This window comes from Otolemur garnettii, unplaced genomic scaffold (genome assembly GCF_000181295.1).
Source record: "Otolemur garnettii isolate 467f Iridium unplaced genomic scaffold, OtoGar3 scaffold00004, whole genome shotgun sequence".
Lineage (NCBI taxonomy): Eukaryota > Metazoa > Chordata > Mammalia > Primates > Galagidae > Otolemur > Otolemur garnettii.
The window spans coordinates 6,825,956-6,898,044 of NW_003852399.1; the positions used below are offsets into that span (position 1 = coordinate 6,825,956).

At 44.3% G+C, this 72,089-nt stretch overlaps 2 protein-coding genes across 2 annotated transcripts; one reads left to right on the top strand and one right to left on the bottom strand.

Moving 5' to 3' along the window:
• Positions 1-8,910: 8,910 nt before the first annotated feature.
• LOC100960730 (geminin-like) lies at positions 8,911-9,537 on the bottom strand. Its single transcript, XM_012810126.1, is given in 1 exon segment — positions 8,911-9,537. A coding segment is annotated over 1 exon segment (627 nt).
• A 13,099-nt stretch (positions 9,538-22,636) lies between these two features.
• On the top strand, positions 22,637-54,701 carry FBXO32 (F-box protein 32). Its single transcript, XM_003782362.3, has 9 exons — positions 22,637-22,987; positions 29,710-29,822; positions 30,656-30,705; positions 31,890-31,982; positions 45,676-45,769; positions 46,627-46,811; positions 52,341-52,523; positions 53,804-53,947; positions 54,346-54,701. Exons 1-9 carry the CDS (start codon positions 22,872-22,874, stop codon positions 54,433-54,435), a joined length of 1,068 nt encoding a protein of 355 aa, XP_003782410.1. The 5' UTR covers positions 22,637-22,871; the 3' UTR covers positions 54,436-54,701.
• The last annotated feature ends 17,388 nt before the right edge of the window (positions 54,702-72,089 follow it).

Consider the following 72,089-nt stretch of genomic DNA (forward strand, 5'->3'; position numbering starts at 1 on the left):
CCCATCTCAGAATTCCCAGCCTGCAGCGTGGCTGGCTCAGGAGAACAGGTGTGCACGTCTCTCCACACCCTTCCCTCTCTCCCCGGTGGGTGGGCCTTCTCTCCCATGCAGGGCTGGAGAGCCTCAGAGCCTCATCTGGATTCTGATGTCTTTAAAGAAAGCAACGCCCTCTTGAGCCATTTTTTTAAATGAGAAATTAATCCTCAGTATCATAGTATTTTAGCTAAGATCAAGTGAGATTTTAGTAGTGACCACCAGTCACTTGGTGCCTCCTGTGTGCCAGGCATTTGCCACCACTTCCTCCTCTAAACCCAACTTCAACCTCCCAGGGAGGCTTAGTTATCCCCATTTTGCAGACCCAGAAAGGGTTACCCAGGGTCTTGCTTGCAACAAGAGTATACGTGGACAAACTCAACCCCACTGAATTAATTAATAAATACAATTTACCTAACAAGTAATTCAAAATGCATGACTCACTGGGAACGTATTATAAGGTAGAACGACTCCCTTGTTTTTTATCTTCTACCTGATTTTGCTCTGAGAAAAGTTCCTTGGGAACACAGAGTTTGAAGACCACTGGGATTATATTGAGAAAGAGCCCAGATTGGGGATTAAATTCCAGCTCCACTGCTAACTAGCTATGCAACTTTGAATAAATCAAGTGCTATGGTTTGAAAGTTTGTGTCTCTAAAAGGTGAGGCCTTGAGGACGTGGTTAGGCCGTGGGATTCGTGCCTGTGTAAAAGGGCTTGAGGGACTGAGCTGTTCCTTCTGTTCCTTCTGTCATGTCAGAACACAGCAACATGGCATCATCTCAGAAGCAAAGACCAAGCCCTAACCAAACACCACATCTGCCGGAACCTTGGTCTTGGACTACCCAGACTCCAGAACTGCGAGAAATAAATTTCTGTTCTTTATAAATTACCCAGTCTATTTTGTTATAGCAGCATAAAGTGTTTAAGACATCAAACAAGCAAGCTGAACATTAATCCCCTCATATAAAAAATGGATCTATTGGCTCAGCGCCTATAGCACACTGGTTACGGTGCCAGCCGCATACACGGAGGGTGGCAGGTTTGAAACGAGCCTGGCCAGCTAAACAACAGGGAAAACTGCAACAAAAAATAGTCCAGCGTTTTGGCAGGCACCTGTAGTCCCAGCTACTTGGGAGGCTGAGGCAAGAGAATCACTTGAGCCCTAGAGTTTGAAGTTGCTGTGAGCTGTGATGCCACAGCACTCTACTGAGGGCAACATAGTGAGACTCTGTCTCAAAAAACAAAACAAAAAAAAATGGATCTATGAATACCCATCTCTCTGGGTTTTTGTAAAGATTTTAGATGATATTTTTAAAGAACTTAGCAACAAGCACAGAGTAAGGGCTCAGTGCATGGTATTGTGAGTACTGAGATAACTAAAACTGGTTAACGTTGAGCAGAGTAGTGGGTGCAATGAACAGGTGGGTGGTGAGGGGAGAGAACCCACTAAAAGAAGGCCTGAGAGGGGGTACATTCAGGGGATAGGGTGACCAGCAAAGACAGAGGTCACCAGTCAGTAAGCTTTTAGGAGAGGAAGGTGCAGAAAGGTGCAGAGGCTGTGGAAGGAGAACAGAGGACCATGGAAGAGAAATGGTTCCATTACCAATGCACCCAGGACTCCATGGCCTAGCTGGAGGTAGAACCTCCTCGAAGACCTCTCTTCCAGAAGGACTACTTGCCCAGCTGTGGACTTAACACCAAGACCCCTGAGTTAGCTTCCTATATAAAGGGGCTGAGAGTCTCAAGCAAGTTCACATGCTCACATGCGCTTCCATCCCTACATAAACAGCCCCTCGGCCTCCTCCCACCCCCTTCCCCATCACTCTCCAGGGGGCCAAGTTGAAACATTCTCTAGAGCTGCCTTTCCTTGGCAAAGCCATGGGAAGAAGGCTCTTAAAAAGCAAATATTCAGCCTCATAAAGATGTCATAAGTCCATAACCAGGTTCTCCACGTTCTTTGTGTTTTTATGTGATGCATCTAAATATCATTCTATCCATGACTTTGAACCCACGTCTTCTGGGTTCAGGTTACTAAGAAGTGACTGTTCACAGAAGATTTTATTACCACTTATTACTTTTGTGTGGACGGGGAGGTTGCTTCTTTTTAATTTATCTCCAAGAAAAATACATCCCCTGATGATCTCAGATAAAACATGATATTAAATATATTTTCCTTTTTCTGAAGAAGTTGCTTCTACTTCTGGTAGGATATTATCTAGATCTCCCGGAGGCTGGTTGGCCTAAAAGTTTTGAGAGTAGTGACCACAGTGTGGCAAACTGCACCCAATCCCTTCCCTTGGAGTGAATGTGCTTGAGACGAGGGCCATCTGATGCCCACCAGGCCCCTGAAAAATTCTGTCCATAAACACACATGAATGACAAATGGGAGGGAAGCCAACTCTTGACTAACCAGCACTCAGCCCACCAGAGTTATCCAAAATTGTGTACTTAATTTCAGAGGAAAAGAATAAGAATATGGGAGAAAAAAAACTAATATGGGGGTAGGGTGCTTTAGAAACAAAAACCTTCCAATGCTGTTTTTATGACAGCCAGAATGACAGCTTATGGGGTGCCAGACCCAGTGTTAAGTAGCTTACCAACATTATCTAGTTAAAGCCTCACTAGTACCCTTGGAGGAAGTATTGCCATTATCCCGATTTTGCAGATAAGACTACTGAGGCCTAGACTGGTTATATACCTTGCCCAGCATCACACAAGCCTGCCCTCAAACCCAGAGCTCTGACCTCGGAGTCCACAGGCTTCACATACACTCTCCTATTCTAGGAAATCAGTAATTCAGGTCCAATGCCTTTGACTCCTACCAGGACACCTAGAAGTTACTGAAAGATGCCTATTCATCTACTGTTTGTATAGACAAGGAAATGGATGCTCAAAGAGATAAAGGGGTCAGCCTGTGAGCATTAAGCCAGCACCCACCGGGACCAGAATTTGAAACAAGTTCACACTGGCAGAGCACTACCTAGAGGCTTCATAACACAGTCCCTAATTCTCCCACAACAGGCTTCACTACCGTTCGCTGGGCTTATTAAAAATATGACAGTTTTAATATTAAAAATCTGCCCAAAATCTGTCATATTTTGGACAGATTTCCAATAAGAAATCTCTTTTGGGCTCAGTGCCTATAGCTCAGTGGTTAGGGCACTGGCTACATGCACTGGGGCTGGTGGGTTCGAACCCATCCTGGGCCTGCTAAACAACGTCAACAACAACAACAATAACAAAAAATAGCTGGGCATTGTGGTGGATGCCTGTAGTCCCAGCTACTTAGGAGGCTGAAGCAAGAGAATTGCTTAAACCCAAGAGTTGTAGGTTGCCGTGAGCTGTGACGTCACAGCACACTACCAAGGATGATATAGTAACACTCTGTCTCAAGAAAAAAGAAATGTCTTTTGGACAGGTTTCCAATGAGAAAATTTAGAAGAGAGTAAATTAATCACCGAATTAAACTTTTTAATTTATCATTTAAGTAGAAGGGCCTAAATGAAGGGTCCTTTGAGCGTTAGACTCTATAACCAACATAATAGCTAACAGTCATGAAGTGCACATAACATACCATGCTCTGTCCCAAGAAATTTATACATTTTAACTTAGTTAATCCTCACATAACCTGATTGGGGGGACTAATATTATTACCCTCACTTCACAGGTGATGAAATTGAGGCCCAGAAATATTAAGCCCTTGCTCAAGTTCTGCTAAATTCACCACATGTGTATGTAGAGTGCTTTCCCACACATCTTCTTAGTAGAGGTCATAAGTTTGAGATTCACTGGGGAATTTTTTTTTTGGAGATGGAGTCTCACTATGTTACCCTCAGTAGAGTGCCACGGCGTCACAGCTCTCAGCAACCTCAAACTCTTGGGCTTAAGTGATTCTCTTGCCTCAGCCTCCCAAGTAGCTGGGACTACAGGTACCCACCACAATGCCTGGCTATTTTTATTTTTATTTATTTTTCTTTTTTTTGGAGACAGTCTCCCTGTGTCACCCTAGGTAGAGTACTGTGGTGTCACAGCCCACAGGAACCTCAAATTCTTGGGCTTAAGCAATTCTTTTGCCTCAGCCTCCCAAGTAGCTGGGACTATGGGCACCCACCACAATATCTGGCTACTTTGTTGTTGTTGTTGTTGTCATGGTTGTTTAGCAGGCCCGGGCCGGGTTTGAAGCCACCAACTCCAGTGCATGTGGCCAGCACCCTAACCATTGAGGAGCCAAGCCAGTGGGAATATTTCATTATTGTTGTCTCCTCCATTCTAGAGTTGGGAAGCCAAAGTTTTGCCTTGGCCCTGTACTCACTGCTGAAATATGGAACCCTAGGCAAATGCTCCACCTCCCCAGGGCCCCAACCGGAGTTGGGGGCAGGGACTGAAACTGGATTCCCTCCTCAGCTCTCTTCAGCATGAACACCCAAGATAATGAAGAGAGATGGCCTTGTTCTCTGGAATGTCCTTCCCTCATGGCCTGGCAAACCTGAGGTCTTTTGGCTTAAATACAATGAGGTTGGCATCTCCTTAGGGGGTTGAGAATAATTTTGTGGCTTAATTATCCATGCACCCAAGGGCAGAGGAGAGTGGCTGCATTTTTATACTGGCAAAGACTGCTTAATTCAGGATGGGGTCTCGCACCTGGTGCAACATCTCTGTTTCCATGAGCACCGGATGGATGGTCTGCGTTAGGCTTCCCTGAGGCCATGATAAAGAAATGATGCAGGGAGTCGGCTCATGAAATGTCGTGGGGGCACCAGCCAAGGAAAAAGCCACATGTTTCTTAATCTACAAGGGCTGTCCGGAAAGTATCCAGCCATTGTTAGCTTATTTTTCATAGAGCGTGGCTGGATACTTTCCAGTTGGCTCTCATATTCCCTTTCAGGACAGAGGGTGGGTGGGAGATGGCCACAGCCAGCAGGGCACAACTCTCAAGATTTAAGGCAGGAGAGAAAACTCCCCAATCCCACATGCATGGCAAGTTCAGAAGTCCTAGCGGTTTTTTCCTGGGTATTTTTGTTCTTGTTTTGTGCTTGTTTTCTAAAACAATCAATTCTGATTACATTTAAAAGGGCACTGTGTTCTGGCAGGATTTTCTTTTAAAACAAAAGGTGAGGAATAGATAAGAGAATACTAGTCCCCTTGAGTACATGATGACCTGTCATAGCTTTGACACCTGACATTTGGAGAGTGGGGAGTGGTAAGGTTTTCACTTAATTGCAAGGTTTAGAGAACTGGGCATTTTGTCAGGAACTATCAAACAACTAAAATGTATGGAGTTTGGAAAGGCCTAGCTTTCCACCTATTACTACAGTGAAACTTATTTTTTTCTTCTGCACACTTAGTTTCTACTTAGTTTTCTACTGCACACTAAACCTTCTAGAGAACTCCCCACGATAAGTCCGTGGGTAAGGCAAACCCACCTCTATAGAGAAGCCAAAAAGGCCAGATCCTTACTTTCTCAGCTTCCCTACAGCTAAGTCACAGCCAATCAGATGGACCCACAGACTTTCAATCAGGAGCTTAAGATTTAAAGTAGAACTAATGGACAAGGCGTTCTGGTGAGGCCAGAAGCAGTAGCACTGATGCCTGATACCAGGGGGCTGCGACGGCAGTGGTGGTACATTCTGTAAAGTCTCCTGTTTGGTGAGGAGGCCAGCAGTGTCCTCACCAGGCTCTTCTCAGAGATGATTTTGGCCTTGGTCTGGGCTGCCGTCTTGCTTTCCTTGTTCCAGCCCATGGTCTAAGCCTGGATCTTCCTGGTGATTCTGTGAGATTCCCAATAGTTTTTCAATAAATTCTTGTTGCTGACAATTAGTTACTCTGGGGGATTTACTACTTATAATACTTGGACAAAGTTACTTCATCTCTGACTCTCAGCTTCCTGTCTGTAATCAGTATGGGAATCATACTCCTCTCTTCATTTATTCAATCAGCAAATATATAATCATCAAACATCCCCTGTCTAGGCTCCTCTGCACTCTATCGATGTATAGTCTGGTGGGACAGACAAACTGTCAAATCACCTCCAAAATAATTAATTATATGTATATAAAGTTCTGTGAAAAATTCATAGCAGCATTATTCATAACACCCCCAATCAAGCCAAATATGCACCAACTGATGAATGGTAAAACAAAATGTGGTATAGCCTTACAATGGAATATTATTGAGCCATAAAAAGGAAAGAAATATCGACACATGATAAAATGTGGATGAATCTTGGAGACATCCTGCGAAGTAAAAGAAGGCAGGCACAAAACACCAGATTGTATGATTCTCTTTCTATGAAACGCCCAGAATGGGCAAATCCATAAAGATAAAAAAAGAGATTAGTGGCTTCTGGTAGACAGGGACTAGAGGGAACAGGGACTACTAAAGGTTAGAGGTTTCCTTTGGAGTGATAAAAATGCTCTGAAATTAGTCTTTATGGTGGCACAAAATCCACTTTAAAAGGGTGAATTTTATGGAATGTGAATTATATTTCAAAAGAGGCTCTTACTCTTAATTCTTCATCACTTCTCTTGATGGCCCACCTTCTTTCCCTCCTGATGCTGATAGGTCTCTCCTAATGCTGCAAAGAAAGACAGCCTCTGGTAACCCTAGATGTACGCCCTCTGCCTTAGCAGCCTCTTCAGAAGGAGACCATCCCTCTCTCAGTGCCTCCCTAGATTGATTCCAGAGAAGAGGTTGATTGGCCTTTCTTAAGTCACATGCCCCTCTGTGGACCAACCACTGTGCCGGGGGTAGGAACTATGATTGGTTGGGCCTGGCAACACCTATGGAGTTGGTACTGTGCGAGGAAGGCACTGTGACGTATTGCCCCACCAGAACCACCTGAAAAGGGAGAAAGTTTTTCCTAATGAAAGCAGGGACTGTTACCAAAAAAGGGCAGGTGAGATGCCAGCCAACATCTATCTTGATTCACCATGATCACTATAGAAACCAACCCTGTTCTAGGGGTGCTAGAAAGACACACAATCCCCCCACATTGAAATGAGACCTAGAGAATAAGCAGAAATAGTGAATTACCCGAGGGAGATTGCTACAGGTAGAGGGAATACCTTCTAAGACATAATACATGCTAAAATGTATCCTCAACGTAAACCACCAAGTACACTATCATTGTTCCAGGATCCAGGAATCCTGATGCCCAGACTAGGTGCCTTCCTACTCTGCAGAGCTGTCACTCAGACCACACCCTGCTCCAGGCTGCCCTGCAGTGGCTCCAGCCTGAGAGCTGTCACTGTCAGTTGAACCAACTGCCTAATTCTGGTGGACTCTCCAGCTGTTTAGTATCACAAACACAATAAATACTATTTCGTGCCAAGTGTTCCAGCCCTCTTCTCACATAAAAGTTACAAGCAGATATTAAGAGTCTTCACTTTCATCTGGTAAAACTGTGCTGGGGGGTGATAACATCAGCTCAAGCACATTGCTTGCATCTTGGAACACTGCACAGTGGGCGTCTTTTTTTTTTTTTTTTTTTTTTTTTTGCAAAAACGAAGAGGAAGCAGTCGAGAGACTGGGCTAATAAAGGTGCATAGACAACATGAAAATCACCTTCCAGATCAGAAAATCAAGAAGAACTAGCTGGCGACTTGGCCAAATCTGCACAGATACACCTGTCCTCTGAACTGCCCATTACTGAGTTAGTTGGGACTGACTTGGTTACAGACAGAAACCAGTGAAAAGTCCACGTGCAGGGCTGAATGTGGGGCCTCAAAGGATGTCCTTGGGACACACTCTTACTCTCTAGTTGAGATTACCCCTGCCTGGACTAAGGAGATTCCTAAAATGTGGGACTTTGGGGGGGGGGGGGAGACAGAGTCTTGTTTTGTCATCCACATAGAGTGCTGTGGCATCATAGCTCACAGCAACCTCAAACTCTTGGGTTCATGTGATTCTCTTGCCTCAGCCTCCTGAGTAGCTGGGACTACAGGCACGCGTCACTAACTATCCCAGCTAGTTTTCCAATTTTAGTGGAGACAGGGTCTTGCTCTTGCTTAGGCTGATCTCGAACTCCTGAGCTCAAGGGATGGATTTTCTTTACCATAAGATCAAATGCTTCTTGGGTGACTCACCCAATATTTTGGGACTACAGGCACGCATCACTAACTATCCCAGCTAGTTTTTCCAATTTTAGTGGAGACAGGGTCTTGCTCTTGCTTAGGCTGATCTCGAACTCCTGAGCTCAAGGATGGATTTTCTTTAACCATAATATCAAATGCTTCTTGGGTGACTCACCCAATATTTTGGCCTTCCAGAGAGCTAAGATTACAGGCATGAGCCACTGCACTCAACCCAATGGGACTTTTTAAAATCAGGACAGTTCCAGATGATATTGGGTGACAAAAGCACAATAGAAAAAATAGTGTAATAGTTAGATTCTATCACATGTCTGTAGAAATCAATGTTCTCATTTATGACAGGCATTTTTTCAATAAGTATGGTAGGAGGAAAGTTCTTGCATATTTGCCTAAGTTTCTTAGGTAAAACAGATTTTTTACATGCCCCTCCCTTTACTTTACACTACACCTGGCACAGCTTTCTCCTGGAAATAATCAGATGTTGGTAGAGCCAAATGACTTAAGCATAGTGACCCTTGCTTTTTTTTCTTTCCCAATGGAAGATTGGAGTTTATTAAGTCATATACACAAGTCATGTCTGACAACTGAGAAAATGCTATTTGCATAAGACATCCGATTAAAAATACATAGTATTTGTATTTTAACACAAGGTCCCAGGATTTCAAACAAGGAAGTCTGATTCCAGCGTATGCGTCATGTAATCATGTACTCTGCTACAAAGAACTGTAGGGGACATAAACTTTGGCAGTATATTTCTCAAAAATCAAGTATTAATGAATTTCATACTCATGGTTTTGCATCCGTAGAGGAAGCTATAGTTCTTTCGGCACATGTGCCAATTTCTGAGTCGTCCACTTCAGAATCCTCACCGGCTTCCTCTTCAGAATCAAATTCCTGACTATCCGGGGATTCGAGGTTTTTCAGAGGTTCACCACTCAGTCTCTCTACTACCTGGGCCATACACTGTACGTGTTGTGCTACTTCTGCCAAGTCTTTGTTCTCCTTTGTCAGGCGGGCAATTTCATTGTCCTTCCCTTCAACTTCTTCATCAAGTTTCTCATTCTCCGTAAGTGCTTCACAGAGAGCCTTCCTCCGCCTTTCTGCCACTTCTTTCCAATATTGAGATGATGGATTTTCTTTAACCATAAGATCAAATGCTTCTTGGGTGACTCACCCAATATTTTTATTTTCACTATATTCCGGGTCAATAGCAACTCCAGAGCTGGAAGTCTTAGACGTTATCTGGCCATTCCAATGTTTCTTTTTTGATAAACCCTAGGCCAGCTCATTTTCTCTTCCAACAAGAGATCCAGCTGCAGAAGGCTGAATCATCTTCAGAGTTCTTCTTGGGACAGGACTATTCTTTACATTTTCTTTAATTTCTTCTTGTTTCTGCTTCATACTGGGATTCATTACACAGCTCATGAAAGGCAAAAGATGGGTGGATATGCTCAATCTTTGTAGTGAAGGCAGGGAGCTGTGGCAGCGGGGCCTCACACAACACCCACAGGCAACCTATGTTAGTCCCCGCAGTGGACCCTTGCTTTAAAAAAAAAAAAAAAACACTACTACATATCTTTCAGAGAAATAAAGACTGCTTCAATAAAATGAAATCACCTCCCCTATTTGTATCACACAGGAGCCCAGCGGGTTATAAAACTCTGCTCAAATGTTTTAACTTAAGAGGTTTTAATAAAGTGTCCAGAGGTGTGGCCAGGGCTAATGGAAACTACCAGAGACTAACAGCTGCAGGAAGCCGCTGCTACCTCTGGGTCCTAAGGGGTAAGAAGAGGAGTATGATTCACAGAGTCCAGCCACAGATGAAGTCAGGGCCAGCCTGACAGGAAGTGAGGTCATGGGACAGATGCCGAAGCAAGGAGGGAGGAGGAAGCAACCCTCTGACATCTGCCTTCTGCCAGTAACCTTCACTGACCAAATGCTACCGGAAACCAGATGGCGAGAAAGCCCAGGTGAGGTGGCTTGCAGAATTCAGCCTCCTCAGGCCCCGAGAAGAACGGAGACTGGATAGGATGGCAGGGAAGGAGGGATGCAGAGAATATCCTGTGTGGTCCCCCTTTGCATCCACTCCGCATCTGTCCTGCCCCTCACTCAGGTGAAGAAACTCTTATCTCCAACATTGTTGGGATGTAGAGTCATAAACCGTCATATCGTGATATCAATACTGTCACACTCTCATCCAAAAGTGCCACATGCCCTTCCCATGAGGTAGCAGAAAAGTGAGAGGAAAGATAAATTGCTGTATAATCAATTAGGTAACACAAGCATAGGCTGGGCGTAGTGGCTCATGCCTGCAATCCTAACACTTTGGGAGCCTGAGACGGGAGTTCAAGCCCAGTGAGTTCAAGGCCACACTGAGCTATGATCACACCAGTGAACTCCAGCCTGGGTGACAGAGTGAGACCCTGTCTCTAAAACATGCAAGCCTTTTTTCATATGTCTGTAGGCCATGCGTCTGTCTTCTTTAGAGAAGTTTCTCTTTAAGTCTCTTGCCCACCCTGAGATGGGATCACTTGTTTTCTTCTTGCTACTACGCTTGAGTTCTCTGTGGATTCTGGTTATAAGACCTTTGTCGGAAGCATCACCAGCAAATATCTTTTCCCATTCTGAGAAATGCAAATCAAAACCACTGTGAGATATCATCTAACGCTAGTTAGATTAGCCCATATCACAAAATCCCAAAATCACAGATGCTGGTGGGGTTGTGGAGAAAAGGGAACACTACTACACTGCTGGTGGGAATGCAAACTAATACGTCCCTTTTGGAAAATCATATGGAGAACACTCAGAGATCTAAATATAGATCTACCATTTGATCCTATAATTCCTCTGTTAGGTATATATTGAGAAGACCAAAAATCACGCTACAATACAGATATCTGTACCAGCATGTTCATTGCAGCCCAGTTCACAATCGCTAAGTCATGGAAGAAGCCCAAATGCCCATCCATCCATGAATGGATCAATAAATTGTGGTATATGTACACAATGGAATACTATACAGCCACAAAGAAAGATGGAGACTTTGCCTCCTTCATGTTTACATGGATAGAGCTGGAAAATGTCCTCCTTAGCAAAGTATCTCAAGAATGGAAGAAAAAGTATCCAATGTACTCAACACTATTATGAAACTAATAGTTAGCTATCTTAGGAGAGCTATGATCCAAATGGAGCCCTAGACTACGGGGAAAGAGGAGAGGGAGGGGAGGGGAGGGGGAAGGATGGGTGAAGAGAATGATTTTGTGGGGATCACGCCTATGATTTATCCTATTAGGGTACAGGTGAATTTGTCTAAAGGTCGAATATAAATGTCTTAACATAACAATTATGAGAAAGGCACGATGGCTATGTTAGCCAGTTGGATGAGAGTTTTTCAAACTGTATATGGATGCAACACATTGTATCCTATGATAGAATTAATGTATACAATTATGATCTAATAAAAAAATTAAAAAAAAATAAAACATGCAAGCCTAACAGCCACAGTCCGCACTGCAGTAGCTGCTCATGGAACGGAAATCACGATGACAGCTTGCTCATTCTGCCTTCTCCTCGTCCTCAGATGATGAAAGAATGAGTGAAACCTTCCTTTCCACAGGATCTGAGCCCCAGTGATCTTATACCATATTTACTGGGCTTCCCGTTTCCTATTAACCGTTCCGACTGTGTGTGGGAGCACTAAGAAGAGGCCACTGGGTCCTCTAGGCTCTAGATACGGTTTTTGTTGCCATCGGTCAATGACACTAACCTGATGTCCCTGGATAATTAAGATCAATCACTCCAATCAATACAGTTACCAGCTGTCTGTTCAGTGACCAGGAGGAGCTTTACATGACCGCAGGACAGTTTTAGCTTCAAATTTAACAGAATACATCTGTGTTCCCAGGTGGAAACCAACACCTCCAAATGCACCAAACCAAGGTTTCAGGGATGGGACCCTGGAGTGGTCTAACTGGGTTAAGAGGTGTAATAGTCTGCAAGTAAGATGGGGTCATGCCCGCCCCTCCACCTCGCCTGCTCCCAAGACCGTGTTTCTGCATGGAGGGAAAGCAACACTAGACTGGGCAAGACAGGGCTCCTACAGTATTAGGATGTTATTTCCTAGCTGTGCTTTAGAAAGTCATTCTACAGTTCTATAAAGCTTCTGAGTGATGGGTTACACAACAAAACCAGTGATTTTGTTAGCAAGAGCCCAGCTCTGTCCTTCTTTTGCCACAGAGTGAGTTTCTTGGCAATTTGGAGGCGGTAGTATATGGGCTACCAAGACAACCAAGGCGCCTGCAGAGTCCACAGCGGCAGCTATGTCTCAAACCAGTCAGCTATGTCTCGAGTCCCGGTTCTCATTCTTAGGGAAGAAGAATGTTCTTCTAAAATTCTAAAGTCTCCCTTTTTTTCATCCTCCCCTGTGGCCCTCATGCAGCCTTCAGGAGACAGAATGGTATTTCAGGAAGAGCATGAGCTTTGGAGTCAAAAGGCCTGGATTCAAATCCCAGCTCTGCCACTTTTGAACTGCGTGACTCTGAGCAAGTCACCTTACATGTACTTTCCTTATAAATAAAGCAGGAATATTACCTACTTTGTAGGGTTTTAAAGTAAATAAACCAATGTAGAAGAGATGGGTGTGGTTGAGCCACCCCCGTCTTTTACGTCTTCCTCCTACCTTCAAACTAAACTCATGCCTGTAATCCTAGCACTCTGGGAGGCCAAGGAAGGTGGATTACCTGAACTCAGGACCTCAAGATCAGCCTGAGCATAGAGCGAGAGCCCACTGGGCATTGTGGGGGGTGCCTGTAGTGCCAGCCCATCTCTAAAAATAGCTGGGAGTTGTGGCGGGCACCTGTACTCCCAGCTACTAGGGAGGCTGAGGCAAGAGAATCACTTGAGCCCAAGAGTTTGAGGTTGCTGTGAGCTATGATGCCACAGCACTCTACTGAGGACTACAAGTGAGATTCTATCTCAAAAAAAAATAGTAGATATTATAGAAGTCAACCACATAACAGACAATAATGTTACTGCCTTCCTCCTGCCTTTAAGCTCAACTCCACATCTGAAGTATCAATTTTAGAAATGGCTTATAACAAAACACATGCCTTGGGCAATTTATAAAATCTCACCAAATGGATTTTCTCTGGGCTCAGCCTTGCTGGTTTTATAAGCAAAATCTATAGCGCTAAGCTTGTCAATTCTTCCATCTTTGTCACACAGGGATAATTCAACATTTTTCTCTGTCTCAATATTTCTAAATCTGCAAGTTTTGTACAAGGCAAAATCCCTTCTCTGGGCTTGAGTCCAGTTTTCTCAGCAGATATATATATATATGTTTGGTAAATCCTAAAACTTACAAATCATCCCTTTGGTTTCACTCAGCTCTTGGCTCCAGTACACACACAAGCACGTAAGATTGGAGAGGCATAAGGGAATGATGGGTGAAGGAAAGGGTGAGGGTTTGTGTGTGACCTAGTCTCTGGATACTTCTCCTGCATGGAAGGTCTACACTGTCAGGATTATTGTTTGCAAGCAACAGAAATTGGCCCTGGCTTATGCAAACATTTTTTGGAAGACATAGTATCAGCAGGAGGCTGAAGAAACAGATTTAGAAAAAAGGCAGGTATGGAAAAAGCCCCCAGAGGATCAGGCAGCAAGGACCACAGCAGAGCTCTCACCACGGACCCATCCGTGGTCGGTTCCTCTCCCTCTCACGGATGCTGGCAGGAATGCCCTGCAACAACACAGAACCAGCAACCTCCTTCTGTCGCTTCCCCAGAAGCCTGCGTGATCACTCAAACCTAAGTCACATGCCTGCTCTGGCAGGCAGTGAGAAAATCTGGTCCCTCTAGGTCCTATATTTGGAAGTTAGCACAACTCCCACCAAGATAACACACTGTAAGGCACCCCTTAAATCAGAGGGTTAGCAGAAAAGGGATCCTAGCTGGATGGTGCACAAGTTAATATAAATTGTCACTGTGCGTTCATTTATTTGCGGATTTTAGTAATTTCATTCTTTGCTTATTTACAAGAAAATTTGTTATAACTTGCTTGTGGTGAGAAATAGCACAGCATATATATTTATAACATTTTTAAGGCATTTGGAAATGGAACACGTACAGGAGTGGTTTCTGTAACCACTGACAGAATAAAACCATCTTACTCAAGATGGATCTGACAGGTGAGAGCAAAAGAAAAGATCCGGATGTTGAACCGGAAACAGAGTTCCTGTGTCTTCCCCCGGGCAGGCCTCAGCAATTAGGAAGTTCTTCTAGCAATGCAGGGAATCTTCCCAGCAGCAGAGGAGCACAGGATTTGTTTTCTATTCTTGACCTAAAATCAGCGAAAGTGAGGTCTACTCAGAATAAGATTCCTTGGCGTTTCTCTCCCATTCGAGGAGTTGCTGAGTCCTGTGGGGTTTGCCTCCTAAATATGTCTCAAGTCTATTATCCAGCTGTCCATCTCTCTCCTGCTGCTTATCAGCGGAGCCTGGGAACAGCGATATCCTTCGGACTGGTTTCTTGCCTCCTGTCACGTACTTCCACCCATCTCTCTATCCCTCTAGAGACATCTACCTACAGCACTATCTACCTGCTGGTAGTTCCCTCGCTTACAACTCTTCCATGGTTCCCACCCATTCAGATGAAACCAAAGCCTCTGCCAGGTACATGGAGGCCCTGTGATCTCAATCTCACCTTTGGCCAGCTGTCCTCATGCCCTGCCTCTCATCCTACCCTTCACCACTCCCCACCCCCGCTGCTCCCGTCCTCTCTGCTTTGTTCCTGCTGTCTCCTCCCCCCCAGAAAGCCTCCCCCTTTCATCCTTACCTGATGATGTAAGGTAAGGCATTTGTTTGGTCAGTTCCTACCATCCTAAGAGCAGGCTCACAGTCAACTCCACAGAGCCTCCTCTGACTCTGGCAGGCTTGTAGGGGCTTTGTGATCATGGATGTCCTAACGATACCCTGTACCCCTCTCACTCACTTCACGTGTCACGTGGTTTCAGGTATCCATACTTATATGCTTCCCTCTCCTTATGGCCTATATACTCACTGAGGATGTTTATTTCTGTGTTCCAAAAGCCACCTTAAAACAGTGCCAGGAACACAGCACGGGTGAGATGCACCCTGCTCAGACACTGAATGAGTGATGGTCTATAATAGATTTTACCACCTGTAAAATGATCAGAAAAAGAACTAAAGATAAGTGCTCTTTTTGCTTAGTTGACAAAGGAGGGGGTGAAATCTAAGCTATGGTTCCTCTCTCCAATAAATACATAGTTTAAAGACATTTAGCAAAGGTTTGTGACATACAATTTTAATTATTTCTTAAATCATTGTCAACAGTAAACCCTGGTTGAAAATATTATGTCCTGGAGCAGCGCCTGTGGCTCAAAGGAGTAGGGCACTGACCCCATATGCTGGAGGTAGTGGGTTCAAGCCCAGCCCTGGCCAAAAAACTGAAAAAAAAAAAGAAAATATTATGTCCCTTAGGGGACTGAATTTCTTAGGCTACAATTGGAACGAAAGAAAAGATGAACATTCTGTACTGCTTTTTAAGTGACTTTCTTCTTCTTGAAATGAATGTACTATTTAAAAGAAATCATGGGTTTGTTTTATTTTTATTAAATCATCTGAGTAAAGCAGTAAAATGGTTTACAGTTCATGTAGCCACAATTGTTAGCAATAAAATGGTTTCGAGTTCATGTAGAAATTCAATTCCACACATACTGAGATCTCCTGCATGCCAGGCATCAGGTACACCACAGTGAAGAGAGTACATGTCCAGATTTTTGCTTTCTGTGGAAAAATGACAGGTATGACGCAGAGAAACAGACAACCCCCCCCCCAAGAAAAAGGACAGGAAAGAATGACGTTTTTCTATTGCCCAATGACAAAGTGTAAATGTTAATGATCAGTCTGTGTGATGTTAAAGAATCAGACAGCCATGTCTACAACATATGTGTTTACAAACGTGAAAACAGAATGCCAAACAGGTTAAATGATTTCTCCAGGATTGGACAAATTGTGAGGTGACTCATACAAGGAAACAGGCTTAACATGACTCACTGAACACTTCCCCAGTCGCTCGAGTAGACCAGTTAAAACATGTAGTGATGACAAAAATTCATCAAAAAATATCAGGCAGCAGATCTGCATGTAATCTGATGGTCAGGTAAGGACTTACAGGGCACCTGACGTTTCAACTTTGTTGCTTCTCAGGATCCTGGTTCATTTTGAAGAATAACCTCTTTGGTTAGAGAGACATGTACTCTCTTCACTGTGGCATACCTGATGCCTGGCACGCAGGAGATCTCAGTATATATGGAATTGAATTTCTACATGAACTCCAAAGAGGTTATTGTTTTCTTATATTCTTAGGACCAAACACATTTGATGAGACATCCTGATAAAATTCAGTCACTGGAATGTGTAAATCAGAAGACTTGAATTTTACTTAAAAATTTACATTTCTCAGGGACATTAGTCAGTATAGTAAAATTAATGGAATATTCTAGCCCTGTTGGTTTAGTCTCTCAGCACCCCAGGACTGCTGCTAACTAGCTCCCTGTTCCTCCATGTCTCTCTTCTTTGGACTTTAACCCTCTTATGGGTAAATGAAGGATTGAACTAGGTCACCAAGTTCTGTTCTGATTTTTAAGCAGAACTTTCACTAAGTTATTAACACATCTGAGGCTCAGTCTCTTCATCTGTAAAATGGGTATAAAAATACCTCCCAAGAAAATTTATGAGAACACTTTTTTTTTTGGAGACAGAGTCTCACTTTGTCACCTTTGGAGGAGTGCCATGGCATTATAGCTCACAGCAACCTCAAACTCTTGGGTTCAAGTAATTCTCTTGCCTCAGTCTCCTGAGTAGCTGGGACTACAAGTACCCACCACAACATCCAGCTATTTTTACAGATGTGGGTCTCAATCTTGCTCAAGCTGGTCTCGAACCTGTGAGCTCAGGCAATCCACTCGCCTTGGCCTCCCAGAGTGCTAGGATTATAGTCATGAGCTACTGAACCCAGCCCAAGTGAACATTATTGACAATAAGTAAACCACTAGAAACAATGAATGTCTAGATGAATTTCTGCCCAAGGCATTTTTGCATATGAGAATCTCAGAGTTAAAATTTGCTACTCTAGAAACTAGTTGAATAAGCTATGCTCTCTGTATTCATGATACTATTGGAAGGCTTATACATAGGCTGGTTTTAACCAATTTCAGGCACTAATATTGTAATGAAAGTTTTGCATCCATAACAAATTCAACAGACAAATTGACTACAATAAATTTAACATCCTTATTTTAAAATCTGGTTTTTAGAGAGACACTAGAAGTTTGGCCCATTAGTGTGAATGTTACAGTTTCATTCGTTTCCTTAAATTATACAAAAGTTAGCAGACTTGTCTTGAAATGCTTTTTTGCTACTTACTAAAAGGAAAAAAAAAGAATTTTCACTAAAACTGAGCAATTGGGCTATGAAAAGAGGAGGATTATAGCAAAATGCCTTCAACTCTCTCAGAAAGAGAGCCAGGTCCACAGTTGAGGAACGCCAAATGATTCTCATTAAAGTAATGAGCATATTTTCGGTGACATGTGTCCAACCAACTTTAATTTAGTTGGCAGGACTTGTAGCAGCCAGAGAGCCAAAAATAACACACAGCTGGTGCTTCCTGCTCACACACCTCACAGACGTATTTCACACTGTTTCAGAGATGCCCCACCCTAGACAGACATGGGGTGGAAGGTTATATGCAAATTGTTGTGACATTCAACACACATTCCTCATGACACCACTAGCAGGATGAATTTAATACACTAAGTTCCTCTAGCTCCTTCTTTATAAAATTCACTCTAACATGAACACATTTGGTTGATTCCTGCCTCTACCTCATCGGACAAGCTAAAGTTATTAACTTACAAGTACTGCTGCTAAGTATTTAATAATAATGCCCTTTCAGAAAGAGAAACTAAATGTGTGCTGTGTGTACCTATGAAAATATTGTCCTCTACCTTTTGTACAGAATAGGGTCCATTTCCACAGTTCAAGGGCAATAAGTACATGTAGTAACTAAAATGCAAGCTACTGTTGCTCCAATAGACATATTTTCCCATATCTAGAAACTAGTTGAATAAGCTATGCTCTATGCCTTCAAAACATACAGTTCCATTGGAAAGATGGACATGGACTTAAATAAATAAAAGATGGAGGTGAAAATTTTGTGTAAAGATATTAAACCACCATTGGCTTTGGCACTGTTTTAAGTACTTTATACATATCATCTGAATAAACCCTCAAAAACACCCTTTTTATGAATGAAGAAAGTGAGGCACAGAGAAGTTAAGTGACTTGCCCAAGATCACACAGCTTTTTAAGTGGGGAACTGTGATTTGAACCCAGAAAGTTTGCTTTCACTCAGGGTTACAGCTTGACCTGGATACTAGTTGAGTTCCACCAATACTTGCTGCTGGGTGATCTTTGGCAGACTAACTTTTCTGAGTCTAAGTTTCCTCATCTATAAAATAGGAATAACAATTCCTAGCTCACAGATTCATGAGGAGCATTAAACAAGATAATTGCAAAATGCCTGGTACCATGTCTTCAGCATGGCTAGTGTCTACCACCAGTAGAATAGTATGTTAAAACCCTTTTTTCTAAAATGCCACCTTTTGATAACCATCTTTATTTGCCTCACTGACTGGTAAGGCACCATTATCACAGAATACAGCTATAGGGGCTAGGACTGGAGGCTCCAAACCCTCTTTCCTCCACACCCTGCTATGTTAATGAAGTAATAAGATGTCAGTTGGTAAAGATGTGGGAATAACCGCCTTCTGGGTCAGTTCAACATGTGTTGATTTATTGATTGCCTGCCAAGCACTGTACCAGACACTGTGGTACTAAACTACTGAGACACAGCCCTACATCCCATCAAGGAGCTCACATCCCTGTAGGGGAGAAATATACATGAAAAATCAAGTACCCAGCATGCAATCTGGGTACTTGATTTTGTTATACAAAGCTGTGCAGAAGCAGCAGCAGCTAAGTGCCCACACAATGGAACACGAAGCCTATGGTATTCATATTGCGTGCACTGCCCAAGCCATTAGACCACCGGTTCTCAACCTGTGGGTCGCAACCCCTTTGTAACAATGAAAATACATCCTGCATATCAGATATTTATTTACATTACAATTCATAACAGTAGCAAAATTATAGTTATAAGTAGCAACAAAAATAATTTTATGGTCGGGGGTCACCACAACATGAGGAACTGTATTAAAGGGTCACGGCATTAAAAGGCATTGGGAAGGTGGAGTGGAGAACCACTCCATTCAGCCATACTAGGTCCTCCCCAGTCTGTTCCCTGTGAAATTCTCTGATCATCCATCTGCCTCTATATCTTCAGCCTGCAGTTATAACACTGATCCTTTGCCTTTGGTGATTCTCAAATGCTCCGCTTTGATAAGGCTCCCAAGCACAGAGTCTCTGCAAAGTCAAGCCAACCAGCATCTGCAGTGAAGGTAACTGTTCTGGGCACAGCCGACCTAGCACGTTCTCTATCTTGAGCATTACAAGGCTTCCTAGTAGAAACCATGTGCTTAAAGAATTGTCAAGGTAGGCTGGCACCTGTGGCTCAAGAAGTAGGGCACCAGCTTCATATACCAGAGGTGGTGGGTTCAAACCCAGCCCTGGCCAAAAAAAAAAAAAAAAAAAGAAAAAGAAAAGAATTGTCAAGGCGGATTCTTTTTATGGAGGGGGAAACCTAAAGCAGTAGTCAGTCATGCTTCTGAGAAAGACTGAACTAAGATACAACAGCCATACATATATATATATATATATATATTTCTGTTTAGAATGAAAAAGCTGAAGGACCACAGACAAATACTGAGACTCCCTGAGATTACTTCTTAGCCAAAAAGAAAAGGACCCCCCCCAAAAAAAATGTGATTTTCTATTTGTCCTTGAATTTTAGAAGTTAAAAAACTTTCAACAACTTTCAACTGCTCAACCTTCGGTAGTAGTCAACTATCAACACAGTAATGCTGTATAACAAAAAGACCACAAACATCTCAGTGGCATTCAGCAAGAAACACGTGTTTCCCACGGATACGTCTATGGGACAAGCAGAGTGCCTGCTCCATGTGTCACATCCTGGACTCATGATGTCACTGAAGCCACTCTAGGAGTAGTGACTACCCAGGGTTTGCTCTTTTCATGGCACTGGTAGATACACAGGATATCAAGACCAACCAACCAAGTACACAGTTCACATATTCTCCTCACATCCCATCAGCCAAAGCAAGCCAAATGTCAAAACTCAGAAAAGTACCTAGAGACCACTGCAAAGACACGGGTGCATAACATTACTAACCAGGAAGCAGGAATTGTTACTAATAATCTAATCTATCACAGCTTCTACATAATCCTGAACAGTAGGCAATATTGGCCCCATTTTTTGTTGTTGTTGATAATTGAGTAAATGTAGCCCCATGAGTGTAAGTCATTCACCCAAAGTAGGTCCGGTAATATGCTGTTCTAGCAGAACTGGAATTCAAATCTTTCTCCTTCTGGGCCCCTGTGGTTTCTACAGGGATGTAGCTTATAGATACATAACTAGCGTACATCTTTAATATCACATCCCTCGATTATGCTTCCTGGCAGATATCAGTTCTCCCCAACAAAGACCAGACCCAACATTTTCTCATTTGTTAGCATGATGACAGCCTTTAACCTTTGTGGGGGGCCTTCTGCAGTGTTTTTACAAGCTATTTTTTAGCACTACCACACTAATAAATTATTTATGATGGGAAACCTACATCAGAAAACCCTGGCTACTTGAAAATAAACTATTAAAAACACCTCCTTCCCTGCCTGACATGCAGCCTCAGAGGGCACACAAAATCTCTTTGCCTACTGTGAGCATTAAAGATGACAGAGTCAAGGAGAGAGAGGCAGTTGGTAGCTGCAGAGGAAGGTAGGGAAGAATCAGGTTTGGAGCTAATTCTTGAGCATGAGAATTTTACTCTGCTGCTGCTGCCGCCCTGTGCAAACTAATTCCCGGACAGATCAGGCCATAAAGCATCAACACTAAAGGTGTTGAAGGTCCAGAAGGCACCTGATGCCCGCAGCCTCCCATACCCATTCACTTTTATTCACACAACAGTTAGTTGTGCAAGGCCTAGTCTAGGCTGGGCAGGGTACTAGTGTTGGCACCCTGCTGGAACAAGATGGACCAGCTCTCCTAGAGTTTACATTCTGCAGAGACAGGCAGATTGTTACAACAACAGCATAAAGTCAAAGAGAACAGGGTATTTTCAGATTGTACTAGGGCTGTACTGAGAAACTGGACACATGGTCCTGTATGGTACTGGCTTTGCCCGTCTCTGGGGACCTCGTCCCCTCCGCTAGAAACAGGGTAACTCCCACACGATTGGGTTGATAAACGACGTAAGTGAGGACACCACCTGCGGCTGTACGTGTTCATCCTAGTTTTTTCAGGGCCCCTCTCTCTTCACTCTCACCGAAATGAAAACAAAACTCCTGGCCTGACATTCCCAGGGACTACTCCATAGACTAGGGGATGCCCAACTGCGGGAAGGGGAAGGGGGTACAGAGTTGTCTTGAAATAAAAGCCCAGCCACATGTCCTAGAGGGAGGCTTAGACAGCGAGCGGGCCTGAGAGACCCTTACCCCACTAGCGGCTGACGCTGTGCCGGGCCAGGCGACGCGCAAGCCGGTGCTACTCGCTTAGGGGCCTCTGGGTGGGTTGGGAAGCTGTCCCCACTCTCCAATCCCACTCCGCGGGGACCAGATGACGCCCAGGCCTCCCTCCCCTCCTTTGCCACCCCGAAAGGCAGGCCAATGGCGGACACTTAATGACAGCTCCAAGGCGGGCAGGGTGGGAGGCTGTCCCTCCTTCCCGCCCTGGAACCCGGTTTTGGCAGAGAGGGAAGCCCAGAGTCTGAGCCCCCTTCCCTGACCCTGGCCGCACTAAGCCCCGCGCCCCCGGAGTTTGCGCTGGATGCGGAGGTGGATCCCTGACAGCTCGGGGACAGGAGATGGCCCGGTCCTCCCCCCTACGCCCGCCCCGCAATGACCCAGACGCCGCTTGGGCCTCCTCTCTGCTCCTCGCCCGCCCGGGAGCCTCAGGAGAACCCCGAGCCCTCGCCCTCCGGCCGCGGCAGCTGCGCCCTGGGGGCGGGGAGGGCGCGCGGAGGTGCCAGGGGCGGACGGGCGCTGGGGGACCCGGCCTGGCAGCGCCGCTTCAAGTTTCCACCGCCGCGCGGTTGTGCAACCGGGACGCGAGCAAGAGCCGGGGGCGCCTCGGAAAACAAGCCGAGCCCATAAACAAAGCCACGTGGCCTCGGGGCCGGGTTGGGGGGCGGGCTAAGAGCAGGCGGCTCTTCCGGCAACAAAGAGCCGCGGCCAGCGGCGGCGGATAAATACTGCAGCCGGGACAGTCGCGCGGCACTCCAGGGAGCCCGCCGCGCCGCACTCCAGGGAGCCCGCCGCGCCGTGCGACCCTCCCCAGCGCTAGCGACCCTGCCAGCGCCCAGTGCCCTGCTCCGTGCCCCCAGACCCGCAGCCCTCAGGCGCCAGTCCCTGCACCCGCCCCTGTCGCGGGCTCCAGCTCCTCGAGCATCCACTCCGGCTGGTGGGTCCCCCGAGGCCTCCAGGCCGGTCCCAGTCCTTCAGTCCGTCTGGTCGGTGGGTTGCGTCCGCTCGCAGTGCCATGCCATTCCTCGGGCAGGACTGGAGGTCCCCCGGGCAGAGCTGGGTGAAGACGGCCGACGGCTGGAAGCGCTTCCTGGATGAGAGGAGCGGCAGCTTCGTGAGCGACCTCAGCAGGTAGGGGGCCCGCCACCAACTTCCAGGCTCTCAAAACGACCTGGACTGCTCTAGGGGGGACGCCGGGCAGGTGAATGAAGGGCAAGCAGAACAGGAACCGGGTAAAGAGGGGGCCACACTGGAGGATGGGAGGGAGTTGCTTGGATTTCTGCAGAGGTCGCTAGAGCGCGGAGACGGGGGTTTGGTTTCTGTTATTGTTCAAGGTCAGCGTCTCCAGGTGGGCATGACTCCTTACAGAACACCCAGACCCTCTGAGAATCTCATGACAATCGCAGACCTTGTCCCCAGACGCTCAAACTTAGGCACAGAACTTCAGGGGTCCCCACCTTAGGGACACCGGAATGGCGCAGTTTGCGCCTGTGGCGGCGCGTGGGAGTGAGCTGAGCGCCCTTAGCCGCAGGGGTGGCGGACTCCCGGCGCCCAAGCGTGGTGGGTGCAAGGTGGTGACGGAGTTGGAGGCTGGTCCTGCTCAGAGGGCCCCCAGCCCCTTCCCACGCCAGGAAGGATGAGTAACCGGGAAGGGACAGCAGCGCTCGCGGAGCTGACTTGCCAGCGGCGGAGGGTGGGGGTGGCAGCGACGCGTTGGAGGGAAGGGAGGCGGGAGATGAAACCACGGGCTCTCTACTTCTGGGGAGACCCAGCCCTTGCACCTGTCTCCTCCGTGGCCCTTTCCGCCAGTCTTCTCTGTACAGTGAACGTGCTCCCGTTTCAAGGGGTGCCTGACTCTGTGGGAAGCCTGCCTGGCTTGGGGGAGCCTCTGGATTGGAGGTCTCACCTGTGCTCTGTCTGTCGGGTGTAAAATCCAAAGTCGGCCGAGCTCTGTGCTCGACTTGGCTCATCAGTTGGGTGATCTGGAATCTGTCATTCCCTGCCCAAGCAGTTGACGGCCAGAGGCTTGATGAGGCTGTGAAAGTGATCCTGAGGGTATTGGTGCAGCTGGGGACACCTGGGGTGCCTTTTCCTGCCGCCCTTGGTTAAAACCATTGGCCCCTGCACCCTTAAATTGACTTCAGTGGAGTGTTCTGTAACTGGGCCAGGTTCCCACTCACTGAGACTTACCAGTGGTTGTTTGGATAAAGCCTTGGCAATAAATTGCAAGAAAACTATCAAGAAAATGTGGTTATTTTGGCAGCTTTACCCCCAGAGCCGCCCATTTGTTTCTCATTTGTGATGCATCAAATTCCCTTTGTCTCCCAATGAAGAGAAAGAGATTATTTAATCCTGGGGTCTGCTAGAAGAGACGCAGCAGATTAACCTTTATGTTAGAGATGCTTGGAGGCAGTCCCAAGGGAGTTTTGGGAGCACTATAAAGAATTCTTATTTACAGAAAATCAGATAATTTATTCACAAAGAGATAAAAAGACCAACTGCTCTTGACAGACTGTATCTCTTAATGACTCAAGTTACCAATTATGCCTAAATTTTTCTCCCTCGACAAAATGGGAAGCTTCCATCCTTCCTCTGTGTTCCTAAGGAATGATGGCCTAATATTTTGAAACTTTATTTCTGTATAAAAGTTCAGAGTCTTTATTGGTAAGTACAGCAATGGTATAGCGGTGTCACAGTGGCTGACCCAAATATAATTGTAGGGTACACCTCAGTGGGGAGCAGACGACTAGGTTGAACATGAAAGGACTTGAAATGTAGAGTTATATTAATACTGGTGTCACTCTCCTTTAGAAATAAATAGGAGGCCAGGCATGTTCACTCATGCCTGTAATCCTAGCACTCTGGGAAGCCAAGGCCCATGGATCCCTTGAGCCCAGGAGTTCAAGAGCAACCTGAGCAACGTTTAGTAGAGACCCCATCTCTACTAAAAATAGAAAAACTAGCTGGGAGTAGTGGTGCACATGTAGTAGAGACCCCATCTCTATTAAAAATAGAAAAACTAGTTGGGAGTAGTGGTGCACATGTAGTAGAGACCCCATCTCTATTAAAAATAGAAAAACTAGCTGGGAGTAGTGGTGCACACCTGTAGTCCCAGCTACTCAGGAGTCTGAGGCAAGAAGATTGCTCAAGCCCAAGAGTTAGAGGTTGCTATGATGCCAGAGCACGCTACCCAGGGCAACAGAGTGAGATGCGGTCTCAAAAAAAAGGAAGGAAGGTAGGTCTCTCTCACCACAGTATGGAACACCTGAAAGTGGTTTTAACTTACCCCAGAGGTTTAGACTAGGCTGGGATCAAGTAGCTTCCTGCCCCTTTGTCCCCCTCATGAGCCTCTTTTCTTTCCTTTCATTTCACACCTGAGCTGACACTGTCACACTGATCATCACTACCACAAAGAGTACTTAATATAGTGACCACCTGTGGTCCTTTGAGCCAGAGTTTAGACATCCTTCAGTAGCCACCTAGCAGACCAGCTGGCTGTTTGCAGGATGTTCTCCCACCCCCAGTAATTGTAAACAATCCCTTCTCTACTTAGCATAAGAAGTCTGCCAACTTCTTAAAAGCAGTTGGCCCTCTGAGGTCTGGGTTGGTGATCTCAAATATCCCCACTGTTTTCAGTCTTTGTGACATTTTGCTGTGATGTCAGGTTTGGGCTGAGAGCCTGCCTACACAGGTGAAGCTGAATGCCTCACCTGTTATGAGAAAACAAAAGGCAGGCCCTTAAAGAGGGCAGGGAGGGATGGTAAGTTAAACAGAGGACTGCAGAGGCCTGATAGACTTACTTCTCTCATGCCACGTACCATTCTGTGAGCTGCCCAAACAGGAGAGAAGAATGAAAGGTACATCTGGAGGTTTTCAGTGAGGGGTTATTGTTTAATGTGGACCACGGCTTGTCTGTACACACACCTGTTCTAGACTCTGCTGCCCATTCCCTCTGTCCTTCACCAGCAGCATGTTACAAATCTCATCACAGCCACGTGCACAGGATTGAGATCATAGGAAGATTTAAGACAAACTTGACTCAGGGCCCCCTCTCAAAATGTAATTGCATAAAATAGAAGGGAAATGGCAAGTGTTAAATATGGTGGGGTAGATCAGAAATTCAAGGAAAGAGCTCAGCATGAATTGGGATGATTCACAATTACTTCAAGGAAATAGTAGTTGAGGCACCGGGCATAACAACCCCCTCCCCGTCCCACCCTCAGAATGAGTTACCTAAACTGTCTGAAACTTGGCCAGTCCCCCCCCTTAAGCCTACACTTCTATAGTCAAAAACTCCCTTGAATGTTGCTTTACTATATAGCTAAGGTTGGACCAGGAAGCAGGAAGTTTACCTTGGTGCCCTAGATAAAAATAATAGTTAAGATTTTATGAGTGCTTACTGCGTGCGAGGTACTATTCTCTGAGTTTTATACACTAGGTTGTTTGTTTCACCAGAGCATTCTGGGTACTAGACTTGGGAGTTTGGTGAGCTGGATATAAGAGGAAATTAACATAGAAATCTCATTGGCTGTAATCAAATCTCTATAAATACAATTAAGCCTCTTGGCAGGTCACTGCTTTCTTACATGGTTTTTATCCCAAATGAAATGAGAAATAAGACTCTTTTTTTTTTTCCTCATTCCCTCCTTTATTTGCTGCCAAAAATAGTCTTACTTATGATCTTATTTTGAAATCTTTCCACCTTTTCTAAAGCTGTCTTAAAGTATCGTGGTATGTGGTAGTGTGAGGCTAAGGGGGAGGAGGGGTCTCTTCTTATTCTAGGCCTGTTCTTATAAAAATCACAATTAGTAAGAAGTGACTGTAAAATAGGAACTTTATGACCATTATTGAATTTAGTGAAGAAAGCAGCTTCGGTAAGATGATTTTGCTTATTTAAAAAAATTAAAATGCTGCAATTCCTAAATGGTGGTGGTTTTTCTTATTAAAAATTTCAGTTGTAATTTTCCACTGGCTTTGTATTTCCTTGAAATGGATACAATTGAACTCTCAAAATAGCTTCTAACTGAATATATTATTGCTTAAAAGAACACATATAAATAGGCAACACAAATAAACCCCACAGACCTTTCCAGGCCCTACCTCCAATCTAAAACATAATACCAACTAAAAAGTTTAGGGTTTCTCTTTGGTTAAAACTTTTCTGCATTCTACAGTGAGAAAGCATCTTCAATTATGTAAAATTCTCCTTACACTAGCTTTTGAAATGAGTCACTTGGGCTTAAAGCAGGTTATTGTAGCTTCTGTGAGGGAAGAAAGTGCTCAGATTCCTTTGAAGAATGTTTCCAATTAGGAAAAAAAAAGATGAAATACAAATATTTAAAATTTCTAAGTGATGATCATCGCCTATGACCTAGGCTCTGAAATTTTTCTGCTGAACTTTAAATGTGCAATTGAGACTAAGACAGCTTCATGTTATGGTTCTGTATATGTGGAATTTATACTGTTGTTTGGGTGGGGTGGGGGGTGTTTAAAAATAAGCCTTCATATGGTTTTTGCACACAAAATGTTCCAGCTTTGCTTTCTGAAGCTGTTTTTAGCTTTGGTACATCATGGACCACTCAAGTGACCTCCCATTGCTTTTTCTTTTTCTCAACTTTGATTGAGATTCCTTAAGTTAGCCTTGGGGACTCAGAGTTCTGTCCTGCCTTTGTCCACCCCCCTCTTCCCACTGACTTTGGAGCAGATAATCAACTGATCGGTGATTTTGTATCCCTATAGTCATGCAAGTAGACAAATATACACTCATGTGTTACACAAGGCCTGGCCCCAAGCATTCGCCCTTGGCTTGCTTATGAAAGTGCCTCTGAAAGAGGACATATCTGCAGTACTCTATCTGAAACTGAAGATATCTTGTTTCCCAGAATGAAAAGGAGAAGGCTATTGGGTTCACTGGGAAACTTAATAAATGGTATTAAGCATGGCCTTAATAAAGAAGATTAACAAATGATTGATTATTCATCAAGTTTATCCTAATGGGTCCAGAAAAGCAACACTGAGTATATTGTTGGTGATGTCACATGTAAGCATTTTAACAAGATGCTTATTACACTAATTGAAGTACCGCTTGAGAGACAATTGTAACAAAAAAAGATACTAGCAATTGTTTCAACCCTTCTTTTCTCTTCTGCAGTTCAAACAATGCCAAGGGAATGTAGAAGTACAAGTGTGCGTCATTTTACCCGACAGATGTATGTCCCAAAAAGATACACATTAAATCCAATGTTAAGTTCAGCAGAGGAACTCAGAGCATAAGATATTGGTGATACGGCAAAAACCCTCTAATGTATGTTTTACCAGTTGGCATTATAAATTCTACCTTATATACCTCATGGGGGTGGATGGAGTTGGGGAACCTGTGTTCTCATTATATTTCCATATTTCTCCTGCATCCCTTCTATGGAAACTATTCAGATTTACTCTGAAGTTACACTGTATAGTAGAACGGTTCATCAGTCCCTCAAATAGTTAGCCTACTCAGGAAAATATGTGCCCAAGTTAAACGTGCCTATCCTTTCAAGACCTGTGAATTAAACAGGCACATTCAGACCTTATAAATGGATGTACAGGCCCTGTGAATTTATGAATTAAGAATTTAACTTGGGGTGGCATCTGCAGCTCAGTGAGTAGGGCACCGACCCCATATACCGAGGGTGGTGGGTTCAAACCCAGCCCCAGCCAAATTGCAACAACAAAAAAATAGCTGGGTATTGTAGCAGGTGCCTGTAGTCCCAGCTACTCAGGAGGCTGAGGCAAGAGAATCGCCTAAGCCCAAGGAGTTGGAGGTTGCTGTGAGCTGTAACTTCACAGCACTCTACCGAGGGTTAAGAAATGAAATTCTGTCTCAAAAAAAAAAAAAAAAAAAAGAATTTAACTTGTTTCAGTTAGGACCCAAGGTCATAGAATACTGCCTAGTATCAATTAAGGAATTACAGAAAACCTAAGCAACTGGTGCCATATGCTAAGCATCTCCTAGAAATGGAGTTTGTAGGTCAGATCTTTGTCGACGTGATCGTATTTTAAAGGGATAATAGGAGGCTAGTTAAAAGCAGCTTGGCCAATTATAGCCCAAGAAGAAGGGGAGAGGGAGGGGAGGGGAGGAGGGAGGAAAGATGGGGGGAGGGTAATTGGTGGGACCCATGGTGCATCTTACAAGGGTACATGTGAAATTTACTAGGTGTAGAATATAAATGTCTAAACACAGTAACTAAGAAAATGCCGTGAAGGCTATGTTGATCAGTTTGATGAAAATATTTCAAATTGTATATAAAACCAGCACATTGTACCCCATGATTGCATTAATGTACACAGCCATGATTTAATAAAAATAAATAAATAAATACAGCAACTTGAGTACACTTTAAATGGGTGAATTGTATGTCATATGAAGTGTATCTCCAGAAAGCTGGTTTTTAAAAGGGAAAAAGCAGCAGCTTGGGATAGATGCTTTTGCAAAATGAAGGGATTGTGTAATCACCCCTCCCCTAAGTCATGAATTCTGCTTAAAGTAATATTGTAGTACCCCACATTGCTCTTAAAGAGTACAGGGCTGTGTTATCAAATTACAATGGCAGGCACTGTTAGGGAAGTCAAAAGAAGCAGAAGCCTCCATCCCTGCCTTCCACACAGATGTGACAATATTTCATCCTCAGAGAAAGAAGTCTGTGCCTGCATAAGCTTTTTTTTTTTTTTTTTAGTGGTTATTTTATTGTTTTATATTGTTTGAGAAGCATGGATGTTTTCGTGTTTGTTTTCTCACCAGTAAGTTATTTTTGGAAACAGCTGACAATTAAAGTATAGCTGTTACATCTCATCCTCTCTTCTGTTGTTCGTAGTTACTGCAACAAGGAGGTGTACAATAAGGAGAATCTTTTCAACAGCCTGAACTATGATGTTGCAGCCAAGAAGAGAAAGAAGGACATAATGAATAGCAAAACCAAAACTCAATGTAAGAAGTTTGTTTTGAATCTAAGAAGAAAAATGTTTGAAGACAGTTATGATTGGTTCTCGGGCAGCGCGGGGGTGGGAGGGTGGTCAAACCTCCCATGTTGGACATCTGCCTTGACATTTTACTGTGTCAGTAACAGAGGTCACCAGGATCTTTGCACTCAGAAACCTGGCTGTGCATTTTACAAGTGAGATTAACGTGTTCTTTAGAGTCTTGTTTATAAGCTCTTTCTTAACTGAGGTCTTTATTTCCTGCTTGTCACTTGTAGTTGATGTAGGTAATATAGTTACTACCCAGCGATGTGGCCGGCTGAGTGAACTCCAGTGTTTGCTTATCGTTTGTACCCTGTTTGAGGCTTTAGAATAGATATTTTTTCTGTCTTTCCTTTTGTAAATGCTATTAACATTTCTAGCTGCCATATGTATTTGCAGAGAATACAAAGTTCTGTTAACAAGCATGAATTACAGATGATTTTAATTTCATTTGCACTATTTGCTTTCCTCATTTTATCTGTTCTATTTCTACTTTTTATGGCCTTATATAAGTTGTAGGTTTGGCATTTAAAATAAACTTGTACTTGGTTATTGGATTTTTTTTAATTTTGGAGTTTTAATGTGTGAAATCTTACTATGAAAGATGTGGAGAGCTTCAGACAAAGCAGGTGATAACTCCAGTATTTATATACGGCAGAAAGAAAGCATTTGTATCCTCTTAAATTGTCGGTAGAGTCTTTGGGCTTTTTGTCAAAACTTTTTCAACTTTGGGATAAACGAAATGTTTAAAATCTTGGACATGTTATAAAACTTTAAAACTGGATTTTTTTCATTCTGTAGATTTCCACCAAGAAAAATGGATCTATGTTCACAAAGGAAGCACTAAAGAGGTGAGGACCCATCCATTTATTAGTTACACTGTGCCTTTTGCCTCCCCAATAGGGGTGGGAGATATTGGGCAATGGTATCCCTTCAAGTCATGAGTGTCTTTTCAGGTGTGGGTGGTGGTGGCTAGCACCCCACTGCCTCGCCACCATCAGAATTTGAGGCTACAGGGATAGAACAAAACAAGTTACTAGGTGGGCTCCCTAGATTGTGTATGTAAAAGTGCTTTATAAAGATTAACATGCCCATCTCAACTGTATTATTACAAAGTCCTGGATTTTGCCTCAGGATGGCATTTCCCTTTTGTTCTAAGATCTGTTCAGACTTCAACTTGGTTAGGTTTTGGCCCTGGGAGGGCTAAACACCAAATGTGGCAGAAGTTTTCAGTGCCTGCCTGCTCGACGTGAGATAGGAAAAGACAAGATATTATGATAACTACATTCAGACGGCCCTTTTGTGCACACTTCTCCCTGTATAGGCATTTGCTCAGAGGCCCAGGATTTAGACAGTTTCCTGATAGAATGATAGAATTTCCATCACGGTCATGGCCCTTGGTGAACATCTATTTCCCTCTGAGATGTAAGGCCCAGTAATGTACCCAAGACTCCCCAGACACTCACAACAAAGCAGCGACTCTGGGCCAGGACTTTCTGTTCCCAACTCCATGTATGTTTATAGATTAAAGATCAAAACTTCTTTTGCTTCCTCATGAGGCCTAAAAAACACCTTTATCCATCACACTGAGTAAAGCACTAACAATGCAAGGCCAGGTGGGGACACTGTTGACGTAGGTAGATCTGATTCTCCTCCCAGGAGTATATAATAGTCACCGACTATTATCACCTTCTACACTGTGTATGTGGTACCAAGCTTGCTCCCAGTCTTTCCTGGATAAGCAACTAATGATTTTCCCAGACTGGTGTATACAGAGAGCAAGGGTCAAAATGGTACAAGTCACAAAAAAGGGTATTTAACATGATGACCTTCAGGCTGTGTTACCCATCTTGGTGGCTCACAGAATTCATGGTGCAGGAAATAAGCCAGTGGCCCCAGGTTACCTGAGATGGACGTCAAGCTTGTTGATGGAGTCCAGTTGGCTTGGTGTCATTGGACTATTCTAACTGGATTCTAACTTTGGATGACTTCTGCGTGCCAGGAGTAACTTCTGTACCTCTATTTTCACATTCAGCGTCACGGATATTGCACACTGGGGGAAGCTTTCAACAGACTGGACTTTTCTACTGCCATTCTGGATTCCAGAAGATTTAACTACGTGGTACGGGTAAGTCTCAAGTACCCAAAGGCTTTCCCAGACTCTCTCAGGTTGAATCCACACACACACACACACACAAATAATGTTTTAGGAACCTGAGAATTTGGGGTCAAGCAGAAAACAGACTCCTCAGCCTCCTTCTCCCCTGATGGTCTTCAGATTCTTAGGTGGGTCCTGTTAGAATGTGCCTGAGATTGGCCAAGACAGACAGAGGCTCCCGTGATACCGCAAGAGTTAGTGAGTCAGTCCCCTCAAGTGAAATTTCACCCCAAGCCCTGTCAGAGCCCACACCGTGGATAATGGGAACATGTTACGGGCACGCAGGCTCCACTAGCAACATTAGCAGGAGAGAATTCAGCGGGAAGCCAATCCTAATGCACATGGTGTTTTGTAAAAACCTTCACACCTCTAATGGTCCCCACTGTCCTCCCTCCTGTCCTGCTTTGGCTAACTCTGGGTGACTCCAGGACATTCTTGGTTTAGGCCACAAATCTCGAGGAGTTCAAAGCACCTCAGCATTTCTTTCCCAGGATTTTTTTTCATTCCCATATCTACCTAAAACCAAACACTGCTTGTTTAGGTCTCTTATTTTCCATCTTAACCCTTATTTGGAAAAAAAAATTATAAACTTTAGCAAAATATGAATGATGAAGGTAGTGAGGCAAGTAAGTTTAACAATGACTTCCAAGTTCATGATTCTTTTTCATTAGCTGATTGCTCCTCCCCCTCCACCAAGCTCCCGTGGTTCAGCCTGGGAGGCAGCAGCTGTTTGGATTTGGGCCTCTGCAGGGGGAGGGAGTTTCCCCCTGTGGGTGTTGGTTTGGTTTTTGTTTTCTTTTCCCTGGGTTGCCGTGTTTCTCAGCGCCCCGTGTCACTGAGTCAGATGATTGCAAAGGCTCAGCCAGAATGATGACATTTAAGCCCCCTTGAGGCTTGGATCATTCACCTGTCATCTGGGCAGATGCAGGCTTGGCCGTCCAGACTGACCTGATGAAAACCCAGGCCTGCAAGAGACAGGTTAGAAGCCATGGGCTGAGCCTGTGAGGAAGGATGTGAGCAGATATCTGTACCCTTCGGCTAAGCCCTTACCCCAGTCCAAAAAGGCTGAACCTAAGAGATCTTGGGTGAAATGCTCGTGTCATTCAGGGTGGCTCTGCCTGTTCAGGGAGGTCGCCTGGACCTGCTAGTCCCGCAAGCTAGCTTAGACAGGTTGGAAGTGGGCCCAGGAAGATATGGAAACTTCTGTTGCTAAGAATATGAATAGTTTCCATATTCTGGGTGTTGGAGAAAGACACCTCAGTCAAGACGTCTTGTTACAAACTGGTCATGAACATGGCAAGTTGTAGGTGGTTTTCCTTCCTCGCTACCGTCCTTTTCACAAGAAATAAAGCAAAGGAACAAGGCTCACAAGCGAACATCTATTCCATGCAATTATGTGTATTTTCACCTTTTAATAATCCTATAAAGTGTGGATGCTTTTCTCTCTAGCTAAACAAATGGCAGCACAACAAGGTAAAATGACTTGTGTAAAGTCACAAAGTAACAAAATTAGGATTTGAAACTTGGGCAATAGAGTTTACACTCTAAATTGCTACAGTAAAGTCTATATGAACCAAGGATTTGACCTCCCCCCTCCGATTCCAAGTGGTTTCAGCCTTTCAAAGACTTGGTTTCCCACTCTGTAAGAAGGACTGGCCTCAACTTGGCAGGATAGCTGTGGAAACTCCATGCTTTTTATAAATGGCAGTATTCTGCAGCCTAAAATCAACTGTGCAAAGTCAGATACTGATGCGTTATTATTACTCCTTACCAAAATTATTATTGATTCCCCCTAAAATGCTTCTTCAATTTAGCTGATAAAAGGGGTTTTTCTACTTAAAAACAGTAATTAGCTGGTGAATCTGGCACTTGGCTAAGATTCAGCACAGAGAACTTGTATCTAGTAGTAACTAACTGTGAAAAAGATCATGAGCACTTTCCCTTCCATAATCTCAAAATCAGAGAAAGTGCTGGATCCTTCCAAAGTCATTCAGTTCAGAAATAGTGGAAAAATCTTTCTATTTTGGAAAGAACAATCTTTTTTTCCCCTTCACTGTTAAGAGTCCTCTGTAATTTGAGAAATAACATGTTATTTTTATAAAGACCTTAAAACATTTTAATGGTAGGCAGTGTGTTTTGAGGTTTTCCTTCCTAGGAACTCAGTATACTTCTCATATATTCTTCTTATCCTTAAACCAACTCTGCAAAGTAGCTTGCCAGTGTAGTATCCCATCTTATTACTCTGACCTAATGGTGTTTTAATGCCACAATGATTGCTGGTTTCACTAAGGAGCTAAACCAATTTTAAGGGCCATTTGGGGAAAAGAAAAAGTCTGAAGCCTTTAGAGCCAAAGTACATTTTCAGAAAATTTGTTATGTTCATACTGGATGTCATGTTCCAAAAGAGAGACGTGCAGAGGTCATAAAAGACACAGCCAACACTATCTCGACATGGGATCGTTTTTATCACTCAGCATGAAAATGTCATAGAATTTTTGGCATCAGAAAATTTTTGAGTATAAATTATAAAGGTTTTTACATAACATTTGTATGTCATTTTAACCGGCCTCGAGCTACAATGCCTTGTTCCTGCTTCTTCCCCTGCTCCTGCCCAAGGACCTAACTACCATCCTAGCTGTGCATTTTAACGATGAATTAAAATCTTTAGAAGCCGTAATTTACCGTTAGGTGGAAGTTTTTTTAAAAAATAGTTCACCCTATACTTCAAGACCAGTACATTTTGGAAATTCCCTGAGGGAGCTGGGGAGGATTCCTGGGGCTGAGCCAGTCATGGGGTTGGAAGCTGGTAACCATGAGGAGGTGGGCTGACCAACCAGGGCACAGAGGGGCCAGAGGGTAAAGTAGGTCTCTTCAGAGACCGCCACCCACTCACAGCTCTAACATGAGCCTATGAATCGGCTACGGCCCAGTGGTTCTCAGCCTTAGCTGCACGGTAGAATCACCACAAAGCTTGTTAAGCTACAAAAGCCCCACCTAGGGCAGTGCCTGTGGCTCAGTGAGTAGGACACCGGCCCCATATACACGAGGTGGTAGGTTCAAACCCAGCCCTGGCAAAAAAAAAAAAAAAAAAAAAGCCCCCCTCTAGAGTTTCTGATTTAATTAGGTGAAGATGGTGCCCAGGCATTGCTACTTTTAAAATATCTGCCTGGTGATCTCAGTGAGTTTTCAAGTTTGCAAACCAGTCAGAAACTACTTTGCAGCCCAAATGTTATATTTTGCATAATGATTTTTTTTTTTTTTTTTTGGCCAGGGCTGGGTTCAAACCCACCACCTCCAGTATATGGGGCCGGCGCCCTACTCCTTGAGCCACAGGGGCCACCCGCATAATGAATTTTTAAACAAGGCACACTGAGGAATTAAATTCTAGATCCGATTTCTGGGATGTGTACTGTGTGGTCCATCAGGAATTCAGTGACAGAAAGAAGATAGCCCTCCCACATTCCAGCTCAAAGTTTAAACCTTATTTTCTGTGGTACCTTCTGCAAATTAATCACTTTGCCTCCCTAAATGATAAGACTAGGATAATCATACCAGTATCGAGGCATTTTTATGAGAGTGAAAAAATATAACAGAAAAATAAAGACAATGGGTACGAAAATGTTTGTATACATTTCAAGATGCAGTGTAACTTCTTTTTCAGGGAGGAAATAGGATTTAAGCCTATGTAACCATTTCTTCTGGGTGATTAAGACCTGAAGTCTCCATTTGTAGGTCAGATACAGTTAGGACAAGACTTGCCTACTTGCAATAGGAGTTCTGATGCGCTTAGAATGATTGTACATTTTACAATCTTTATATTCTCCCCCATCAAGGCTTAATGGTAGAAAAAAAAACAATATTTACCTAAACAACTACCTCTGTTCCCTAGTGATTCACTTAAGAAAACTGATATATTGGGATTAAATGGAACTAAGATTCAAAACTAAGGGGTACCAATAAAAAGTATGGCTTAAACGGGGCATAGAACCAACAGTTATTACATCTCTGTTATTGCTGAATACAGTGTAATATAGAGCTGGAACTTGAATTTGGACTTGTGCTACTCCAAAACCTATATTATTTTCATGAGCCCCCCTCACTAGCCAGTGAAGGAAACAGGTGAAACAGGTATGACTGGTCTACAGCAGGGGTCAGCACACTACCTGCCCTCAGCCTACTGCCTTTTTTTGCATGGACCATAAGCTAAGCATGACTGGGTACATGTTCCAGCATCATATTTCATGACACATGAAAATTATGTGCAACTCAGATTTCAGTGTCCATAAATAAAGTGTCATTGGAACACAGCTACTCTCATTCATTGGATATTGTCTATGGCTGTTCTTGTGCTAAACAGCAGAGTTGGGTTCAGAGTTGAGCAGCAGAGACATTGTGGCCTGCAAGCCTAAAATATTTCCTATGTAGCTCTGTACCAAAGAATATTGCTGCCATACAGCCAAATTGGTGATTTGAGAAGTTTGCTTTAAAAGAAATTACCTGTTCTGACACCATGATACAAAATTTGAAAAGTACCAAGATGTAGGTGGTAGAGCCAGGTGAGCTATGATATTTCAGAAGGTGGGATCACTGTGGGCAGAATATTCAAGAAAGACTTCAAGGAGAAAGTAGGGCTTGAACTGGTCTTGAGTTAAAGTAGAATTCAGGGGGACGGGGTCAAGGCAGGCAGCTGTGAGTCTGTTGAGAGATCAGTGAGCAGAACACTGACAAAGGCAGCAGAGCAAGCTGTAGCATATAGAATCAGCTAAGGGTGTTGCCATAAGCTAGTTATAATGACCTTGGACGACCTTGGATGAGTCTCACTCGCCTATCTATAAAGTGGAAGTGATTACAGCACCCTGCTCAGTGCTGTGACGAGCACTAAATGAGATAAGCGGTGTCCGGTGCATTAATCACGTGTGGTAAGAAGTCCATAAACGGTGATGATTGCTCATTTAGATACATAGTATGGCTAGAAAAGGAGAGTGGACAGACTCGGGAAGAGGCTTTGTCCATGAGGCTATTCAGTGCAACATTATCTAGCAAGCAGCAGGGAGCCACTGGACAAAAACAAGGAATGAAGCACCTTGGCAAAGCAGTATTTTAGAAAGTCACGATTTCTAACAGCTTCTAACACTCCCAAATGCCATCAACCATCATGTTATAATCTATCACTATAACCAGTGTTGTCACAGTCACTTGGAAACCACTTAAGACCTGACACACACACCCCCACCCCCCCCACCCCCCACCTGTCGGGTGATTTGCTTTACCCCTTTGAGCACAGTCAGGCTGTTAGAGTAGGCAGGTATTACAAACCCATTCTAGAGCTGAGGAAGCAGAGGCCAGGGAACTGAATGACATGCAGAGGGTCAGCTAGCCAAGAAGGGATGTGGAGAAAGGGCAGGACCTCAGCCTGGTTCTCTGACTCACGGCTCAGCGCTCTCTCCCTTCCCCTGCCTTGCTGAGAGGACAAACGTAGAATAGTGCCTGCCCTCTCCCATCATCGCTGAAATATCTGCTACATGCACAGACGTCCACATTCTCTAACAAGAGAGGGCCTTCAGGCCAGGATGACTTTTGTCTGGTCCCTCCCAGCTCTCTCTAAGGCCTAAGAATGAGACTAACTCTATGGTAATTTTAGCTGCCATCCTCAGCCCAAGGTCATGGAGAACTTGAGCACCGGTTTTCTGACTGGAATAAGCTGACCCATATGTGCTACTGGATTAGGAAGGACCAACAAAAGCTTGCACCCCCATCTCTTTGTCTCTCTGCAGCAAAGAACATCACAACCTTAACCAATGCACATTCTTATTTTTTTCTCCATTACCACTCTAAGTCCATTTGAATATTTCCAGCAAGTTACTGCATTCCTACCTCCCCTGAAAGCATTTTCCAAAAGCATGTTTTAGTTTAAGTTGACTGGCGGTTTGGCAAATGAAAGGCTGAAATATGGCATGATGATTCAAGTTTAAACCTAGTGCCTTAAATTAAGGGTTATGCTGTTGCCAAGCCCCGGGTGGGTAGTGACATGCATGAGCAGCCTGGCCCCTTCACAGAGGCTCCTCTGCCACAGTGACCTTGAATTAATTTGGGGCTATACACTCAGTAGCCTTCCTCCGACAGAGGGTGGCCTTGGCCACCTGGGTCTTAAAACGGGTGGTATCTGGGATGTTGGGAGGGAAGCCAGCTGCCACCACACCAACAAAGTCATCAAACCAGACCTTGAGGGCACAACGTACATCCTTCCTGGGCATGCTGATTAGGCTGCTGGAGATTTACAGGAGAAAGGCTGAGTCTCTGAATTCCTGGCTCTGTCAGTCATCAGAAGCATTCAGGCAGGCAGATCCTGCTGTGTCCAGGTACCCACAGAAGTGAGGATGCTCACAGATGAGGGACGTGGCCCCAGAAATGGGGGGTGGGGCAAATGCAGAAACAGGGCTGCCTGAAGAAGTAGGAGGTGTCCACACAACCACAGAAGTAATGAGCTGATTGCAGAAGCATGATAGAGGAAGGCAAAGAAGGCAGAGCATGGACTCCCAGTGGTAAAAAATAATTTAGGCACGCACACTCGACTTATGTGTGTTCATAATTCATTTGTAAATCATATGCCTATAAAAGGTACTAACAACGGTGGTGTCTACCCCAGAGTATTGCTGTGAGAATTACACTGAATTAATTAAACATGTAAAATGCTGTAGAACAGTGCCTGGTACATGGTGAGCACTCGATGAGTAGAGTAGTTATTCCTGTTACTATTAAGTATCATCTTTACTTTTTTTTCTTTTGAGACAGAGTCTCACTTTGTCACTCTTGGTAGAGTACCGTAGCATCATAGCTCACAGCAACTTCAAACTCTTGGGCTCAAGAGATTGTCTTGTAGCTAGGACTGCAGGACCTGTCAAAATGCCAGCTATTTTTTTTAGAGACAGGGTCTCTCTCTTGCTCAGGCTGGTCTCAAACTCCTGAGCTCAGGCAATCCACTTGCCTCAGCCTCCCAGAGTGCTGGGATTATAGGCATGAGCCACCGTGCCCCACTAATCATCATCTTTAGGGACTTCATTATAGGCACTGGAAAACATACAAAAATAGGCCAGGCATAGTGCCTCATGCCTGTATTCCCAGAACTTTGGGAGGCCAAGACACAAGGATAATTTGAGGCCAAGAGTTCGAGACCAGCCTGGGCAACATAGTGAGATGCCATCTCTTAAAATTTTTTTTTAATTGTTGGGGAATCATTGAGAGTACAAGGAGCCAGGTTACACTGTTCACATTTGCTGGAAAGTCCCTCTAATAATAGTGTCCCATCCCCAAGAGGGTCACACACTGTGACCCCATACCCCCCTTTCTCCTTTCCTCTCTCTGCTTCCCCATTCCCCACCCCCCACCATGTACTATCATAAATTGTCCTCATATCAGAATTGAGTACATTGGATACTTGCTTCTCCATTCTTGTGATGCTTTACTAAGAAGAATGTATTTCAGCTCCATCCAAATTACTACATAAGATGTAAAGTCACCATCTTTTTAGTGGCTGAATAGTATTCCATGGTATACATATACCACAGCTTAGTAATCCATTCCTAGGTTGGTGGGCATTTAGGCTGTTTACACAATTTGGCAATTGTAAATGGAGCTACAATAAACAGTAGTCTAGTGCAAATGTCCTTATGATAAAATGATTTTTTTTCTTCTGGGTAGATGCCCAGTTATGGATCGCAGGATCAAATGGGAGGTCTAGCTTGAGTTCTTTGAGGGTTCTCCATACTTCCTTCCAAAAGGGTTGTTGTCTACCTGATTTTCTTTCTCATCCCACTTTGGAGACCACCAGATCAAAAGCATGCCCATTTTGTATATTTTTTTCTTGATGTAGAATCTAAGTATATACCACCACAGGCCCAGAAATGTATTTTATATTAAAATTCTGCCCCATCTTCTAGGCCAAGTCAAGTGCTTATCATCCAAGGGATATGCCAAATTGGACAAGTGAGCTGAGTTTTAGGTACCAGTCCAACAGACTGGTGGGATGTGCTGGGGTAGGTGGGAGCTCAGGTGAAGCAGGTGTACCTCACTGTTCAGATCAGTCCAACAGGGGCTTGGCAGCACTGTCAACTCAAAAGTAACTGGGGCAGATGGAAGATGGAGGCACCAGCTTCTGTCAGCTGTGAATACAATTAATTCCTATAAACTTGGCCTTCCTGGTTACTTTACTTCCCTCAGTTAGATATTTCACTTGCAAATAATATTTACCCCATCTTGACATGCCTGAAGATTATTAATGCTTCTGAAATTTTTTTCTTTCAACCTGTCTGTGTTCAAGCTCAAAGTCAGGACAAATCTTTCCAGGTTTGTAATCTGTGTTATTCGCTGAGTAAATAATGGCCTTGGAAGTACACAGCTCTGAGTGCAGGGAGAAGCCCTGCCGAATGTAATCAAGGGTTCATTGCAAAAGCATAACCTTCCTATTCCTATGGACACCCACAGTGGGTGTTGCACATTTGAGATGTGCCAGAGCTTCTTGAGCCTCCTGCCTCTGATACCTGGAAGAATTTCCAAGCAGGCATCTCCTCTGACATACCCACTGTCAGAGGAGATGGAGGAATTAGGGGATAGATTATGTTCTTGATAATTCTCTATGAGAATTATGGATCATGTTTAGGCAATAGCCTTGTAGATAATTTCCATGTGCTTTTGTCCTTTTAACCTAACAGGCAAAGCTGCTATTTTGTTGCTGCTTCTGAAGGCTCAGTTGTTTAGCATCCCTCTAGAACTAGAGTCTCAGGCTGCTTCCCCTTCTGGAAAGTATTTGAGATATGTTTGCATTATAAGTAATTTACTCATAGGCCCAAGTGTGGCTCTGGGGGCATGAGTCTGGAACCAGATCCCATACCAGCCTGACAGTCCACACCATTTGCCATTGACCTTGAAGTGTCATTTGACTATCATGAGCTGCCTTATCTACAGTGGCAGGGAATTTGGGTAAACTTTTTCCTAGGTCCTTTGCAACTATAATATTCTTTGACTCAAAAAGACAAATGCATTTTAAAAAACAGTACACAAATTTGTTGAGTACCTACCATGTTCCAGGCTGAGGGTAAGGTGGTAAACAGGACCACCTCTGCTGCCTACTCGTCAGCAAGTGGGGAAACAAGGTCATTTCAGATATGCATAGTAAATGCAACAATGAAACCATAGTAAGGTAAAGATGGTGACAGGAGGGTCTCCTATAGGACAGTCATGGAAGGGATCCCAAAGCTCTGCAAAGGTGACATTAGAACTGACACCTAAGGAAAACGATGAGGTTGAGCATATGAAGATGTGACCAAGGCAAAGGCCTGGGAGGTGGGGATGGTCTTGGCCCACGTAGCCAGAGCAAAGTGAGTTTGGGAAACACTGTGTAAAACAAGGCTGGAGAAAGAGCAGAGACCAGACCGTGGTAAGGAGCTTGGGTTTGTCCTTAAGTGCAAAGAGAAGCCATTTGATGATTTTAAGCAAAACGGTGATGTGAACTGATGTATTTTTAAAACTATGAGTGCTGTGTTAAAAAGAACCAAAGGAAAGAGAAGATAAAAAATGTGTTCCTTATGTGAGTACACTGAGATAGGAGTGAAATCTCTCTTCTGCCTATTCATCTTTCAAACACCTCTTCAAACTGTGGTTGGTATCCAGTCTGAGATTGCTACATGGTGTTGCTCGCAGCTAGATTTTTCTCCTCCTCATCGCCTCCAACACTAGCCTGAGCCAAGGCTGAAGGGCAGGATGTGGTCCCCGGCCTGCGGCGACCACCATCCCTCCCCCCTAGTAGCTCAGAACCATTCCTGTTGCTACACAGCCAGTCACTGCAGATGATGCCGGATACACCAAGTGCCCACAAAGTAATGACAGCATGAAATTCCAGAGGAGACGAGAAGCCGCCTCCTCCTTCCCCTTCCCTTTCCCCCTCCCCCTCTTGCCTCTCCACAAACACAGCCACAAACTACTGGCACCGGGGCTAAAATTTGCCCAGCAGAAAACAAACAGCCACTTCCAAACAAGACATGTTCCTCTGCTTTCTTTTTCTCTAGTGGCAAGGGGCAAAGAATCCCATTGGCTAAGTCACCTTGGTAAACAAATTGCCTGATACAAACCTTCTCCTCCACCCACACCCCCTCCCAGTACACAGCTCTCTTAACACAGAAATAAAATGAATAAATTCTCCCCTCTTCATTACTAGTTCTAGTTCTTGCACTTAGAGAAATTAAATGACTTGGCCATAGACTAGACAGTAAACTTTTGTGTCTAGGGATCAGGTAACAGTGTCATCCTATCCCTGTCACCTACCACAACACTAGGACAGAAGGATACTCAGAAAATACTTGCTGAATGAATGACAGTTGTAAAGGTCACCCAGCTAGAGAATTCAGGCCTTCTCGTGTTCCAGGGTTTTTCCTCCTGACTCCACAGCTGCCCAGCAGTTACAAAAAGGGACTTTTCCTTGTGATAGGATGAAACACAGAATATTTGACATGTCATTATGTTGTCAATTGACAAATGTGTGCTCCTCTATTCCTCCTCCTCTTTAGTCAAAGAGGACAAGCTCAGACCAAAAGGCTTTGTTTCCCCTCAAATGCATAGTCACAGCCTTGAGAGTTTCCTTGTCCTTGTGATCAGTGCCTTTTTAGACAAGATTAAAACTGACACCCTCATGAGATGGTAGTCACATGGAAACTGGGTTTTGGCTGCAGTTCAGGCGGAGCTGTGCCCGCCCTCCTCCCACCCTCACCTCCCAGCCAGTGATGAGTCACAGCACACGGCTCACTGCCCTTCAAGAGCCAATGGGGCAGCTTTTGTTTTCTTTCCTCTTTGCTTTGCACTGATCATGTGAGGCTCAGGGTATTCACAGACCTAAGACTCCACCTTCTGATTCTTGCTGTTGGTCAAAGAGAGAGACAAATCCAGGGTGTGGCCACTCCCTTTGTGCCATTTTCGTCCCTCTCAACTGTCACGTGCTGGTTGGTGGCAGAGCTAAACTAGACAGACAGACAGCATCCGGTGTGGCTGCTGCCCACAGACATGGCCTCTAGTGCTGTTTTGATTTCTTGCCTGTCATAGCAGATACTGTCATAGCACCTGACTTCCAGCTTAGATCACCCATACTAGCCGTGCTAATTGAAGCCCTGATAGTAATAAACCTCCTCCTCCTCCCAGTCTGTGGCTGCACCGCTCTCCCCACGTGTGAAAGACACATAAGCCAGGAAAGAAAAGAGTTTGGGGTTGGAGGTGGAGTTTTTTTTTTTTTTTTAAGTAAAATTATATTCAGGAAATTAAAGTCTGTGTGTGGTTTGACAGGCTCCTAAAAAACTCCATAGGACAAACATTTTAAACAAACACCTTGGAAGCAGAGGTGCTCTAAATTGCCTGGGGCATTGATTCAAATGTTTCCATTCCCCTCTGTTACCCAATTTAAAAAATTTCACTGTGCTTCTTCCCTCAGCCTTGATTGATTCCACAGGATGTCATGGTCGGTGTTTATTGACCTGATATGAAGTTGGGCTGAAACTTGACCAGGAGATGAAACTTTCTTAGAAAGTTTAATGGGAGTAGAGATTCCAGCCTCCATGTAAAGGAAGGGTCTCGGTTCCCTATGTCCGGTTTACGACGTCTGTGTCTAGTTAGTTTTCCTGGAGGGCCTGGAGGGTTCTGACGAAGTTAATTATTTTTACTTTATATCAACTTATTTTGTTTGATAACTCTTTGGAAGCATGAAGTGTGTCCTTTTATTTCCCTATGTTGAGAAGGACTCTGAGGAGTCCCCTCACCTGTCATGGAGTGGTTCCTAAGGTTAGTCTTTAGAGCCTTTGCTCATCTGTTAAGTGGGCCAAGCCAGATGCTCTTTAAGACTTCTCCCAGTCTAAAGTTGCATTTTTTTCCAACAATAGAATCTTTCATTTAAAAAAAAAAAAAATGTTTGAGGCCAAGTGTAGTGGCTCATGGCCTAGCACTCTGGGAGGCTGAGGCAGATGGATCACTTGAGCTCACAAGTTTGAGACTAGCCTGAGCACGAGTGACACCCCATCTGTAAAAAAAAAAAAAAAAAAAAAAAAAAATTAACCATGTTTTTGCAAGTGCCTGTAGTCCCAACTACTCAGGAAGCTGAGACAAGAGGATCACTTGAGCCCAAGAGTTTGAGGTTGCTGTGAGCTATGACTCCACAGGACTCTACCCAGACCAACAAAGTGAGACCCTGACTCAAAAATTAAAAGTTAAAAATCAATAAATTTTTGTCTCACGTAAAAAGAACGTTGCTATTAAAAAAAAGAATTTTGCTATAGAAGGAAAGAAAGATTAGACTAAGGGTATACTAGCTTCAGTTACTATCCTTATTTCTTTTTGTCTCTGGCAATAGTGGGTGTGGTAAGAATGGCACATACTCTTTCAACAAACCAACCTTTATTTGGCACCTAATTTATGCCAGGTACTGTGCTAAGAGCTTTGTGTGCATTTTCCCATTTAAAGTTCACAACCACCTTGGATCCTCTAAGTGTTACTAGTACAGATGAACAAACTAGGTCACCAAGAAATGTAGTAACTTGCCCTTCATCACAGCTAATAAGTGGTCAAATCAAGACTTGCATCTGGACTGGGCACGGTAACACACCTGTAATACTAGTACTCTGGGAGGCCGGGGAGGGAGGATCATTTGAGCTTAAGAGTTCAAGACCAGCTTGAGCGAGAACAAGACCCCATCTCTACTAAAAATAGAAAAACTAGCTGGGCAGCATTCAATAAACATGCCTGTTAAGGAAAATGACTCATTGCACTTAGCTTTCTGGAGAAGGGGGCCAATCATAGGAAGACAGAAATCCAGTGGTCCCAGCTACTCGGGAGGCTGAGGCAGAAGAATGGCTTGAACCCAGGAGTTTGAGGTTGCTGTGAGCTAGGCTAACCTGGGCCTACCCTGGGCAACAGAGTGAGATTCTGTCTCAAAAAAGAAAAGAGTTGAATCTAAGGCTAAGAGCTACAAGATTCCTACTTCTTGGCCACAGTGTCAACACTGTGTCTAAGTAGAAATAGGCGTATATACTGTACATCCCTGAATTTCTCTGTCTTCCTGTGATTGGCCTCTCTCTCCAGAAAGCTAAGTGCAATGAGTCATTTTCCTTAACAGACATGTGTATTGAACGCTGCAGAAGCAGGAGATACCTGGATAAGGATCTCTACTCCCTTGGACCGTGCACAGGGTTGCTAAACAAGAGCTTTCAGGTGCCTTGAGAGCAGTCACTGCCAGAGGGGGAGAAGTTCAAGTAGGGGCAGGAGAACTCCCCCTAGGGGTGATTATGCAGAACTCAAGCGTTTGCAGGTCATGGGAGGTTTGGTTCCCCTCAGAGTACGTCAGCTCCACTTACCTAAGCAGGACAAATAGAAAGGATTGGCCCTAGCTGAAGTCAAAACTCTTTATATTTAAATGAAAAAAAAAGCAATTAACTATTCAGCCCGACTCCTGGGTTTTGAATTACCCCATTTATCTTGCCCTCGGAGCATCTGCTTCTTATTGCATTGTGGCCCTGCCTGCCGTTTATCTCTCCCTGTCAGTCTGTATCCACGTGTCATGGGACTCCAAAGTGAAGATTAGAAGAGAAAAATATCTCTGTATTCTAAGCCTGGCGACTTCTATTTTTATCCACAGCTGTTGGAACTGATAGCAAAGTCACAGCTCACATCCCTGAGTGGCATCGCCCAGAAGAACTTCATGAACATTTTGGAAAAAGTGGTACTGAAAGGTGAGCTCGCTCGCACTCTCTCACCCCTTTTATAGACACGGGGGCAGGCAGATGGATTTTCCAATAGAGTGGACGTGTTGTTATATTTAAAGGAATGTGAATGGATGGAAATGAATAACTCTGGTTACATATCGGGGGTGCCAGATTGCAGCTCAGCGAGGTACAATTCATCCTCCTGGCAGAGGGAGAGGCCGTCACCCTTCTGTCCTTTCTTTAGTGTCATCCTTATGTCCTTTTCTAAGGCTTCCCAGGCTTCTCAGTGTAGGCATATGTCCCAACTTTGGCTACCGAGTCTCCAGATTCCAAATTCCTAGAAAATTGAGCTCTGTGCAAAGGCAGCACAGATTCCTACACTATTTTGAGCCAGAAGGAATCTTAGGTTTCTGGTTCAGTGGACTCAGTGTTTCCAGGAGGGAACTGAGGCACTGAGAAGAAGTGATGTGTCCGAAACCACACGGTCAGCCAGCCAGACAGGATTAGAACCCCAAATCCAAACCCCACTGGAATCATGTTCCTTGTACTGACCACCTAAAAGGGGCATCGCTGCTAAGCAAAGGGGCAGCTTTCTGATCAGGTGATGCATGTGTGCTGGTGGGCCAATGAAAAGAGAAAGGAGCTTTATAGAAAACCAGGGAGAAGAGAACAAAGAGGGACCCAGATGATGGAAACTCTATCCCTGAACCTCCAGTGCAGAAGCTTGGCCAAGGGTAGAATAAACACCTGTGAGAAAGAAAACCTTCCCCCGGGGCACTGCCCGGGTAACACGAGCAGGGTGGAAAAGAAGCGAAGCCCACTTACTAAATACAGGAGGTGCTGGTATCATAACTGCAATTATTTCTTTTTCTTCCCCTCTCTAGTCCTTGAAGACCAACAAAACATTAGACTAATCAGAGAACTCCTGCAGACCCTCTACACGTCCTTGTGTACGCTGGTGCAGAGAGTCGGCAAGTCTGTGCTGGTCGGGAACATTAACATGTGGGTGTACCGGATGGAGACGATTCTGCACTGGCAGCAGCAGCTGAACAACATCCAGATCACCAGGGTAAGCCGGCGCCGTGGCCCCGCCTAGCAGTCGGTGCTTCAGCTGAGAGGCTGGATCACCTCGCCCAGACTTCAAACCACTCTGGTGATGGAACGGTCTGGTCTGTTCTCCTGTGCTGCTTGGTCCTGCTGCTAAGGGTGGGCCAGGGGACCTCCTGATAAAGGGAGGGTGGGAAAAAGAACTCAGCGAAACGGGATCAAAGTTCGTAAAAGATGACAGCCAGTTGAACCATCGTGGGAAAATGGGAAACCTGGCTTTTGGGGAGATGCTGGCTGTCATGCTGAAATCGTTAGTGGGGTTTGGAGACCTCTCTTTGCCATTTCCCCATAAAGAATGGGTTGTTTGCAGCCTTGGGATGCTGCCTTGAACACAATAGGGCTGTGAAGGCCATAGCTTGGAGAAGTGGTACCAGCCTTCTAAAATCCTAGTTCCAATTATTGGTAGTTATGACAAAGGAAGCCTTTGATTAAAGACTGTGAATGTACATGTGGGGAAGATGAGCGTTTCTCACTGAAAGCAAAGAAAAAGGCCTATGTTCACAGCCAAGCTCAGCGCTCTGTTTTCAGAATATAACTTGGCCCTCAGTCCTTGTCCTCAACAGTGAGCAGGAGGACAAAAGCGCACAAAAAATGTGAGAAAGATGCTGGCGTAATCTCTTAGGGCTCAGTAATGGACAGACACACTTAGGCAGCTCACGTAGCACTTTGCTTGTTTATCTAATCACCGGCCGTGGCTGTCTCGAGTGTTTTCCGGGACCCACACTGATAATGCTTGGGGCTGCCCCATGTCAGGAGAAAGAGACATGAAGAAACCTCTTTGACTACTTTTAAATAACTATTTTACCATATGAAGTTTTTAAAATATATGCCTTGACTTTACTGTTAATGACTTCTCTGTACCTTCACTGTGTAAGCAGTGAAATGGAGGAAATAATCAGAAGCCTTGGAGTTATGTGACCCCCTTACAGTCATTACGCTACACTACCCACCTTCACCCTCACCCACATACACAGAGAGGAGCACACTGCAAGTCATCTTCAGAAATGATCTTGATTCTTTGATTATCTGAAGACAACGTGTTTATTATCAGCACTTACCTGATTTGATTCATTCTAATAGTGTACCTCAGTCCCATCTCCCAAGTGTAGGCATAGTTTGACCATGTGAATTTGAGACCCAAGTTTCCAGTTTATCTCTCGTAGAAGACCCACATATACCTTCTACCTGATTTCTGGCATTCTCTGTGGCTAAGCCCAGGAGAGACATTTCTCAGCCAGTGATATAAAAGAGCAAGTCCCATTTGTCCTAAGGGCATCCTCCCTCCAGCAACTTTCAATGGCCATGAAGGTGGCTGCACTTGCCTGGAGCCTGCCTCCATTCCCTCTGTCCACCTTGCCAGGAGACTCATGGGCCACATCTGCCCCACACCTTGCACTTCCTCAGAGCCCTACTTGGTGCACAGGCACTCTTGGGAAGTAGCCATTGTACATGGTATTACCCTTCCTGAGGCAAGGTTGGAGTGGAGACCAGAGAAGACTTTTCTAGAGCTACACAGCAATTAGGGCCAGAGCTGAGGCGAGACTCTTGAGTTCATTATACCTAAAATGGCAAAGCTTGCTTAACATCAGTGGTTTCCAAACTCTTTTCAATCCAGCTTTCTTCCAACTCTTTATCCAATGATCCAGCTTTACTTAAACCTCTTTAATCCAGCGAGATCCCAGACAGAACAGATCAAACACTGAAGTTCACTCATTCTCCTTTCTGCATGAGAAACTCCAGCCAAGCCACACTATTCTCTGCACACTCCAAGCTTGGTCCTGCCTCCAGACTTTCAAGCTTGACACCTTCCCTGACCTTCCAGTCCATCAGTGTCACTATCACATCACCTTCCTCAGGGCAGTCATTGTGATCTGAGATTGGCTCATGTGTGTGCACCTTTTTGTGTCCAGCCACTGGCTTATGAACTCTGTAAAGATGGGGCGTTACCCACCTTACTCCCCGTACCCAGCACAGAGCAGGAGACGGTAAATTTTAGATGAATGAATAAATGGTTGAAGAGGAGTCTCCTCCCGTGGCTCACCTGGAGCGCTTGTTCAGTGTCAAAGGAACACAGTTGGAAGTGCTGCCCTGTACGCGGATGGATGACAATGGGCCAACCTCAGGATGTAGGACAAGTTATACAACGTCTCCATGCCTCACTTTCCTCAGTTGCAGAAATGCCTCCCTCACAGCCCTGGTGTGAGATTTCATTTGTTAACTTGTAAAAAGCAGTTGGCCTAGTGCATAACACACAGAAGTAATGTAAATGCAGTAACTGTTACCATTAAGGGTCTGCTCTGTGTAGACACTCCTCTAAATCCTTTAGGACTATGTGTATTCATAAGCTCCTTTAGAGAAGAACTGTAAGTAGGAGTCATGATAGTGGCTAATATTTACTGGGCACAGTACTAAGTAGTTCTATGCATTATCCCATCTGCTCAGCCCAGCGACACTATATATGATATATCTATCCACATTTTATACACAAGAAGAATTAGACTGGGTGAGTAGTTATGAGAATTAAAGCCAGATCTTTCTCCAGAGCCTGCCCATCGCACCTTCCTGCCTCCTGTCCTCTGCCCCAGCTTGTCTTGGTTTTCTGAGAGCTGTGCTGGAACTCACAGAGCCCTGAAGGGCTTTTCCCACCAAGGCCCAGCTCTGCAGAGGAAAGAAAGATTGAGAGGGAAAAAGAGAGGAAGAAAGAGAAAGTACCTAATTAGTTCAGTCTACTTATCTTTTTTGTTGTTGTTTTTTCTGAGACTTTTTAACAGTTTGGCCCAAGAGAAGTACATTGTCACATAAAAATATCCCGGTGACTTTCACAGTAAATGCTTTTATTTGCCAAAGTTCTGTTAGTATCTTCCCAGCACGTAATCTTGTTTGCCTTTGAAATGTTCACATCTAATTCTATGGAGTCAATTTTTACTGGAAAAAAAAAATGAATAAAGAATGAAGGAAGGAAATGAAGAGAGCCGGTTTCCAGGGGTGGAATGACATAATGATGGGGTGCAGTGGACAAGGCAGGGTTTTGAAACGTATGAGGGGACAGGGTAGACGCAAATGGATTTTAGCCAAATGCTGGATTAGAGGGGCGAGAGCAAATTATTTTTCTGCTATATGTTTATAGTCAAAAAGAAGGCGGCTCACAAGTAGTTAACCATTTCTCGGGCGTAAGGACTCAGCATGGGGTCTGGGCAAGGATTTTGGAAAAGTGCAGATTTGAAAATTTGACAGAGTGAACGCTGCCAAGTGGACTTGCCTTTAATAGGAGTTAATGTAATAATTGGCCTGGGAGTTTTAACCAAAAAAGTAGAAGCTTTGAAGTGCTGGAAACAAAAAGAAAATCTCATGGCAGTTTTATTAGCTCATATGATCAGCAGCAGATGATAAACGACAAATAGGTCTAAGGCCTTCTGTGGCTGGCAAAGACCTGAATTCTGCAAACAATCGAAAGTTCTGCCCAGCAGCCTGAGGCAGAACCAAGCAATGCAAATTGTCAAGTCATAGATACTTCTGACGAGGTGGCCAAAGTCCTTCCAAGTCTGAGATTGCTAGAACTGAAAGGATCCTCAGAATCTTGTAAACCATTCATTTGGACATGGGGAAACTGAGCCCCAGACTTCCCCAGGGAACCTGAGATTCAGAGTCGCTATTTGCCCATGTGGTGGGTGTTCTTCCCATGCCACCCCCATCTCAGTAGCTCAACCTTCCCATGGCCACTCTCCTCTGCCCCTCCTGCCCTGCAGGGGACACAGGAGGCAACTGCTGAGACAAAGTGCCCCCCTGTGTGTTTGGGCATTGATAGGCTTTGTGCAGAATTTGAAGAGGAAAATTGATGCCCATTCTCAGGGTATTCTTCCCTGAGCTAAGAAAGCATTTCTTTGCCTTGTATTTTTTTGTTTTCCTGTGACTTTTCAGAAGTAACAAAACACTGACCTAAAAATATCAGTAGTCCAAAATCAAGAGTTCACCCAGCACTAGTGTGGGAAGACAAGGAATCTAGGCCCAGGTGATGCGTTGACTTCTACATCATCCTGTCAATGCTTAAGACATATCAGCAAAAATATTTGAGGACCTGCTAGGTACAGATTGTTCCTAGTGCTTTATGCTTCCCTCTATGAAAGCATTTAACGTGTTGTCCTTGACTATCTGCTTATGCTTCTGGGTCTCTCACCAGCCTAAAGACCTCGTCGCAGCAACTCAAGAGCTTGTCTGTGCCAGGCTAGTCTGCAGGTGCTACAAAATTAGGCCTTTCCTTGAGGGATGCAGGTGGAGCTGGGCTATCGTGAGCTCACCAGCATTTTAAACAATAAAGGCCTAAATACAAGTTCAAGGGTATAACAGATGCTCCTAGAGAAGCTCATGATTAATTGCCTATGTGTTATCCACAGACCAACAGTTTTCAAAATGTGCCATGGTGGGCGGCAAAGGAGTAGGCTCAAAGGAGTAGGACGCTGGCTCCATATGCTGGAGGTGGTGGGTTCAAACCCAGCCCCGGCCAAAAGCTGCAAAAAAAATGTGCCGTGGAGCCCTAGGTTTCAATAGAAAACCTTAGTGGCTGGTACGGCTTAGGCCAAAGGGCTGTGGACCAGCCGTTCCCAGTGTGCACAGATACACACACACAACACAACACACACACTTCAGCGCAGGATCTTTGTATTATTGTTGCTTTCTGCCTCTTTAATTATTTGGATTTCGTTCATTCCACAGGTATTTGTTGAGTGCCTTCTACCTGCTGGGTATTTTTCTAGACACTAGGGACACAGCGGTGAAAAAGATAAAATTCCCTGCCTTTATAGAGCCTAAGTTCTAGCAGGCATGTTCTCTTCAAGGTTCCTTTCACAAAGGGTTACATTGCATGATGAAAGGGAGATGTGGTAAAACTCATCAGAAAGAGACCAGGAATTCTAGGAAGGTGCCATGAAGAAGGCCTAAGGCAGTCACCAAAGCAAACGAGGCCTTTCAGAAGAAGTGGGTTTGAACTGAATGGACAAGGGTGAGATTTGTCCAAGCAGAGGAGTGAGGAGATGAGGGCACTGAGGACAGGGGAGCAAGTGCGTTTAGGTACCGAAGAGTAACCTTCTTGCAGGAGCCAGTGAAGATGAGAGCCCAGGGTAGCAGCCTGGGTCTCTCCCTGCCGGGCAGTGAGGCCTCTAGAAGGTAGTGAATCTTGTAACTGAGTGACCTGAGTGAAGCAGGAGAATCCCCCATGTGCTATTTAGAGAATCTTTGAGAGTAAAAGTATAAAGCTCTGTGAAACTAAACAAAATCCCTCCAGCACATTCAGCTCAAGCTACTCCAGGCCATTCTTGTGGGTCTTGGCCCAGGCGTCCTGTTTCTGCCTTTAGGATGGGGAGATTCCTGCTTTTGACCTCCTGTCAGTAAACCAACTTGTGAGCAGAGGACAAGGGGCCAGCTGCCTCCTTGGAGGGTGTGCCCCCTGGGGAGACGCTGCTCTCCAAGCCCCAGCTTGCTATCCTTCTCTCTACAGCCTGCCTTCAAAGGCCTTACCTTCACTGACCTGCCTCTGTGCTTGCAACTCAACATCATGCAGCGGCTAAGTGACGGACGGGACCTGGTCAGCCTGGGCCAGGTGGCCCCTGACCTGCATGTGCTCAGCGAGGACCGGCTGCTCTGGAAGAAGCTGTGTCAGTACCACTTCTCTGAGCGGCAGGTAGGCAGGGCCCAGCGGGCCTCCCCCACCCTCCCTTCTCTGCTCCATCCCAAGCTCCCTTGGTGTCCTTGTCAAGCATGGCGGGGGGGGGTGCCTCCTACTCCAGGCCTTTCTGGTGTGACTAAAAATGACAGTATAGGAGTTTTTATTTATTTTTTAATTTTTTTTTTTTGAGACATAGTCTAAAGTTATTGCCCTGGGTGGAGTGCCGTGGCATCACAGCTCACAGCAACCTCCAGCTCCTGGGCTTAAGCGATTCTCTTGCCTCAACCTCCCAAGTAGCTGGGACCAGGTGCCCACCACAGTGCCCGGCTATTTTTTGATTATAGTTGTCATTGTTGCTTAGCAGACCTGGGCTGGGTTCAAACCTGCCACCCTAGGTGTATGTGGCCGGCACCTTTGCTGACTGAACTACAGGTGCCACCTATAGGAATTTTTAAATAATGAGTATGTCAGGGCTTGTTTGCTTTTTCTGGATAGTTTTAATGGGGGAAAAATACTTATGTTCTTAACCTATTCGTATTTTACAACTTGCTAAAAAAAAAAAAAAAATTCATAAATTGGCACCCATCTTTTATTTCTGCAACCAAACAACTTACCTTTTTTTCAGTATTTTGCAGTGTAACTGCTTTTATGGATAATATTTCCTTTTACTTTAATGACTTAGGGAAGATAGTTATTGTTCTGCCCACTTGAAACAGATGAAGAGACTAAGGCCACAGATGGCTAAGTGACGTATCCAAATTAGTGAAGTGGCTCTCTGGGTGAGGAAACCGGCCTTGAACTTGAATTTGGGCCTTCAGCTATCAACTGCAAGCCTGTTTCCCCTCATCATGCTGCCTCAAGTTTGTTGGTCTTTTTCCAGTTTCTTTATATAGATGTGTGAGTTTAACAAGTTCTGTTCATGAAGCCACTAATATTTAGATATAAAATAGAACCACAGTGCCAAGCACTCACTGCATTTCCCTGGAAATAATCACTCAAGTCTATACCAAAGAAAAAGTTGAAGCTGTTTATTAAGATCACAGTGGTCACCAGGAACATATTACCAGCCACCTGTTTTCTTTGAAAGACTGGTTAAAAGCTACTGTTTTAACTGGGGAGAGCTAAGAAGGTATATCTTTGTATCTTCAGAGCTTTTTCCTTTGGCTATTGTAGGGTAGAGATTTTTAAAAAGGGGGGAAAGAGGGTAGGAGAAGAACGTTTCTGAACCAGAAAACCACAAACCATCTTCTTGGCAGACTCTTCTGCAGCTTCCTTTATTCATTTGACTTTTTTAGATCCGCAAGCGATTGATTTTGTCAGACAAAGGGCAGCTGGATTGGAAGAAGATGTATTTTAAACTTATCCGATGCTACCCAAGGAAAGAGCAATATGGAGACACCCTTCAGCTTTGCAAACACTGTCACATTCTTTCCTGGAAGGTATGAGTCTCAGAAGTGACCACCAGATCCCTAGCCCAGTGGCTAAGAGTCAGCAGTGCCATCCAGCCTTGTGAGACCACATCCTTCCCTACTTGTTCCCTATCTCAGCCCCCAGGGGAGGGGAGACAGGAGTGGACTTTCAGTTACCTTCATTTCCTTCACTCCCTTATGTTTATTTTTTTTTTTTGCAACCCACCCACCCCTAAGTCCTATTTCTGTGTGTCCAGTGTACATGCATTTGTGTGCAAACACACAGCTCTTTAGTTGTTCCAGGCCTGTGGCATAACAAAGAATCATTGTTTTGAATTTGAGCAATGCCTCAATGCCTTCTGTTGGTGACAAAAGCCAACATAAGATGCCTCTGAGAACTCAACGCTAACCACAATATTCCCTTCCAGGGCACTGACCATCCGTGCACTGCCAATAACCCGGAGAGCTGCTCTGTTTCACTTTCACCCCAGGACTTTATCAACTTGTTCAAGTTCTGAATCTCAGCACATGGAAACACTGCAGAAGGGTCCCCCTGCTGATTGGATAGCTGGGAATGTGGCGTTCGGACACTTCATTTATAAATAGTGTACATTTTAAACATTGGCTCAGAACTTGTGAGCTAAGTCATTGAGAGGACGTTGGAGGGGAAGGATGCAGTGGCTGACTGGGAATGTAAGAATGTGAACCTCTCGTTAGAATTGGTATGGAAAAGCAGAAATACTGTAAATAAACTTTTTTTTTCCTAACAATTTGCCAGCAAGACAGAAGACAAGAATTCTACTTCAGCGTTAAAAATGGAACTCTCTGGAAGATCCTGGAAACTCTTGTGATAGTTCCCTAGGAAGAGAGAGGCAAAACTCAAATACAAAATAGAACACTCTTTGTTTACAATGTGAAAATGTGTTTAGGAAGAAAAAAAGAGAGAGAAAGAAGAAAAACTACATATGAGGAATCCTTGGGCTTTGGGTTTTGATTTGGAGTTTGTTTTGAAAAGCAAAGAAAGCACAGTAACCACCCATCCTAAACCCACACGGGCAGAGGGCCTTATCCTGAGAGATACCACACAAAGGTCTACCTCCAAAAGCGTGCAGTGCTCCCACGACATGCATGATCCAGTAGGCTGTAGGTCCGTTTCTCTTGTAAATGTTTTAATCACTATGAAAAGTGATTTAACATCGCTTTAAAAGGGATATTGGAAGCAACCCTCGTCTTGTGTCACCCTTCCTTGTCAGGTGAACAAGACCCTCTTTGGAGTTGCCTCTTTCCTAGAACAACCCCAAAGTCCAGATGTCTTTTTTTCAATTTCATGTTGTAGCTCATCTGGGGAAATAGGCCAATTTAAAGCAGTCCCAGAGAAGTCCACAGGAAGGATAAAACTGGTCACCCCAATAGCTGTGAATACCCCATTATTCCTGTTGAACTTCCTGGCTCATCCAGCCTTCCTTGGGTGTCTTTCTAGATGCGCGTATGTCTGTGGAATGATGGGAGCCCAGTTGGAGCCTGAGGCAGGTTTTACATATCAGCCAATTAACGGCTGTCCCACTGGCCAGGGTGACCAGCCAGGGAGCTGCTTTTCTTTAGATCCAACATCAAAGTTTTTTCAACATGAGCTAGGGCTTTTTGCAAGGCTGATTACCAGTAAAGGCTGGAGTTCTAGCCAAATAGGGAGCAGAGGTACCATAAGTTCATCTTAACCTGCTTGGGAGCTAATGTTCAAAACGTAAAGACCCCAGGGGATCTTGCAAGGCAAATATCAGCAGGTAACTGCAGAAGAAAAGAAATCTCAGGACTTTATGAGTTAATTGTCAAATATTCCTGGGAAGGGCTGGGGAGGTTTTTGGATTTTTTACTTTTTATAGAGTGTTGCTTTTCTACAACAATGTATATATATTTGCAGTTGTGTTCACTTTTTTTTTTTTCCAAATAAAATTGTCACCCTGCATGACCTTGGCAAAAAAGTAAAGCAGAAATAGGAACCTGGTTCACATTCATGTTGAGGCACAGTGTATCCTTTAAGGTTGATCCTTGGGTGATCAGGGAAGGGGAAAAGACAGATAGGCATGTACAGAAACAACACAAGCTAGTGACACACGTCTTCACACCCTTCCCTCAGTAATCACAATCCACATTCTGAAAGGAGGGAAATTACTATTCCATGCTCTTCACTTTGCAATATTTGTGCCTATAGCAGGACTTCTTGTATTTTTCCCTTATCACCCCAAGAAGAAAGAAACTAAATTGAATTTAAATTGTCTTAATAAGAAAAAATTAAATATGAAGGAATAAGATTTTATTGAGCCAGGTACAGAGGCTCATACCTGTAATCCCAGCACTCTGGGAGGCTGAGGCAGGAGGATCACTTTAGCTCAGGAGTTTGAGACTAGCCTGAGCAAGAGTAAGAGCCTGTCTTTGGCAAAACTTGAAAAACGACCTACATGTTGCAGCAGACTCCTATAGTCCCAGCTACTTGGGAGGCTGAGGCAAAAGGATTGGTTGAACCCCGGAGTTTGAGATTGCTGTGAGCTAAGCTGACATCACAACACTCTAGCCTGGGCAACAGAGTGAGACTCTGTCTAAAAAAAAAAAAAAAAAAAAAGATTTTGTTGGGTAAAAGATTTTGTTGAGGTTTATTTTTTACAATCCTCTTCTCCCCCTGAATCAATTTCAGATTGGGAACGCAGGGCCTGGAATGTTGAATAAAAAGTTGCTTCTTCCATAATTGTCAGGTTCTCTCAAATTTCTCAGTTTCCTTAAAGATGTGGGGGGGAGCTGGTTCTGCCATTACTGAGAAAGTCCTGGAATGGCAGAATGGCATTTTAGATTGAGGGGTTCATGGCCTTCATCTTCCCGCCAACTTACGACCTCTGCTCCTTCATGCTGATTAAGGAGGTAGGAACTCCTCTGCTCCCTCAGGTTTGCAGTCCGAGAAACATGGCCCGCATTGTACTGTCACCACAGAATTTGTGAACCCACCTACAGGTGCAAGATGATCCCTGCCCCAAGCGACAGGGTTATAGTCTTCTGAAGTGCCTTCAAGATGTGCCTGTGAGCTCACCCCATGTCCTCGGATAGTATTGGAAGAGGAGTATGATGGAGTCAAGGAAATTTAAGGAAAAAAAGAAGAAATCGACATTTATGGTTCTCTTTTACTGGAGGATGAGAACATAGAAGGAAATGGCAGGTGGAGAGGGAGAGGGAAAGGAATAGAGATGGCATATATTTGATGCTGCGGTTTGTGTAGGGGCGATGGGAAGGGAATAGCAGGCTCAGAGAATCTGTGTTAGAGGCCGTGGTCCCTCTACAGCATGGCCGGAGCCTCACATGTAAGTCAAGTGAGTTAGAAAGGTAAACTTTTGCTCCCTGGCACTAATCGTCCATAGAATTTTTACTGGCAAATCCTTTCCAGGACACCCTGACCTGAAAAACAAAAATAAAGAATCCCTATTTCAGAAGTGCTGGTCTAACTGCCAGAAGGGCATGACAGTGGAAGAAACAGAATGATCTACTCCCTTTGCTGTGCCTACCTACCCCCCACTCTGAACCCTGTGAAGCAGAATTCAAACTCCATGTCAAATGTGAAGTAATTCAGACTTCCAAAGAAGAATGGAGGTGTTCTGTCCAGGGCAGTGGTTTATGGGCCGCGAGCCTAGAGTCCCTTGAGAGTAAGGCCCAGCATTTGGGGAAAGAATACTTGAAGTTTAGGAGTGCTCACTCTAGAGCAAGATCCAGAAAGAAAAGAAATCTGATGACATTTTTAAACTAAATTGCATTATTACTCAACGCCATTACTGTGGGCAGATGAATCCGTTGAATGGAAGGGCAGGTGGCAGAAATGAACAAGTTATAAAGTAACAACAGCCCCCTATGTCAGTTGTGAGATGCTACTTGTTCCATGATGATCAATTTTGTACTGAAGTGGCCTGGGGGACGTTTTTCAGGTGGACTGATGGTTTCCACTGCAAAACTCCCTTTTTTTTTTTTTGCAGTTGTTGGCCAGGGCTGGGGCTGGGTTTGAACCCACCACCTCCAGCATATGGGGCCAGCACCCTACTCCTTTGACCCACAGGTGCTGCCCCCCACTGCAAAACCCTTAACACAAGAGCAGGCTCCACTTGGACTTGTGAAGTAAGGTAGTGGGTGTGTATTATGAGATGGCCACAGTTCTCAGCTTTGTGGATTCACAAACCCTTTCCCAGCAGGAGCTCACCAGGAACAAAGGCTCTTTGTATCTGTTGTTTTTATATGGGAGAAAAGAAAGAGCTTGGCATTTCATTTGTCTAAGCAAGTGTATGATTTACAAGGAAGTAAATCATTCAAGAAAGGTTCAACAGTGTATTGTTCTTAGCATTCAATATAATGTTTATCATAAAATATGCACCTGAGTTTATGTTGTTCTGCCAGGCCGTAGGGCAGTAGTGTCTTTCTATGCAAACACTCTATTTTATGTGTGAATTGTTTTTAACTATAATTTTATGTGTGAATTTTTTAAACTAAATTCTATCATCATTTTCTATGTTGACATCTGTTGTGTTTTTTATCTGTTTCCAAGTATCTGAGTCTGTGAACCATCTCATCTGACTGGATGCTGGCCTAAAATCCTATTAGTGTTTAAACAGACCTCAGAAGCACCTCGAACCTCTAGGCAAACACAGAGAGGTTGCTCTTTAATATATCTCAGGCCCTGGATGGCTTCAACAAACGAGATTCCTTTAAACTCAACATTTTCCATGGATGCGTCTTTCTGTTTCATTGAGGAGAGTAGTTTTCCAAAGGCAATTCCTACCCCTGACCTTAGACCTGGAAGGAACGTTAGGGACGGTGGAGTCTGACGCTCCTTCTGTCTTCCGAGATGAGGAAGCAGATCCGGGATGTTTGGGAACATGCCTCAGCCCACCTGGGACTCAGTGGCAGAGCTGAGCACCCACCTGGAGCCTCCTGAGGCCTGACCTTGTAAGCTCCCATCCCCACTCCTAGCACCTTTTAGTATGATTAGAGACACATGAGTCCCCCCAAACGTGATTCCACTCAACGCCTTCACTGTGGAGGGCACAGGAGACTTCCCAGTGCTGGGCATCTGGCCTTTCCAAACATTTCAAGTCCCTGGTTCTTGTTGGAGGGGCAACTTGATGTTTTTACCGGCCTCTCTCTCTGTGGCATTCTAGTGAGTATTGCCACGTGCTAGAACATAAGCAGCATGTTTCGACAAATTCATTTTTGCCTTGGGCAGTTACATTTTGATTACAAAGATGGCCCTTATAAAAATAGGTAAGGTCTGAGCTGTGTCTCGCTTTCCAGAAAGTCGGGTTCTGATGGTCAACCATGCGAGTGTTTCCTCTCCCTTAGACTCAGAGGTGCATGTAATCCATCCACTCCACCTCCTCCTCTTCCTGTACCAGCGAGTTTCCATCCCAGTGGAAGTTCACTCTCTGCTAAACCTCATCTTCACTAAGTAAAGGGAAATTATTCCATGAGGCAGCAAGGAGCAAGGGCCCATGATCTTCATTTCTTTGTCTGCTGGGCAGTTATCAAAGTGTCCTTGAGCTCACTCAGCAAACAAAGCTTCCTGAAAAATCTCTCCAAACTTAACCATTCGCCCAAAAATGGATGACTGCTCCAAAACTCTGAACTTCTTGAAACTCCATCTGCTACAACATTACTTCTGGAGTTTGAACATGACTTTTTCTGTCTCTGAGTATAGATGTGTTTGTTTAATTAACAATGCACAAGTCTGTTAAACAGAAGGCTCCAAGCTGTGCTCTACTTGGAAATCCTTAGCACCATCTTTAGTCTACCAAGTGCCAAACACCCTGGCTAAAGGGGGTGTGTTTATTACAGCCTGTGTCCTAAGCTTAGAAGTTTTAATGTACTTTTTTAAATGAAAAACAATAGTGGGGATTGAACATTGTAACTAAAAGCATAAGGTTAGACCAATTATAAGCAGAGATGTTTATTTAATATTGTGTCAGCTGAGTCCTTCTGTATAAATTATTTACACACTTTTCTTGCATGATGAACTGACTTTTTATAGTTGTTTGTACCAAACGGTGGCATATTTTTGTAAAAAAACTTTTGACACTGAATTGCAATAAATGTTTTTCCAACAACACACAGTGGTGCATTTTTGGTGTATGCCAATTCAAGTTGGGCTTTAACATACCAAATATGTTTCTCTTTTGCCTATTGAAACTTATATTCCTTTTTCCAGAAACTTGTTACCATTATTATAAGATTTCTAGGAATGCATAGAGAAATAAACTTATTGCTGAATGACAGCCTGAGTCCATAATACACCATTATGCTTAATCAGGGTATTTCCATATACTGTTTGTATAGTAGAATGATTAGGGAGTGATGAATTTTGAGCCCATTTCAATTCATTCACCCATAGACTTTCATAGAATAGCTATTATATGCTAGACCTGTGTGAGGCCCTGGGAGTAGGGTGGAAAACAAGATGGAACTGGTCCCTGCCCTAATGGAATTGAGAGTCTGTTAAGAAAGGGGAAAACGATTATTTGCAGTCACAGGTTGAACTCCTTATTCAACTCTTTCACCCCTTCTCACTACTATACTTAACTAGTCTAAAAATAATAATAATAATAAGGGGAGAGAAAACAAGTAAAAAAGGTAATTTGTGATAAGTGTTATGAAGGGAGTAAAGAAGGGCAGGAGAAGGCTGGTGCGGTGGCTCGCACCTGTAATCCTAGCCCTCCAGAAGGCCAGTGTGGGTGGAGTGCCTGCCTGAGCTCAGGAATTCGAGACCAGCTTAAGCAAGAGTGAGACCTCATCTCAAAAATTAGCCGAGCATTGTGACAGGCGCCTGTAGTCCCAGCTACTCGGGAAGCTGAGGCAAGAGAATCACTCAAGCCCAAGAGTTTGAGGTTGCTGTGAGCTATGACGCCATGGCACTCTACTGAGGGCAACAAAGTGAGACTCTCAAAAAAAAGAAAAGAAGGGCATGGGATATAGAACAAGGGGGCCTGCTTTAGACTAAACAGGGCCTCTCTGATGAAGTGATGTTGAAACTAAGACCTAACAGGTAAGAAGGAGCCAACCTCAGCAGAATGAGGGCAAGAGCATTCCAGAAAGAGAACACAGCCTGTCTAACGCAAGGTTCAAATCATGGACTTGCAGCTTACCTGCAGTGCGACTTTTGTCACTTTACTTAACCCTTCTCTGTCTCAGTTTCTTTGACTCATCAACTAATATGCACATGTGAAGAAGTGCTTGGAACCAGACACACGCGATGAGTTCTGTGTTTTAAGGTGGAGGGGATTTGCTCAAGTGACTTGCCTGTGGGTGACTAACTTGATACTTTCAGTCTAGAACACACACTGACCCAGCTACAAACTGTCCATCAGAAAATGACATAAACGGTACATGAGAATAATTAGGGATACAAGTATTTTTTTTAAACCTCTACCAGGATCACAAAATCTCAGCATTCCTCAGATACCCTATGCATGCTTTGCTCACCTAGTCACATACCGAGACACTTTCTGTAAAAAATGATTTTTTAAAAATACATACATACATTCATCAATGCTTTTGAAAGTATCACTTGGACCATATACTTAACCTTAACTAGAATAAAAATTAGTGAGAGTTTATGTGCATAGGCAGAATTATATACAGCTTCTTGGTTTAAAATTAATCTGTTGAAAAGTTAACAATTATAGAGACCTAGTTTTCATTAAAGTTTCCCTTAAGTTCAACTAATGAATCTTAATATTCAATTTATAAGTCTAATAAATTTTAATACCAAGTAAGAGGACCTTTTATTACTGTTAATAAACTCAAATTTAACAGACCAAAGTCCCTCGAAAAAGTAAACTTCTTATTCCAAAGTTAATAAAAATTCCTTTAAACATTTTAAAGCTGCAACCGTAAATCTGATGCACTTGATTTTTTTAGGCACTTCAACCATAAATCTAATGCATTTGCTTTTTTAAAAAGCACTTCAAATACCTGCTCAGATAAGAGTACAACCTTAATAAGCAAAACATTCCCAAGTAAATGAATAATTTACAAATTTAATAAATTAAGCATAAATATCTTCTTTATGTTTTACTTAAACTCGCAACAAAATTCTCAGCATAGTTAAAGCTAGTGAAATTATTATGCTTTTTAATTTAAAGCCATATCTCACACTAATTAATTATTTTAAATGGAAATAGAGGGCAGCCACAGTAAGCAAACTAATAGCGTCTACCACAAGGGGAAACTGCAGATGTGATTAAGTTAACCACCATGAGAAGAGAGATTATTTTTGACTATCTGGGTGGACCCAATGTAATCACAGGGGTCCTTAAAAGTGGAAGAGGGACCCACACTCATGCCTATAATCCTAGCACTCTGGGAGGCAGAGGTGGGATGATCCCTTGATCTCAGAAGATTAAGACTAGCCAGAGCAAGAACAAAATCTCACAAAAAAATTAGAAATAACTAAAAATATAAATCAACTAATAATAGAAAAATGAGCCCAGCATTGTGGCCAGCTATAGGCCAGCTGTCTTTAAGCAGTTCTGTGATGGTTCATTTTTTGTATCAACTGGCTAGGCCACGGAACTTAGTTGTTTGTGAAACGTCAGACTAGAAGTTTCTGTGACAGTGTAGATGTGACTTACGTTTAAATCAGTAGGCCTTGAGTAAAGCAGATGATCTTCCATAATGTGTGTGGGCCTCATCCAATCAATTAAAGGCCTTAAGGGAAAAACAGCCATGTCTCTTAAAGAGGAAGGAATTCTGCCTCTGGACTGCTTTTGGACACAAGACTGCATCAGGCCAGAGGGTGGTGGCTCATACCTATAATCCTAGCACTCTGGGAGGCAGGAGAGGGTGGATCTCTTGAGTTTAGGAGTTCTAGACCAGTCTAAGCAAGAGTGAGAGCCCATCTCTACTAAAAATAGAAAAGTTAGCTGGGTATGTGGCTGGGGCCTATAGTCCCAGCTACTCGGGAAGCTGAGATAGAAGGATCACTTGAACCCAAGAGTTTGAGGTTGCTATGAGTTATGACACCATGGCATTCTACCAAGGGTGACAGAGAAAGACTCTGTCTCAAAAACAATCAAACAACTCAAAAACCCTACAACATCAGTTTTCCCTGGGTCTGTAGGCTGCCAGCCTACCCTGCAGATTTTAGACTTGCAGCCCCTACAATTGCACCAGGCAATTCCTTAAAATAAATCTAGATAGATAGGTAGGTAGATGAGTTAGAGTTAATAAAGATACAGGTAGAATGAGAGAGCAAAAGATTAAGGGAATAAAATACTTTACTTTGAGGAATTCTAAGTAGTAAAATATTTAAATGAATAAAATAAAATATAACTACATGTATAGAGATACCATAGATGGATAGATAGACAGATAGATAAATAGATAGGGATAGGTTTAGATACAGGTATAGATATATAGACAACATCGTGTGGATGTAGAGATTATACTTATATTTACAGGGATATATACTGCAGGGTGGACATAAAGTTCGTGTGCAGTTTAAAATGGTTTAACATAGTAATTACACACAGACTTTATGGACACCCTGTATAGAGAGGGAGAGAGAGAGATATATACAAGGTCTGACAATTAAGTTCATGAACTTGCCACATGCACTTACGTTGGCAGCAACATACAAACAACTAGGTAAGCTAATTTCATAACCTTGGCGTATCAGTGTCTCACAGCTATGTTCACGTCGACATGTGATGTCTTGATGAGGGGTGTTCATTATTGTTGCACAGTTTTGTGTCGTGTTGTGAGAATATTAAAGTTGGAATTAGAGCAATGAATGAACATTCAATTTCTTGTTAAACTTAGCAGCAGTGGAAGTGAAATCAAGGACATGTTAATTCAAGTTTCTAGGGACAATGCCATGAAGAAAATGGCAGTGTACAAATGGGTTTTATCCAAATGGTTCTGGGATGGCCAGCGTGGGACACCTGCCCCAGAGAGAAGCAGCAGCGAAGCAATAAGAAGAAAAGCAGCCACAACCCACGGGTAGAGGATGGAAACCTCTAAGTGAGGAGGCACCCTGTCCACTCCCACCGCTGTCCACCCCAACCCCGGCCAACCCCCACCCCTGTCCACCCCCACCCCTGTCCACTCCCCACCCCTGTCTGCCCCTGTCCACTCCCACCCCTGTCCACCCCCACACCCACACCTAAGCTCCAGGAAGAGAGACACCCTCAAGGGTCCCAGGGGCCACTGCAGTCACAGCCTCCCCTGCACTGAGATCTGCATTACTGAATACGCCAGAAACTCAAGTACTGAAATGAGACCAGCAATGCCCAACAAGAGCTGAAAAGCTGCAAAATGTGACCCCAGGTCATCAGGGGAGCCATTCCCCTGGAACCTCAGAGACAGCCATATAATATGGTTGGGAACAAAAACTTTTTTAAAAATCAACTTTTTATTGGGACTTCCCAGTAAGCTAGTTCCAATCTACTCAACATTATGTATCTACCATGTGCCTGGCCTGGTTCACCAAGTTGAGACAAGCCCATCAAGCTGGAATCATCATATCTGAGGAACCCATGTCCTCCAAGCCCAGCATAGAAAGCAGTAATTATAATATTCTACAAGCAAGTATGCATGGGCCTCAGCAGGGACACAGCCATATTTAACTTACGTGGGATTGACTTTTCCGTGTTTCAATGTCCTTGTCTATAAAATGGGGATAAAATTAGCATCTCCTGGGGGTGGGGGAAAGGGAAAGCAGAGGGAGGAAAGGCGGGGGAGGGGTGGGGGAATCACCCATGGTGTGTGACACACCTTTGGGAGTGGGACACAATTATAAGAGGGACTGGACCTAACAAATGCAATCAATGTAACCTGGTTCTTTGTACCCTCAATGAATCCCCAACAATAAAATAAAATAAAATAAATTAGCATCTCCTTCTCAGATTGCTGGGAAGATTAAATGAGCTATTCTGTGTAGAAAAGTGGCCGGCACAGAGTAAATTGAACACTTGGGGCTCACTACTGTACTTATTTTTACATCGAATCATCCAGCACTGTTCTAAGTATGTTACGTGCTTGTTTCACAATGATTCTACTAGCAGGCTACCATTTCTTATTCCCATTTTACAGAGGAGGGAACTTGAGGCACAGGTCAGACAAGCAGCTCACCGAAGGACAGACAGTGGAACTGGGATTCAGATTCATGCTGTCTGAATCCAGGGCCCACACTCCGTATGTAGTGTGGGGAGTTAAGAGTGGCCAGTTTTGCCAGGCACTTCCAGGAATGCAAAGACAAAAGTACTTTTTCCAAAACTGTAACCAGTAAAATGTGGTCCTAAAATAACCTGCAAGGCAGAAGTCTGGCTCTGAATTTTTTAAGACTATTCACATGAGTTATTCAATCCAATTTCAACTTAGAAAAGGCAAAACTTCATCCTGGGGTCCTGGGCATGCAGACATGAGCTTGCAGGCTGGAGTGACTAGGGTCCTCCCTGGCACATTGTTCCTGCAGCCCAGCATCCAGTCCTTCCACAGAGAGCCAAGGCCTGCCCCTCAGCTGGGTTGGGTTTGGATGTCACACCCTCCGAAGAGGGATTTCCGGTCCTGGAATTGGGGCCTGAGAAGTGTATACCTGCCCACGGTGTTTAGATAACCATCCCAACCCCAGACAAGGGATGCTAGTCCCCTGTAATTACAGGCTTGCAGGCCTGTCCCTGCCAGAAAAAAATATGGATAATAGCTCCATCTGCCTGTGGAATCCAAGCTCTCTCTGGAACCCACTGCCATTCAAAACATCTATTTTTATTAACTGAACAGAATATGGCTGCTCCCAACCTGAGCAGGCCTGCGGCCTCAGAAATGATAGCATTTCTGGGAGGCACTTTTTCAAACTGAGAGGCTTCTACAAAGTTCCCAACCATACAAATCCCTCGAAATATGTTCTTTGATCAAGAACAGCAAGAGTTCCCAACTTGAGAAGCAAAAAAAAAAATGTATTCATTAATCCATCCTGTACAGAAGATTCCACATATCAAAATCTTGCTTCTTTTACATACTAATAATGGTGAATTTGTGTCTGCTGTTCCCACAAAACGTTGGCAGTCCCAGCTTTTAATTCTATGACATTTTATTACTGCCAACATGAACATTCTTTTCATTTTTAATATCTTTGAATTTGGGCAGTGTCTGATGATCCACAGCATCTTAGATTCAATGAGACACAGATTCATGATTGAGTCACATGTAGCCCATCAATTCTACTCTTAATCCGCTCCCTGATCAGCCCCCTCCTCGCCTCCACTGCCTTTAAAAGCCCTTAGCATCACTTTCCTGGAAGTTCATAAGAGGTGCTTAACCCGTCTCCCACCTCTAGGCTGAGCCCCTTCAAAGCCCACTTCCCTGCCCTACAGGTCCTTGAGAACACATATCTAATCATGCTACTATTTATAATCATTCTTTATATCATTGTTGAATCTGAGTAATAGGTAAATGAAGATTCTTTTAACTATTGTCTCTATATTTGCAGATTTGAAAATTTATCATACCATTCATTCTGCATCAATGAAGATGCCTCCCCAGACCACCACCAACACCTACCTCATTTTGAGGGGCAGGAGGGGTTCGGATGAACACAGAGCAGAGAAGGGGAGTCTTTCACCCTATGCTAACTCTGTGTTACTTGCAAGTTTGGCAAGAGTTACTTTTGTCAATTTTTTAATAAGTTTTAAAATCATTCTGAGGCTTCCCATTCACTCTGTCTGGTTCAACCCCCAAGCTCACCACCATGACAGCAGGCTGGTGATAATCAGGACCCTGCTTTTGCTAGAGCTTCATAAACGGCCATATGCATCCTCTGCTTCAGCTGCACCAAACTCCATGCCGTTCCCTGAACTGGCCGCCTGCTGCATGCCTGTGTTGCATGTGCTATTCTGTCCCCGACTTATCTGGTAAACTCCTCCTCTCCCTACGAGGCCCACTTCAGTTGTCCCCTGTCTATAAAGGCTTCTCTGAGCATCACTGTAGCAGACCAAGCACCAGGCTTATAGAAGCAGCTGCCGGTTCTTGCGGAAGGCACTGGGAGTGAGACAGTTTCCTAGCCAGCATGGAGATGTTTTGCTGCCAGAGACAAGCCCTCAAGCAGCTGCATGTGTCAATGAGTTAAAATCGGTTGCTTGTTAGGAAGCAGGTGTTATACGCTGGACACTCTGGTGCAGCCGGGTGGGAGTCGAGCCCGGGGAGAAAAAGCAAGTAGTGATCATTAAGCACATAGCTCCAGTACGGGGACCCCCTCCACACACCTGTTGTATAATGCTTCAACAAAAAGCCATGACACAGGTTACTCAGGGCTCTCCCTGCACCTATGGGAAGTCCTTCTCTTGTAGGCATTTGTACCTTCAATCCGTGCTCCCGGCTGTTTTTATTTGCGCAGCGACAGGGTGCCACAGCAGGCACTGACAGTCCCCTGTCTATAAAGGCTTCTCTGAGTGTCACCCCCAAGTCACCCCTTCCTTTACTCCTGACCCTCCCACCACCCTTCTCTGTTCTCTTTGTGGCCCAGGAGGCCGACCCTCTGAACCGCATCTGTGGATCCTGCTTGTGGTTAGGCCTGGCCCATGGAAGGAAGACAGGAAGATCAGACGTGAGGCAGGAGGAGAACAGGTTATTTGTTTCAGCTGACACCTCCTGCCAGGCCTCAGGGGAGCTGCCTCTCCCTTCCCCAAAGGCCTCAGCAGGCATCCATTGACTCTCCCCCAAAGCTGCCCTGGGTTCGGGGTTCACCTATCCCCCCTCACCACTCCTTTAAGCTATAAGGCTATAAAGCCTCCTGTACCCATTTCCTGTCACTATATAGCAAATTTCCATGAATGTGTTGCCTTAAAACAATGCAACTTTATTATTTTACAGTTCTGTAAGTCAGAAGTCTAAAATGGGTCGGCAGGGCTCCATTCCTCCTGGAGCCTCTGGGAAGAACCCTTTTTTGCCTTTTCCAGTTTCTAGAGGCTGCCTGCAGTCCTCGTGGCCCCACACCACTCTGACCTCTGCTTCTCCTCCTATCACATCCCCTTTTCTGCTTCTGACCTTCCAGCCTACCTCTTACAAAGACTTATGATAACACCGAGCCCATCTCAATCCAGGATAACCTCTCCATACCAAGATCTTTAACTTAATCACATCTGCCAAGTCCTTTTGTCATGTAAATTGACTTATTCCCAGAAAAGGTGATTATAGAGATCTCTGGGGGGCTGGTGCCCTGCCCACCACAGCTCCCCATACAAATGGCCTTGGCTGCTGCATCGTCCTTTGTTGCTTCTCCTAACCCTGCCCATAATAACACTCCACTCATGAAACGCTCCAATTATCCCATTGGAATATAACATCTGTTTCCCACCAGGACCCTGATGGAGAGACCATCCAAGACCAGACTTTATTTTGCATTACAGCCTCGACTGTCCCTCTGTCCCACAGGAACCCTCCGATCCTGTCAATTTCCTCTGCACAAGCACAGGCCTTTCTCACAGGCTTCACATCCAGATGGCCAGCGAGAAGGAAGAGGAGCACTAAGCGTGAGAAGGGGAGGAATCCCGGGACAGTGCAAGGCTCTCACACAGGTAACGCGCAATGAGGTCTCTAAAGGGCAGGGAAGCTCCTGGTGACATCTGGGTGACACAACTGGCTGTGCGGTTATGACATAGGGTGCAAGAGCTGTGCTAGAGGACAATGTGAGACCAGATGAACAAAGTTTCCAGGATACGTACACCTGGGACCTGGCTACGGTGGAAATGCCTCCTTTCCTACGTAGGCAAATTCTTTGGTCACCACCATCTCTAATGGTCGGTGACCCAGGCTCTGCTTTGATCCCAGTGACATTGACTTCTGATGACAAGAAGCTTGCTACTTATCACAGCTATGCGCTGGGCTGTGCACAAATCTCCCTTTCAGTGATATCTGCTCATTGGTCCAGCTCTGAGCCCAGGAGCCACACGACCTAAGTTTAATTCACTTCTGCACTTCAGCCATTAAACATGCAAGACAGCACTTATGCCCTCTGCCCGAGGTCTTTTCTTCTCCAGACTGACCACACTCAGAGTAGAACTCTGAGGATTCCATGATTATTTCTAAACCCTTCACTGTCTTGTTTCCTGCCCCTGAAAGCATTCCAGAACATCAAAACGCAGGACCCAGAAGTGACCCAAACAGTGCAAATACAGGGCACCTCATCCCGTCCCTCTTGAAACTTTGTTCATCTGGTCCCTCCCCCCTGCCCATCCCTATCATACATGACACTGCATGTATGATAATATATAACTTTTTTTTTTGGAGACGGAGTCTACTTTGTTGCCCTTGGTAGAGTGCCATGGCATCAGAGCTCACAGCAACCTCAGCCTCTTGGGCTCAACCAACCCTCTTGCCTCAGCCTCCCGAGTAACTGGGACTACAGGTGCCCACCACAATGCCCAGCTATTTTTAGAGACAAGGTCTCACTCTTGCTCAGGCTGGTCTCAATCTTGCAAGCTCAGGCAATCTACCCACTTCGGCCTCCCAGACTGCAATATATAACATATATCCAGGCCTTTTCGTTGGGAGAGAACATGATCGGGTCAACAGAATGTCATTATCACTCCTGACAATGCCTCTTAACATGTACATTGATATATAACATATTACATATATGACCTGATCATGTTCTCTGCCAACTAAAAGGCGTGTAACTTCAGGCTCTCCATCATCGTGAACCTTCTTTCATTAACCTTTTATTCCTAGCAGGAGGACTTCATTCTCCTCACTATTACACATTATCCCAGTTTTCATCTCTCTTCAATTCTCTCAAGAATTTCTGAGGCTTTGTCTCTGTCATTTCCCCTTCATCTTTAGATTTGAAAAACCATGCTTTCTATGTCTTTCTTCAAGTCGGCAACAGAACATACTGAGACGAGACCAAGGGACAAGCTCTAGCTGCAAGTTTCTCAGCCTGTGAATTGGCACATCGGTGTCCAGAGGCACCACGAGCCCTGAGGACACCCGGCTGTGTGTTTAGTTGCCACATATCTCCATTGAACTCCCACTTGTCATGAGAGCCTGTGCCGGCTGCTACACTGAAGTGAGGGCACTCTCCTTTCTAAATAGTCTTATCCAGGAACATACCAAAGAAAAAGAAACGAAGTTCCTTTGGTGTGAATTGATTCTTGAACTTATGCCTTTCATGATCATAGCTTCTCTTTCTAAGTATTTCCATTAATTTGCCTTCTTGGAAATACCTGACCATGTGCACTGCCCTCCTCCTCACGATGCCGTCTTCCACTGCCTTCCGTGGCCCCTCCCACCTTGTGCTGCCTATGGAAGGCACAGATGTAGGAAGGAAACTTTTCACTGTATACCTGTTTGTGATTTTAGATCTTAACGTCTATAAATAGATGACATGTTTGGGTTGGATTTTGTTTGTTTGTTTGTTTTTATTTTGTAGACAGAATCTCAATCTGTTGCTCAGGTTAGAGTGCCGTGGGGTCAGCCTAACTCACAGCAACCTCAAACTCTCGGGTTAATCAGTCCTCCCGCCTCAGCCTCCCAAGCAGCTGGGGCTATAGGCGCACCCCATGACACCCAGCTAATTTTTCTGTTAGTAGAGATAGCGTCTCACTCTTGCTAAGGCTGGTCTTGAACTCCTAAGCTAAAGTGATCCTCCTACCTCGGCTTCCCAAGGAAGGGAATTACAGGTGTGAGCCATCATGTCTGGCTGCAGATGAAATGTTACAAAATAATTTTATTGTTTTGGCATGGTAGCTCATGCCTGAAATCCCAGCACTTTAGGAGGCTGAGGCAGGAAGATTGTTTGAACACAGGAGTTCAAAACCAGCCTAAATAATATAGCAAGACCCAGTTTCTACAAAAATAAAAATAAAATGATACATAATAAAAATTTAAAATATATATATATTTGTTGTTGTTATTGCAGTTTGGCTAGGGCCAGTATATGGGGCCAGTACTCTATTCACTGAGCCATAGGCACCGCCCTAAAAAATAATTTTTAAAAACCTATTTTCCTAGATTTGAGAAAATCTATGAAATATTCACTCCTAAATTCTGCATACCATCTTTCTCTCCTTAGGTATGGAACATAGAAATCCTTGACATACTGTGCTACTTTCTTCGTCTTCTTTTCTTTTCTTTTCTTTTTTTTTTTTTTGAGACTCACTCTGTCACCCTGGGTAGAGTGCAGTGGCATCATTATAGCTCACAGCAACCTCAAACTCCTGGGCTCAAGCAATCCTCCTGCCTCAGCTTCCTGAGTAGCTGGGACTATAGGCACTTGCTACCACAGCTGGTTAATTTTTCTATTTTTAGTAAAAACAGGGTCTCACTCTTGCTTAGGCTGGTCTCAAACTCCAGATCCTCCCACCTTGACCTCCCAGAGTGCTAGGATTACAGGCGTGAGCACCGCACCCAGCCTACTTCCTTAGTTTCTTTCCGGCATAATAAGCAACCATCCTGGTGATGAATCCCATAACATAGTTTGAAATTAGAGTATTTTGCAATATGGCTCTGAATGATTATACCTTTGAGCAAGAAAATTATGCTTCCTTGCCCACTGACATCAGGCTTGGACATGTGACTTACTTCTGCCAATGTCATGTCAGTAGAAGTGCTATGTGCCACATCAGGCAGATGTTTTAAGAGCTGTCACATGGCTCCACGGTAGCTTTTCGCCATCTGCCACTGTGTGGCACATACCAGACAGGGGCTGCTTCTTTATTCCGGATCCCAATGGAAGAAGCTACAGGGCACCTACAATGAACCTGTAACAGATGGAAAATAAGATTTGCTTTCCATGGTGGTGCCTATAGCTCAAGAGGCTGAGGCGCCAGCCACATACACCAGAGCTGGAGGGTTCTAATCCAGCCCTGGCCTGCCAAGCAGCAATGACAACTACAACCAAAAAACAGCCGGGCGTTGTGGCGGGCACCTATAGTCCCAGCTACTTGGGAGGCTGAGGCAAGAGAATAACTTAAGCCCAGGAGTTTGAGGTTCTGTGAGCTGTGATGCCACGGCACTCTATCCAGGGCAATAGCTTGGGGCTCTGTCAAAAAAAAAAAAAAAAAGATTTGCTTTCTAGAGCACAGAAAATCGGGGATTGTCACTGGTACAGAACCTAGCAAAAATAAAGACAGTCATAATTTTACATATTTGTTGACTTTAA

What these genes read in the sequence shown, in the direction of transcription:
- FBXO32 (XM_003782362.3), top strand. Translation starts at nt 22,872, where the DNA reads ATGCCATTCCTCGGGCAGGACTGGAGGTCCCCCGGGCAGAGCTGGGTG. An exon ending in TAGCAAAACCAAAACTCAAT is followed by an intron (nt 29,823 to 30,655) that starts GTAAGAAGTTTG and finishes TTCATTCTGTAG; the next exon opens with ATTTCCACCAAGAAAAATGG. An exon ending in ACCACTTCTCTGAGCGGCAG is followed by an intron (nt 52,524 to 53,803) that starts GTAGGCAGGGCC and finishes TGACTTTTTTAG; the next exon opens with ATCCGCAAGCGATTGATTTT.